This window comes from Siphateles boraxobius, unplaced genomic scaffold (assembly GCF_051911475.1).
Source record: "Siphateles boraxobius isolate OS27281-9 unplaced genomic scaffold, OSU_SipBor_1 33, whole genome shotgun sequence".
NCBI lineage: Eukaryota > Metazoa > Chordata > Actinopteri > Cypriniformes > Leuciscidae > Siphateles > Siphateles boraxobius.
The window spans coordinates 995001-1052500 of NW_027508953.1; the positions used below are offsets into that span (position 1 = coordinate 995001).

At 38.8% G+C, this 57500-nt stretch overlaps 2 protein-coding genes across 6 annotated transcripts; both read right to left on the minus strand.

The window, feature by feature from the left end:
* Positions 1 to 17071: 17071 nt before the first annotated feature.
* polr1f (RNA polymerase I subunit F) lies at positions 17072 to 23285 on the minus strand. The gene is made up of 4 exons (XM_077194847.1): positions 22922 to 23285; positions 22188 to 22329; positions 21862 to 22070; positions 17072 to 17563 (listed from the first exon to the last, which is right to left on the minus strand). Exons 1-4 carry the CDS (start codon positions 23218 to 23220, stop codon positions 17155 to 17157), a joined length of 1059 nt encoding a protein of 352 aa, XP_077050962.1. The 5' UTR covers positions 23221 to 23285; the 3' UTR covers positions 17072 to 17154.
* Positions 23286 to 23872: 587 nt separating this feature from the next.
* On the minus strand, positions 23873 to 38605 carry tmem196 (transmembrane protein 196). 5 transcript variants are annotated; one of them, XM_077195589.1, is made up of 5 exons: positions 38540 to 38605; positions 37989 to 38204; positions 37309 to 37365; positions 30161 to 30430; positions 24222 to 24397 (listed from the first exon to the last, which is right to left on the minus strand). In XM_077195589.1, the coding sequence occupies exons 2-5, from the start codon at positions 38151 to 38153 to the stop codon at positions 24329 to 24331; spliced, it is 561 nt and encodes a 186-aa protein (XP_077051704.1). In that variant the 5' UTR covers positions 38154 to 38204; positions 38540 to 38605; the 3' UTR covers positions 24222 to 24328. The 5 variants fall into 5 exon arrangements, with proteins under 5 accessions (XP_077051701.1, XP_077051705.1, XP_077051703.1 ...); XM_077195586.1 differs by lacking the exon at positions 38540 to 38605 and having other exon boundaries at positions 23873 to 24397; positions 30176 to 30430; positions 37989 to 38370; XM_077195590.1 differs by lacking the exon at positions 38540 to 38605 and having other exon boundaries at positions 23873 to 24397; positions 30176 to 30430; positions 38007 to 38364.
* Positions 38606 to 57500: the final 18895 nt, after the last annotated feature.

Below are 57500 nucleotides of genomic sequence, written 5' to 3' on the forward strand. Positions count from 1 at the left end.
ACGATCTCACCAGGGTTATTACAGTATTAAATAAAACTAAAACAATAAAAAACATTTTGTTATTTGAAATAAAATAATCGTTGACTAAAAAAAGCTAAATAAAAGCTAGTTGACAAAGCAACATTTTTATTTAGTTTAACTTGATGTAGTTAAATAATTAAAACTAACCATTTACATAGAATATAATAATTTTCTTATAAATATATAATGATATATTTTTAATTTTATATATATAGATATAAAAAAATTGTAAGATTTAAAAGATTCAATTTGATGTTTAATTTGTAAAACAGCGTTTATTTTAGGCATCACAACAAACTTATGTTATATTCAACCTTATATCCGAAACAAGCGAAATATTGTTGCCATGGGTGTACTGTTTAATTATGAATATTTACACTGCAGGGCTGTTGAATGCTTGAATCTGATTGGCTGACGAACGTTCTAAGGTGTGGAATTATTTTCAGGGAAAGGCACGGCTAATAGTTCCAGCCAGCAGGTCTTGACCGCATTACAGTTCCATATCACTTCGCCAAATTACTTTAGTTATTTCAAAGGTCCTTATAGCCGACAACAGCAAAATAACCAAAACCCACAACCACACAGGCTAAGCATATAAATATGGTAAACAATAGGATAAAAATGACAAATTATTTCCATGTTTTCATGTAAACAGAATTATGTTTATACTCTCCTCTCCCACTCAAAGCACACACACACACACACACAGACACACACACACACAGTACGGACACACACTCACACAGCGCTGCTCTGATGATTTTATCAGTAAAATAGTCTATCAACTTTGACAACAAAGACATTTTTCACCAGTGCGGTAACAACGGCGCTGTTCTTGAAGCAGATAAACTTACAGTTTCACTATTAGCAGAGACGCTGCTGCTAAACACTGTTGAGAGACACAGACTCAGGTAAATACACACGCTTAATCTCTCTATCTCTCTCTCTAATAAACTGCACTAGTCCAGTATCAGTGGCTCAAGCCTACGTTACTAGCTCTAAAATGACGTTTTGTTATTAGCAACGGAGGCTTGAGATTAAAAGCGTAAGAAATTAGTCTTACACAAAAGAGCGTTTTAAGGATAAAAACCTGACAAATGTTTTGAAATACATAATTTGATCAATATTTAAGGCGTGGTAACCACAGTATAAGCAGAGTAATTGACTCCTGGCCTTGAATTATTGAAAAATAATGCACACAAGAAGTTTAAAGGCCACAACGCGATACGATCACCTACAACAGAATAAGAAAAAAGCATGTTGATCCCTTTGATACCTATAGAAACTGCACACAAACTCCTCCAAACAGACGGAGTCACAGTTCCACACCACACGTCCAGCCCACACGCCAGGAAACCGGCTCGGCTCTCCCACTCCCCCACCACAACTTATCGAAATATTAAAATAAAATGTTGTGGTTTGAGGTAAGCTAGTGTGAGCGAGCGGCAGCCGACCGCAGACTGAGCCCAGAGATCTGTACAGCCAAACGGGCCTAGACCAACTCAAGCACCAACATTTCCTCCAGTACACTCAGGTGACTGGCCTGTCTCCAAGCTTTAAAAATGGGCTTCATTAAATCAAATGTGGGCGGTATTAAATGCTTATAGGCATTTATTTTGTTGAGGCAAAACTCATTCTCTGCCATAATAGCACCGATAGGTGCGACTTGATTACCTTTTGGCTCTCCGGGTGGAAGTTTGGGTGTCACCTCATTAAAAACTTTATCACCTTACATTCTCGTGTTTTTATAAGATACAAGCAAATGCTCTCATTAAAACTTTTTTTCACTAGTGCATATAAATAAAAGCAGAAAACCGCCACGCTGTCTCTCTGTCTGGCACCCGAGGTGTGTTTCTGGCCCGTTTATTTGCTTGTAGTCGTGTTTGAAGTGGAGCTCTCGCCGCGGTCTCCGTCCCTTTTGTCTAAGCGTCCACATTCTGTGCTGAAAATGGAAAACTGGGCGACTGGATTTTAACCGCCATGACTTCCTACACAGGTGTACGAAACCTGCCCGTGACCCTCATTTCTACTGCTTAGAAAACATATAAGATGTCGGCCGTTTCAACGCCGCCAGAAACAGCCTTTGGAAAAAGGTTTAAAAAAAAGGTATTAGAACTGCAGAGGAGTGAAGTTTTTCCGTTGTAAATTTGAAGGGGGGCTGAGGTATGGCTCAGGCCAGAGCGTTTGATGACTATGAGAGCGGTGGAGAAAGACTTCAGCTGTGTTTGGCTCAGGAACGTCAGAGGCCGACAAAGACAACCGTTAAAAGATGAAAGACAATTCAGGACTCCGAACCTATGAAAGGGATTTGTTGCTGTCTGTAGCTTCAGTGTTGGGCACAATGCTAAATATTTCTGCTGAAAGGTAGCTCTACTAGCGAATAAATCCCCAAAAACATGAAATAAAGAACAGGTCTATGCAGACTTTTTTCAGCTTTTCTGTGATTTTTTTTTTCCTGTGTAATTCTGCAGAATGGCTTTAAACATAGTTAAATGTGTTAAACAGAGATGAAAGTACTAAACTCTTATTGGTAGCTGAAATCCCCATAAAATTCAAAAACACGTGAGGAATGGGAATGTGTAGAACTTGTGTGATGTGTATTAATGGCAGGCGATCAGTTACTATGAAACAATCATAATAACTGAAATATGAGTTATTACTTTCATAATGCTACATTGTTCATTGGCAAGTGAATCAGGATTTTTGTCAATTAAAAGATGTAGGTTGGGACCTCATTTTATACATTGTGAATTGATTTGTGAAAAATGGGTGTTTCATGCCAAAATGAAGCCAGAATGTGAGTGTGCAACTTCTTGACGAACGTCTCAATGTAGCTAATGATAATGCTGCTTTTTCAAATATAACAATTGGAAAAGATTTGAAATGCCGCATCTATAACAGTAGTCTAAACGTGTGGTCACACTTGTAGTTCGGTTAGTTTGGTCCAGACCAAAAACAAACAAACAAAAAACTTTAGTCCAGGTCCGCTTAGCGTTCACATTGCATTTTTAACACTAAACCTAAAGATGCTGAACCTAAAGGCATAGGGATATGTTCACAACCTGATTGGTCGGCTAATATTACGTATTTTGTGAGTGAACTTCTCGAAAATCCAAAACAACGCTGTGTTCTGGGATAAATGTACTCGTTGTATGTGCGTAGCCTACTACATATGATGGTATTCTGATCAGTTGAGAACTCGTGAAGAGCTTTTATAAAGTGTAAAGGAGTCAAAACAGGAATCACTCCATCACACACACACACACACACACACACACACACACCAAGATCTGCTGCAGGTTCTGATGCCTGTACCGAACTGTGATGGGCAACATAATGACTATGATGATGAAAAACATGTGTGCTTCAGCATTCTTTCGCAACTCGTGACATCATGTCCTGTTTTTGGTTAGTTTACATGACTTTAGTCCATGTTGCGTTCATATTTCAGTCGATTGCACCAGAGATTGTTTGGAAGTGGACCGAGACCCGTCCCTCATCTTGTTTGGTGGCACCAGGGTTCAGATGGCAGCGTTCACACTTATTCAAATGAAGCGCACTAACAGAGCAATCGCACCAGTGTTCGTTTTATGTGTCAACGCATCCTAAAAGTAGCCTAGCCCTAGAATGTTCCTGGCATTATTTAGCATGATTCATTTGTAGCATGTAAAATAAAATAAAACTAAATAAAATAAAACATAAAACAAAACAAAATAATTATATATATATATATATATATATATATATATATATATATATATATATATATATATATATATGACGAATAAATAGACAACTATAAATGTATACCAATGGTAATGCTGTTTTTTTTATTATTTTTTTTATCAAACTTTTAGAAAATACTATTGGACTATTGGAAATTAGTTAAGTACAGGGGAAAAAAACTTTAAGATGCCACAACAAGAATGTTCCTGGTCTTATTTTGCATGATTCATTCGTGCATGTCAAAAAAAGAAAAAAAAAGAAAACAAATTTAATTAAAAAAATATATATTATTTTAATAAATAACTTAATACAAATAATAAAAAATAAAACAATATTTTATTAAAAAAGTAAATCCCTGTTCAGATGAATAAAAACCACATCCTGCTCTACATGACTGAAATATGCCACATTACTGAAGTAAAATGGGTTGTGAATGCAGTTTATTTTGGCTAGAGAACATTCAGATTGGAAAGGCAGCATCACGGCACTAACAGACACACGCTGTGATCGACGGTGTGTGTATGTGCAGTGATAATGCGCTAGATGGATGCGTTTGGGGTTACAGGGCGAGAGACGAGATGAAAATCAGGGTGGAGGGACTCATTTAACAGAGGCAAAGTCTGGAGAGGCTATTACCACACACACACACACACACACACACACACACAGGACGGCAGATATCTGCACCTGCGGCTCTGACCCGTCTCTGAGCGTCTGCTTCTGTCATTATGGGTCCTGTGAGGTCAGGGAGTGTCTCGCTGCCAGCGTGCCAACCGTCAAATAATCACAGCCTGTGTCCATGTGCTCCGTGTCACTCGTCATGTGATATAATTATTCATAGAAAAACAACCGCAGCAGTATAAACAAGAAAAACCTGCAATATCTGAAGGCACCACAAGAATCCAGAAAATCCTGTGCAATGCCACACGCAACCACAGCTAGAGAAACACAAATATTCAACACTTACGAACACAAAATACACCCCATACTGATCGCCACACTAACAAATCACACACTTCTCAAGAAATACATCATAACATTACATCTTTGTTTCTTTTTAAATGCATGGCAGAACAATGACATATTCTGACAGCTAGAACATGTGTTCCTCAGGCCAGCTGGGCGAATGTCGAACCACTGGCACTGAACACGACTTTCACTCGAACTAACCGCCTGAGACGTGGAGCCACAGTTTCAGCATGAGGTCACGACCCTGCACAGGTCAGCTGGGGCATTTTTGAATTTGAATCTCACAACTACATTCATTTTAGGGTTGCTATATGGTTGCTAAGGTATTCAGAGTTTTATTTTCACTTTTTTTTTTTTTTCATGTTGCTAGGTGGTTACTTACTGGCACAAGTCAAAGGAGTCCACCGTCAAGTCTCTGATATTCTGGTCTTGTAAACATACATCCAGTGCTACCTTAGTTTATTTATGTTGGTAGCACAAAAAAACCAAAAAAAAAAAAAGAAAGTAAAGACAAAACAAGTCAAAGATGGTTTGCTGGTCTATTTAAAATAAAGTAAGTAAAATAATAAAAGACAAACAAGCCAAATATGGTTTGCTGGTCTATTTAAAATAAAAAGTAACGTAAAAAATAAGCCAAAGATGGTTTGCTGGTCTATTTAATAATACAAACAAAAAACAAACAAAAACAACCTTGCCTTCACTCTTAGAAGAAAGGGTACAAAACTTTTTAAAAGGTACACCTCTGTGCCAAAAGAGAGCCTAAATAACTCAAAGGTACCAAAGCTGTTTATATTATAACCTTTTTAAAGGGTAGCTTCCCGGTGACAGCATTTGTACCTTTTCTTATGAGAGTGTAAGATGGTTTGCTGGTCAATTATTAAATAGTCCATTAAAAAGTTTGCTGGTTTATAAAAAAAAAAGAAATAGATAAAACCAAAAAATAAAAAAAAAACTGGTCTAGGATTGTTTTCTCGTCTGCATCTTCCAGCCTGACCATCTGAAAACTGTCCAGAACCCTTTTAAATCCAGCTAACATACCAGCCTTTATTTTTCTTTATTTTTTTTAGCAGGATAAGCATAATATTTCAGGTTAGGAAATTCAAATCTCTCTTTTCAATAAACTTGAATTGAGTTCTATTTCAAACCTGAAGGTTGGAGTTGGTAATAATCATTATCCGAGGCTGAACCTGTGGTTTATTGGGCACCAGCACGGGGCCGGTGCTCCCAGGAGCCTCGTTCTCAGTGTGACGTCTCCGTCTAGGGGCCGTGGTGCAGGGCTGACAGAGAAATGAAGAAAACAGAGGTGCGTTTGCAAAGCCTGTCAACCAAACAACTGACACACACACATACACATTGTGTTTATGGCATTTAACTCTCAAATGACTCAATAATGTTATGCATCATGCAAGTATCAACCTATTCTCACATGTTGCTTCTTTAAAGGTCACATAAAAAAAGGAAAAATAAAGAGTCACACAGTAAGAGTATAAAGCTACAAAATGAATTAGGAGAGCATCTCCGATATTATTAATTGGTATCCTGGTAAATCTGTGCACACTTTGAGGCATTGTAAAGACCTATTATAGAAGCAGCAGACTTAAGCAAGTTTACATTTGCTCTCTATTTAATAGTAAGTTAGATTTTTTTTCCTGTGGATTAACTGTGAAACAGTGTTTAAAATCTTAACAAGAATCTACAAACTCACATTTGCATATAAATAGCATGTTCCCATATGCTACACATGAAGCCCAGTGCGCTGCTCCTACACGCCGGGTAACACAGAAGGAAACTTCCCAAGTGATTTGCACTGCCACCGTAAATCATCTCTAATGAATGAAAGGTTGAAGAACGGCGTATATCTCCACGAGAGAAGTGCCGTAGATCCCAGAGCCCCAGAAAGCTGAGGAATTCATATATTCTCCTCCAGAGATAGCAGACAGCCTTCCCGAGCAGAACGGATAAATCATACACTCTTCCAGATCTGCTCGCGTTTTCTGTTCACCTCCAGAGAAAAACACACACAGATGCGGACAAGAGTGGAAAGAATGAGGGAAATGCTGTACATTCTCTAATAGACTAATACTGCCCATACATATTTAAATAGGAGCAATTTTACTGCATTTTAATGCTAAAGGCAAGCATCAGTTTTATACTGTTCGTTTGATAAGTGGTTGGTTAGTTGCAAAAAATAAAAATAATAATAAATTAAAAAATAATAATAACCTGGTATGATGCAAGGGTGGTTGCCAGGGTGTTGCTATGCAGTTGCTATACAGTAGGTGTTCTGAGTGATTCCAAAAAATTGTGAGGTGTTCCAGTGGTGTCAAGTCTCCATGATATGGTTACTATGATGCTAGAGTTGTTGCCAGGGTGTTGCTATGTGGTTGTTAAGGTGTTTTGAGTGATTCAAAGAAATCTTGATATGTTCTAGTTGTCCCATATGTCTGTGATATGGTAGCTTTAAAGGGTTAGTTCACCCAAAAATGAAAATGATGTCATTAATGACTCACCCTCATGTCGCTCCAAGCCCGTAAGACCTCCGTTCATCTTCAGAACACAGTTTAAGATATTTTAGATTTAGTCCGAGAGCTTTCTGTCCCTCCATTGAAAATGTATGAACGGTATACTGTCCTTATCCAGAAAGGAAATAAAGACATCATCAAAGTAGTCCATGTGACATCAGTGGGTTAGTTAGAATGTTTTGAAGCATCGGAAATACATTTTGGTCCAAAAATAACAAAAACTAGGACTTTATTCAGCATTGTATTGTCTTCCGGTTCTGTTGGGGATCCGCGTTCATGAGTCCGCTGACGTAAGACGCTGCTGACGTGTGTCTGGTGCGCCCGAGCTTCGTTTACAGTCTGAGGGAGACGCACGCTGGAAACAAAACAATCTTCACAAACATGTCTAAGGATTTCGACACAGGGGAAGACTTGCATTTTTTTGCCCAGCCATATTTATTTGAACCCGAATACACGGACGCACCAGATACACGTCAGCAGCGTCTTACGTCATCAGCGTCACTGCGGACTCGTGAACGCGGATCCCCAACAGAACCGGAAGACAATACAATGCTGAATAAAGTCGTAGTTTTTGAAATTTTTGGACCAAAATGTATTTCCGATGCTTCAAAACATTCTAACTAACCCAGTGATGTCACATGGACTACTTTGATGATGTCTTTATTTCCTTTCTGGACAAGGACAGTATACCGTTCATACATTTTCAATGGAGGGACAGAGAGCTCTCGGACTAAATCTAAAATATCTTAAACTGTGTTCTGAAGATGAACGGAGGTCTTACGGGCTTGGAGAGACATGAGGGTGAGTCATTAATGACATAATTTTCATTTTTGGGTGAACTAACCCTTTAATGCAAGGGTGGTTACCAGGGTGTTGCTAAATTGTAAGTGGTTGCTAAGGTTGCTGTTGCACCTCACAATTTCTTGGAATCACCCAGAACACCTTACCAACTGCATAGCAACGCCCTGGCAACCACCCTTGCATTATAGCTACCATATTACAGACACATGGGACAACTAGTCTAGAGCATATCAAGATTTCTTGGAATCACTCAAAAACCTTAGCAACTGCATAGCAACACCCTGGCAACCACCCTTGCATCATAGCTAGCATAACACAGACCCCTGGGACAACTGAAACATCTCAAGATTAAATTGCAATCATTCAGAACACCTTAGCTGCTGCATAGCAACACTCTGGCAACCATTCTAGAATCATAGCAACCATACAATAGAGACTTGGTAACACTGGAACACCTCAAGATTTCTTGGAATCACTTATAACACGTTAGCAACTGCATAGCAACACCATGGTGACCACACTAGCATCATAACAACAAGCTTTTCAAGGGCAAACCACTCACATTTTCTTTAGAAATATGTAAAAATCTAGCTACCACTCTATATAGCTGCCACGCTATATAGAGCTCTTGACACAATTAAGCTTTGTCTAGACGTCTTTAAAACCATTGAATTCCTGCAGATTAGAAGGTCCAATTAATCTAGTAGAGTTGGCAGAGGTACAGGAGACCGAGACAGGCCGCTAAAACTGTGGAGAACGATTCAGTTGGAGTCGTGGAAATTCTCTTTTGTGGAGAAAAAAAACATGCATTAAAACTACATTGGAAAAGGAGGGAAATGTCAACAAATGCAATACGGAAAAAAAAAGCCACCTTAAAACAAAACGTACCCCAGTCACGGCTCTCTCGGCTGTTTATTTGTGTCATCACTCAAGAGTGACTGTGGTAGGTACAGCGCAGGATGATATTGCTGTAACGTTATATGCAGGATTATTTTGAAATGACACACAGTGGTTTTCACACCAGTGGGACGTGTGCGAGAAGACTATGACACACACACCGGGGTGGGCTGAGGGCAGAAGAGTCAGACGCAGGAATTGTAACGCATCACGGTAGCAGAAACCCCAGGAGGCGAGAGCTAGGCAGTGTCATGGAAACCAAACAAAACCATGGTAAACCTGAGAATATAAGAGCAGCGACGAGATAAAAAAAGATAAGCAAATAAAATGAGCACAGCAAACTCTTTCACCATTTACTCACTCTCATGTTGTCCCAAACTCGCATGACTTTCTGCTCCGGGGCACACAAGGAGAAATTTTAAAGAATCTTCATGCTGCTCTTTTCTCTAGAAAAATAAAATAAAATAAAATGAATTAGTCCAATATAAGTAGTCCAATTGAATCGCGTGGAACAATCCTATACTGCATTTTAAAAAAAAATAACACCATTTTCAATATGCAGAAGTATGAAATAAATAAACAAACAAACAAATACTTAGTCTAATAAAAATAGTCCAACTGATTCATGCAGTACCAGTTTCAATATGCAGAAGTGTGAATAAAATAAAAATATATTCCTATTGACTCATGCAGTATATTTTCCAAGTCTTTTCGGAAAACATGACATGCCAGTTTCAATATGCATAAGTGTACATAAAATTAAATATATTGTAAATGGTCCAATAATAATTGTCTGATTAATCCACGTCATATATTCCAAGTCTTCTCGAAAACATGACATGCCAGTTTCAGTATGCAGAAATGTACTCACACACACACACCCCAAATCAGACATATTTATGAAATTTGCTTCTTAAAATAAAGCTTTTGTCTAGGTAACTAGGACAGAGATGATAGAATAATCGTTTGCTCTGGAAATTGAACCTAAAAATGCTAAAAACACTCAAGAATCTAGTTTGAGGAGCAGTTTTCTCTTTTAGACCGTTCACATGTGTGTGTTACAGCACATTTACGCCCTCTTGTGAACTGCCATCAACACACACATTTCCTTTAGCAATGAATTCAGAGTTAAAATAGTGAAACTGCCCCAGTGAGGAACCAGATAAGATCTCCATGACTTACAGTGAGCTAAATGTCACTGTTAACTACATGAACATCTACAGCTACAAGTGCTGACAGCAAACTTTTCTGAATAAAATAAGTGAGGGAAAAAACTGCTGAAAAACACAAGTTTAACAGCACACCTCTCCTTAACAAGACACGAATTGAGGAAATTATTCATGACGGTTTCAACATAAATAAGAAGCAGCATGACTGTTTTCAACATTGATAATAATCATAAATGTTTCTTGAGCAGCAAATCATCATATTAAAATGATTTATGAGGGATCATGTGACACTGAAGACTGGAGTAATAATGCAGAAAATTAAGCTTTGACCACAGGAATAAATTACTTTTTACAATTTATTCACATGGAAAACAGTTTTTCAAAATTCTAATATTTCACAATATTAATGTTACTGTACTTTTGATCAAATAAATGTGTATAGCCTGGTGAACATGAGAGACTTCTTTCAAAAACATAAATCGTGATTATTTTGAGCGGTAGAGTAAGTGAAGGTTACCTCAGCAAACCCCACTTACAAACAGCAGTTTTGAAATTATAGCCTACATAAATGAGATGTTTGGTAAACAAAAGCATTTTGGACTCGTCTGGGGAAATCTAAGTGTCAAAGTATGCAAGTAAAAAAACAGAGGTGCCAACAGGCCAATAAATTTCCCAGAAATGCCTTTGAAAAAGCCGTAAAAAGATTTCATGAATGTCAGTGACCCTTTGATATGATTCAATCCCACCATTTAAGCCAAGATACAGACCCGTGTTGTTGTGCGAGTGGGTCAAGCTGTTAGAACGCTTAACTGTTTTTTTTCTTCTTCTGTCTTTTACTTTTACGACTTTCCAGTGCTGGAAGCTTGGAAAGCCGAAGCAGAACTGCTTACAAATCAGTAATTAGCGCGGGAGGCATGAGGTGTGGGTCCTGGGGGCCCGTGAGGGGTGTGGACCCGCACGTCAGAACCCACCACCAGTTCCCATAAATCCCTGCTGCTTTCATGTGTGTGGTTCAAAGCCTGTCCGCCTGGAAAGTTTGACACAGGAAACGTAGGGAGAGCCAGAGCCAATCAGCGCGTTCATCCCCGCAGCATGGGTGCGGGACGCTCCTCTAGAACCCATCCGGGACGCCAACAACACAGCGGTCCAAACCAACAAAGCAACTCCACCCATCTCAGCTCATCTCTGTCCTCCGCGGATGCACATAAATCTCAGGCCACTGTCTTATGTCACTCATGTTGGCAGCAGTCTGTCTCTGAGATCCACCAGCCATAAAACTGAAGAACATCAAATAATACATCAGATAAATGACGTAAGGCCAAGCGTTTCGGTGATTTTACCATGCTTAAGAGGTGCTGTGGTAAATCACAGTGAGGAAAAATCACTTTAACGCACACCCTCAAGCACCTTATTGCTTGATTTGCCAACAACATGATATATAAAATGTGCAATAAATGGACATTGTGTAGGAATTTCTCACATATACCGATGAAATTGTATTTTGCATTCAAACGAATTGTGCTCTCCAGTGCCTCGCTTTTTCAAATGCGTGTTGCATCTACGGAAGCTGTTATGTACCAAAAAGCTATGACAGGATGTCTTCTAACAGCACTTTGTCGAGTTTTCCTTCGGGTGAACAGGTTTGTTATTTCAAACAAACTGCAACTTGACACAACGAACAAACGAATGTTACAGTATGGATTACTGACTGACTTGCCGGAGCCGTGACAAGCGCCTCTCACTGCTCTCCTCCTCCGTTTCTGCTGCTTTCAGTCACGTGACGCTGGCTCTGAATGTAAACGCGTTGGCCTAGTACTTTTTGACCCTCTCTGCTATTATAGTTTTTCAAGATGGCAGAACTACATGGAAGCCTCCGTGGATCTAACCGTCACATGTATATAGAGATAATAAATTATTAGTTTACAAGGATAAGTCAGATAATTGGCAGAGCACATTTGAGAGTACACCATTGAGGACATATCTATGAATAAAAATGTTGATTTTAGATAATTAAATACCTAAAAAACTACACATTGTCCCTTTAAAATAATCATTTACGATGGATGGATGGATGTACGGATGGATGGATGGATGGATGGATGGATGGATGGATGGATGGATGGATGGAATGAATCAATATCACTGCTCAAGTGTAGATCTACTACAGCTGACAACAAATAGCTGAAACACCCAAATCTGGCACCAGAGTGTATTATGTTAAAACAGGGAGAATATGGAAAATCCCTCAGGCCCTTCACTCATTCACACACAGCTCAACCTCTTAGTAATACTTTAAAATGTCAAAAGTAAACCAGATAAACATGCTCATAGACTGGGTGGTGCGGGAGGGATTATAATGAATGTGGTTCGGTCGAAACAAACAACCAATCAGCCGCTCGCGCCACTAATCAACAATCAAGCGATTTCTAACGTAACTCACTTCCTGTTCTCTCTCTGAGGACGGCCTCTATAAACCAACATCAGACGAACGTACGGCATCCGTGAGGCTGCTCGAGTAAACCAAGAACTCTGTAGCCATTCACTGATTGTTTTAGTTAGCATGTCTTTGAATTAAAAACCACACTCAAGTGGCATTAAACATGAGCCCATCCAAAACAGTGCCGTCTCCATGTGGACACAAGAGGGATGAGTGTCATCCGTGGGGAATTTGGCTGGTTAAATGCTGAAACCTCAGGCATTTGGGAATACTCAGTGGTTTAGTTTAGTCTGAGCGCACTGCGATGAGTCAAGCCTTCCCGACAGGTACAGAAAGACCTGGAGAGCCTGAACACTGAGTCTGATCTGGCAGACGGGAACGGGATGGGTTATTCTGGGATATTATCAGCTAGACGGAGCGTTCAGAGGACGAGGGCGCACAGATTTATGACAGCTCGGCCTTGTTGCATCAATTCATTAAGAAAGCGAAGACGCAGGAAATGAGGATATCTGCCAGGAAATTAAAAACCGGAGACGATAGAAAGTACAGAAGACTATCAGGCACGTTTTGGCTGCACTAAAGAGTCTGTGGGTTTATTTATGGTGCAAATGCAATCGCTGTAAAAATAAACACAGCTTAAACATACACTCTTAAAAATAAAGGGGGTTTCCCACAGTTACGCCATAGAAGAACCATTTTGTTTCCCCAAAGAACATTTTTCAACTATAAAGAACCTTTTGTGGAATGGAATGTTTCCAATAATGTTAAAGGTTCTTTATGGAACCATCAATGCAAATAAAGAACCTTTATTTTAAGGAGTGGATGGTTCGGTTCCAAAACCTAGTGAGCTGCCTTGCTGTCTACTGTCTACATAGAGAGCCTTATTTCTATAGAAGTAAACATTCTAACTGAAATGGAATCCTAATAGGGTTCCATTTCAGTTAGAATGTTTCCTGGAACACCATAGGAAATAGCTTATGTGTCACACTTACTAGTTTTCTATAAACCTTATGCACCAGAGAAACGTGGGCGCCGTCATCTTTAGAATATTGTCTTTGAACTTCCGTTTTTGCGGTCGCTCTGTATATTTCTATGGCATCGCTGTCCAGGAGTAATTAGCTGTTGAAGTGGATTTACTTATTGTAGAGTTAACAAAAGTTATCATGAGCATTGTAATGTTTATCATAAGCATTGTAAAGCAGATGTCTTAACAAATGTCGACCGGGAATTTTTTTACGAGCAGTTCATTCATACCTATGCAAGATCGCTGTGAAAATACAGACCGGAAGTCAAAAGACAACGAGCGCTGTGCTGAAAAGGGGCGGGGCTACATAAGGTCTATAGAGCTGCTATGAACTCATTATAATTGATGAACTTTGAAACATCGACACAGTTATTGAACTGAATTAAAACAACATTAAAATTAAAGTCCCCCTGTGGTGAAAATCAAGCTTTTGATGTTGTTTATATGTCTATGTGGTGTTTTTAATATGCTTTATGACAATGTGTAAATTCATAAGTCGACAGCATTGCAGAATATTTTCCGAACCAAAGACATTATCTGTTTCTGACGTCACAAACTACCTTGTAACCAATCAGATCAACGTGTGATCGTCAGTGAGTGAATCTCTGAGCTGAGTGAGTGAGTGGAGGCGGGGCTCATTTGCATATTCATAAAACCTTATACTAAATGAGGCAAGGGTGTCGAGTTACATTTAAGCTATTTTAAGGCATGAAGAATTTTTTTTTTCAAAATGTCATTTGGGTGATCAAGGATGAGTTTTAAGGGATAAAATTATTGACTACAGAGGGACTTTAAGCTGAATAATTACTTTCTTTCAATTTGAACAAATAATGAAACCCTCCGTTTCTCATTGGTAGGACAAACACTGTATAATTTGCAAGAGTAAAGAGTGAAGCATGTTCTTTTCTTGCTTTCAGAGACACTGAATAGAAGACTCCGAATGAGCTTCGGTTTGTCTCACACCCCGTATAACCTCAAAAAGATATAATTCACCGCATGAGCGCGAGGGCCACTTGTCAGAAGTGAAGGCCTAATAAAACCGACAAAATGTCACGTTCTCACCCCCACACCGAATCGCAGCACTCCCAGCCATGGAAAAACTAAGTGAGAACAATTCGAACTATGAGCCAGTCTGGCCCTGATCTGAGCCGACACCTCCCACAGAGCTCCCTGGATCCTTCAGGATGAGGGATCCTAACTCCCCTGAAGCCGTGAAATAGACTCACTTTGTCTAGTCAAACAAAAGGGGCAACAGAAAAGCTAAATGTATCAGTCTGGACATAATCCCAACTGACTTGAAACTGAAACGTTTCCAGGTTCAGATCTTTCCCTGCACCCACACGTGCTGCCGGACTCTAGCGTGATAAAAGAAGGGCCGCTCTGGCTGAAGATCTCAGAAACCTTCAGTAAATGTCTGTGATTTACTGTACCGATGCTCATGTTTTTTCCCATGACACACACTTACTCATAGAGGAGAAGTTTCCCACAAACACCTTCACGGATTGGGATTGAAGGATCGAGCATTCCAAAACATTACAGGAATCAAACGGGAATCAGGCGTCTGAACCAGACATTCGTCAACTATTCAGCAATAACTGAGAATAAAAATGGGTCAAAGGGTCAGTGACAAGCAAAAAAAATGGCCATGGTTTGGAAAAAAAAAACGTTTGCATCATTGTCAGGAAATGTTTTGATTCAGTCATGGAAATATCGAGTGGTGTGATCAAGTTAAAAAGTCATCCATTTTCTTTGCATCATGAATAAGCCAGTTTACACATCTTAATCATTATTTTCAATACAGCTTCAAAAGCAAAACTTTGTACAGTTATATTTTGACAAATATGAAGTTGTTTTGGTATTTGACAACCTAAATTAGTGTTTCCATTTCGTAAAATATTAAAGTATGTAATATTTTTAATTGAACACTATAATCCTCCAGTGTTTAAAAAACAAACCTCACTCATTTTGCGGAAGGACATTGTTTTTGTTGTGCTTCGGCTCTGCGTGATGAATATGAGCCTTCACAATAGATCATGCTTTAACTCAATTTGTGTTTGTTCAATAAAATACCTTAATCACCTGTCAAAAATGCCATCTTTGCATCGCTTTTACAACATTTTAAATCACCATCTCCAAATAGCCAAGTCAATGTTGATCCTTGTTTTATAACGAGCTGTCTCGTTCTTTCTGCCAGCAGACTGAACTCGGTTCGGTGTTTGTTTAAAACGGGCGATTCCCCGAAGTTTGGAGATTTAGCTGCCCCATATCAACCTTTCTCACTCCTTGTGACGATAAACCTCTGCCACTTCCACACAGACACATGAGCTGGAGCATCTTTTCTCTATTTACGGATATTACGAGACAGGAGTGACTGGCAAGTTCCCGCGAAAACCGTCCCGTCATCACCGATCTAAAATAGAAACACTTATAGATGGACTAAAGTGAATCAGGGTAAGACACAAACACGTTTTGGAAGAAGTATTTATGATGTATTGACTAATTCTTTTGTTTTTGTTTTGTCACATGACAACAAAATGTCTCCCTGCGTGTTTTTTTTTACTTTATTAAACATTTTTAAACATGTATTATCACTATTAAACACGCCCACAATTATTTCAATCAGAATACTGTACATTTAAAGAATGAAAAAACACAATAAATTATACATATATATATATATATAATTAAAGGGGGTTATTAACTGATTATTGCAAATAATTTAGAGTATTTTAAGGCACTCTATTTTCCAGTTGCTTTAAGGCTTAATATCAAACCCAAATCATTTATAAATGTCACAGAACCTGAAGAAACTTAAACAAATCTAAACTACATTTTTTTTAAGAATAATAGAAGCCAAACCACTTTTCAAGCTTTCGATTATGTTATGATCACAGGTGCTGTAGAAAGTTTTGACTTAAGGATCCTCAAAATTCATTTGAATTCTAATGTTTAAGCTATGCAGAAGAGGTGTATTCATGTCATTACATGTGTGAAATTCATTTTAATTCAGAAAATTAGCATGTCATTGACACATAAATAAAACTCCAATTCCTGCACAGACGATCTGGGGAAGGAAGTCAGAAAGGTGGTTGTATTTCTGACACCAAATTTTATATAGTCCAAAAAAGTTCCTGAGTTTTGGATCAGCTTGTAGATCAGTCTAAAAAAGTCTTAAAGAAAAGTTTTTATATAGAAGTTCCCATAATGGGATCATTTTATGGATTGAGTTTTCAGAGTAATTTTTAATTTTAATAAAATTTGAGCGGCTTATACACATACCTTATCACTAGAAAAAATTAAATAGCCCATAAATCATGAAAGTTTTATGCAATAATTTAAGACATTTCTCCTTATAAACCCTTTTTGGCATTAAGGGTTCTTTAAAATTGAGTCAAAAACCCAAAAGTTCTCTACAGAACCCAATTGATCCTTTCTTTCAACTGAACCTTTCTTTCTCTAAGAGTGATGCTGCCCTCTCCAGGTGGAAATATAAAAATGCAAATACTCCAGAGGAAAAAGCATTTATTATATTCTGTAAATATAAATCTCACAAAGTGTTCAAGTTCATTAAATGCTCTGTGACAGAAATCACTTGTTCTTCTTCATTTTAGCCGCAGGCATTAATTCAGAAGCGTCTTCTCTCTCCGCCGCTCTCTTTCTGCTGGTTTTATCGCTCAAATACCCGCTGGAGTCGCTCGCCAGGGGCTCGGAGGGCGAGATCTCATCCGACTCCTGTCGTTTGTCTTTTTTCTTCTTCTTTTTCTCTTTGTGATGTCTGTTTGAATCGGAGTCCACCTCCATTGTGTCCACAGTGGTTTCGTTGTTTTCTGATGTTTGCTGCAGGCTGCTGTCGTTCACAGACTCCTTCTCACGCTTGTCTTTCTTCTTTTTCTTCTTGGGTTTCGGAGTGACGGTCGTATCTTCCGTGGGTTCTGGTTCTGTAGAGGATTCTACAGTTGAGTCCTTTTGTTCGGTGTGGGTCAAGAGCTCTTGCACTCTAAAAGTCAACAACAAACTGTTGTTAGTAAATGAAACAAGCAGAATTCATCTATTAGCATAAAGTCTTTTCAAAATGTCACATATTTTCAAGAGAGAACTGGACATTTGAAAAGGTTAATATCATCTGACTGAAATTTAATGTAGAGATGCACTGAATAGTTTTTTTTCCGGTTTTCCTTTGTGTAAGCGTATAAACAAAGGTTAAACAGCTGTGTTGACAATACCAATTTCTCAATTTTAATTGAAGGGATAGTTAACCCAAAAATGAAAATTCTGTCATCATTTACTCACTCAGTTGATGATATTTAGAAGAATATGGGTAACCAAACAGTTGATTGACCCCATTGACTTCCATTGTATGAAAAAAATAAATACTATGTAGTCAATGGGGTCCATCAACTGTTTGATTACCAACATTCTTCAAAATATCTTCTTGTGTTCAGCAGAAGAAAGAAATTCATACAGGACTGGAACAACTTGAGGGCGAGTAAATGATGACACAATTTTAATTTTTGGGTTAACTGTCCCATTAAGCGAATTTTTTATGAACCGAGATCTTTTAGTCGATGATGTTTTCGGTTGATGCGTGAACAAATTTTCACTAAGCATTATTTGTAGCGTCTCCCATCCAATAAATCGCAATAAGCTTTGATACTTTAGATATCAAACAAAGTCTCAACTCTAAAATTCTGTAAATCTTATCATGAAAATCAATCGATAAATGCTGCTTTGGCGCTAGGGGTGTGCGATATCGTCTACGATAATATCGTAATTGTCGCTTTAATGATATGCGATCTTACATTGAGTTTATCCCCCACTTTACAAAAACACACCCAGAGAGCACAAGCATACTCTACATGTAGTCTACTAGGTTAGACTGGTCCACTTGTGCATTTATAGTGCATGCTTTCACTGCGTGATTTATTCTTTTAAAATGCATTTATAATGCCCTAAATATTCAAGATAAGGGGCAAAAATACCCCAGTATATCTTTTGTATTTCTATCATTTAATATAGTTAATATCACACAAAGAGTGACATTTTTCTTTAAATATCAGCACGATAACAAATGTGATATTGATTTTTATACAATGGTTCAAAAAACTAGAAGTTGATATTAAGTGACTTACATTTAACACAATATTGCCCGGTTTTGCGCTGTTTAGCCAACTCAAAAAGTTCGAAAGAAGACACAGCACTGTTTAGCGTCTCTGAGCCACACACTCTCTGAGTGTTTCATCACTGAATGAATCAACTTTTTGAATGAATCAGTTGAATTAATGATTCAATGACTCACTCATTAAGTAAATTGCTTCATTCCTGAATGAATAAGCCGTTTGAATTAATTGGTTGAATCTCATTGACTCACTTGCTGTCACCTACTGGTGGTTTTCATTTTATATTTAACAGTTTTTTCAGGTTTAAAATGAGTTAAAATATCAATATTCAATGTTTTATGTTTAAAAATCAGAACATTATTTATGCATTTGTAACTGCAGGTTAAATAGAGTCAAAAACTTTGGCAGTTCTAAACCTGCCAGTGTACCAGCACTGTAACACACTCAGCAAAATATTGTCTAATTATCTTCATCGATAAAATCCTGAGATATAAATTGTCAACATCGCCACTCTTTAATGTTGCGTGACAGATCACTGTGACGCCTCAGATCAAGTGGCACGTGAATCGATCCAACTCTTCTTCTTTACTACTAGCAAAGACTTTAGATACAAAGAAGGTGCACTCATATTACTATGAATGGGAGAAAGTGCAACGTGCAATATGGCAGAATTGGTCCCGCCTTTTAAATAAGAGCCCATCAGTAGGGCTGCAACTAACGATTATTTTGATAATCGATTAATCGGACGATTATTTTTCGATTAATCGGATAAAAGTTTATAGAACATTTAATTTGATTGTTTGTTAATTATAACTAAATAAAACCCTAAATCAGGGTATTTATGTGTAAAAGTGTACTTTAAAAAGTGCAAAAGCCACACATTGAGTTTTACTAATATAATCTTTATTTTTTACATTTTAAACCTTAATATATTGATAAATTAAATATAGAAAGACTGAAAACAAGCATGTGAACGTAGTAGAGCCGCAGTAGATTGCGTTTGAAAAACAATTAAAACTTAAATAGTAGACAAATGCTATAAAAAGAGAACGGAATGCAGGTACGCAGCAAGCTAACAGGCTTGATTAAAAGGACAGGAAAAATGATGCATTAGTGCACAAGCATTCGCTGAAAACCACTGACTACAGTTGACTAAAAAACAATCTTTTACTGCTGTTGTTATTAACTGGCTTTATATTTAGTGCTTCACTTTGTAAACACCGTTTTAATTTCTTTCGTAGCGCTATTTTAATCCATAACTTATGTTGCGAGCGAACTGATTACGCAACCTGATGCTCGAGACAAAAAGATCTAGTGTGACTGTCCCGAAGTTAGTAATCAAAGCGGTTTACTAGAGCTGCACGATTATTACAAAAATCATAATTGCCGATTATTCCCTTGAAATTGTAATTGCGATTATTAATTACAATTATCACAATTTACATTGAATATATAAAGGCATATTATAATACATGTTTACACAAAAATTGTAATCACATCAATGTGAGAATTATCAGTGTTGCGTTTTAATGTGGCCCAGCTAGTAGTTCAAAATATTCTTGCCTTTCAGTTTGGTTATTTTATGCATGTAGTTACAGACAGCCATGTCAGAACTTAAAACTTAATGTATATTGATTTAAATTTTTGCTTGTCATACACATAACTTGCCCTTTACTTAACATACACATAAATTGTAAGAATGACTCATAGTAAAGACTAGAAAAACATTAGGACTATGCTAAAGCAATTAAATAGCAGTCCCAAACTAGTTTTTGTAAATACAATGATGATATGAGCCACCACAGTCATTTAATAATATAAAAAATAACACAAAGTGAAAATAAAGTGGCATTTTTGGGTTATGGAAACGACAGTTACCATGGTAAATACACAATACTAACAAGAACTGTTAATGAAACGGCTCCTGGTGAATAGAATGAAAATCATACCTGCATGCAAATCCTTCTCAGCTAACACGTGATTTATTGGTATTTTACTTTTATTTCGTGACTTAATAATTTACATTGTAACGACGTTGCTCGTAGTTTCTTTTGCACTTTATACAGTGAAGCGATACACAGCGCGCGCCGCCGCATTTGCGCGTGCAACTGAAGAGTGCGCGCTACGAGCACAGTATAACGGCTGACAGGACAGTAAAGTCTGTTTTTCTGTGGTGAAAGACTTTTTATTTCCGCGTATACTTACGTCACTGCCAGGTATGTCATATTGTGCTGGGTTTTCTGAAGTAGTCGTGATTCACCTCTCATGACATAATTATGCTCTAAACACACACGCAGAGTGAATTTTCTTTTGTAATCGCGGCGTTGAACGAATACGTAATCGTGGCATCCGTAATCGTAATCGCAATTAGATATTCGATTAATTGTGCAGCCCTACTGTTTACACAGTAGCATTGTTTTCTCAGATCGGATAGCTATCTGATCGTGAAAAGACCAGGTGTAAATGCCCTCCGGAACGCATTCAAGACGGATTTGAATCTGATCGCTCAAACCGCTTCAGGAGGAGATCTGAGACTCACTCCAGACGAAACTGGACAAGTGTAAATGCATCTGGTTGTTGAAACCACATGTAAATTTTACTCCTCCCAAAAATGCTAAAAAAATAAACATGTGAGAGCGTGTTATATAGGCTATATGTAATATGTAAAAATGTTATAGCCAGATATGACGGCGCTACTGCAACACGCATCACCGCAGATAAGAAGCTGAACATCTATTTATTTATTCATTTATTTATTTATATATTTGTTGGTTAATTCGTTCGATTAGTTTTATCTTCCGTTTTTTTCTTTCTCTTTCTCGAGCTTACTCCACTGCCGCTGGCGTCTCGCTGAATGCTGCAGAGACGCAGAGCCGCTGTGCGGGAAGCACGTGACATAAAACGAGGCCAGCTATTGGCTATTCGCTACTTCTCCTGCTGTACTGGCTGAGTAAAACCTCCGGTGGCTCATTACTGCCACACTTTGGTCACCGCAGATTTAAAATATTTACGAAATGAGCAATTAAAAGTTATTTAGCAACTAATCGATGACTAAATTAGTTGACAACTATTTTAATAATCGATTTTAATCGATTAACTCGATTAGTTGTTTCAGCCCTACCCATCAGTAAAGTCATCGCATCACTGCCGCCGCCTTTAACAGTCTTGATCAGCGTACCTGGATTTGTCCAGCCGTCCTCTGATCAGAAGAACACCAGCAGCTTCAGCGTCCAGCTTGACGACCTTGAACTCCAGGCTTTGTCCAACACTCAGGCCGGAGTCCCTCCACTGCTCTGGGCTCAGTAGATTGGGCTTCAACACTGATGCGTTAAAGCAGCCGTGGACCAGACAGCCCACGTGACCCACTCCCATTTTATTAATCACACCCTGAGGGACATCAAACACACACTTAAAAAACATCTTAAGCCAGAGCAAATAGAAGAATGCATTCATATACACGCACAGAACACGATCTCTAGCTCATGAAGATCTTGTGAAACATACCACGAGCGTCGACCCTATCTGCGGTTTGAAGGTCACGAACGACGCCTCGATGTTGAAATGAATGAATCCTTGATCGTCATAAATGTCTCCATGCTGTCCTACGATTTTAATGTTGTCATACGCCATAGGAACCCCATTCAAACTGCAAAACCAGAGAACAAATGCCTGGTAAATTCCTTAGTCCTATATTAATAAATGTTGTACATATAGACATTTTACTGAGGTTTGGGGACAAGGGGGTGCTACTAAGATTAAGCTAAATGAATAAAATAAATAAAACATTTGATTAAAATAATAAATAAATACAAATAATAATACATATTACAGCACAGCACTACAGTGAGTAAGAAGTTAGTAAAAACAAATGTATAGCTAACTTGCTATTGCTAGCCGCACAGAAATTGCCTACCCTACCTTTAATTGACAACTTTACAACAAAACAAAAAAACAGTACCATGTTATTATGAAATCTATCAAAGAGGCAATACTTGGTATTGGAGTAGCATATGAATGTGATTGACTTCCATCAAGTAGCAGCAATGACACACTTACAAAAGAGTAACGTTACTAGAGTTTTTTTAAAGGTAAATCGGAAATACCATGGTTTTACTGACTCAACCATTGCAGTGAAAGCACTACAATCTTAAAGCACAATGATAATGTATAAATAGTGCTGTCACTGTGCGATGATGTATCATTTTCTATGACATTTTCTTTCAAGCCTTTTGTTTTACCTGACGGAGTATTTGAGCAGTTCTGCGTTGAGCTCCTCCTGTATGCCGAGCCTCTTCTTTCGCAGGTATATGGGCGGCAGCGCGATGTGTCTGCGGTGCGTGCCGAGCACCAGGCACGAGTAATGCGCGTTCAGCAGCTTCACCGCCACCGCGAACGACGGAATGAGACACGGAACCACCGCAGAATTCCCCCCGGGTCTGGCCGTGACATCTCCGCTAGATATCTGCGCTACTGTTGACACATCAGAGGAGTTTGTGACGGGTTTCGCAGCACCGTCCTCCTGAGTCCAGTTCGCCATGCTGAACGCATGTGGAGGGGCACGTGGTGCGTTTGCTCGTGTGTTTACTGATTAGCGGCGGAATACTCTGACTCTGAGTGATGTGTGACCACCAGCGGAGAGGAGGAGAACTACACACAAAAATAAATAAATAAATAAACAAACTCTTGTGACTTATAAAAAAAAACAGTTTTTTCTGTCGCTAATACTAGTCTAACTATTTAAAAGTAAAAATAAAAGATAATTAGAATTAAATATAAAATATAAATAATTAATTAAAAAATGTAAAAATGGATTCAAATGGAAAATTTATGAAGAATATTACAGCTCTCATGAAAAATGCTGTAGGGTTAGTCTGCAGTCTATAGAGTAAACACACACACACACACACACACACACACAAACTAATTGTAATTATATTATCTTATGTAATTATATATATATACAGTAGTCAACATTTAAAGTGGATCAAAAAAGTTAATAAAAGTTGTCCTAAGAGAAGAATGGGTATTGTTGAAAATTAATTTATAACTTTGATGAAAGGTTTTGATCCACTTCAAATGTTGACTACTATATATATTAAAGATTTCTTTAAAACAACAGAAATTGTGGTGTAAAGTAAAAGTGCTTTTGTGTGTTAATGGTTTAATCATCAGTCATTGAACCACAAATTAAATTTGACCTGTTTATTTCATTTTCATATGAAGCCCCTATATAAAAATACTGTAAATTAATAAATATCTTTACAGGCATTTTACAGTGTGCATTTGATACGGTCAGGATAAAAGCATTCGGTATACCATACAATATCAGGATTACAATTTCAGATTCAACATTCCCTTTATCTAGATACAGGAAGAGAGAAAGAATTACAGAAAGAGAGAGAAGATCGTTTGCATGCTTGTTTCGTACTCAAATATCTGTTTTCTGTACGCTGGTTGTCAAGGTCTCCTGAGGTCATCAGGTAACTGGACACTGATTGGCTGTCTGTCTGCTCAATACTGTTAGCTGACGCTGCGTCTACAGTCTCTGCTTCTCCTGTCAGCTCGACTCAGCCAATCAGAGTGAAGAGCTGTCAGCCTGACTCAGCCAATCAGAGTGAAGAACTGTGCAGTGGGCAAGCGAGCCGTCATGGAGAAGCGCTCCGCCCGTTGTAGGAGATTTGAGAGATGGCATTGCTGGTGTTATCCAAAACCTCCTGTGAACAGTCAAACACACGGCCGAGTTTCAGTACGAGATGCGCACTCAAACAGACAACTTACATTGTTAGCTAGTGTATGTTTTTACCAGTCCTGCTGTGTGCTTGTGGAACAAATGCTGCAGGATAAGAAACACTCTGAAGTTTAAAGGTGCATTGCGCAACAATTCATGTTAAAAATACCCGTTTTTCTAACCCATACATGCTTAAAGAACTGCCTGATGGGCTGAATGAGCCCTTCTCTGCGCACTGAGATTGCCTCTATAATCCTGTACTGTAAAATATATAAGAGGGATTCGGGTTCGAAGTTGAGACTGGGCGTGACGTCATGCGCGTTCACGCTCACCAGGCTATGTCTGGCAGGTTTGTGTATTCGCCGGCGCCGCCATTCTCCGCATCAGCGAAGACAACTCGTGCGTCAAAGGTAGAGGATGGATTCAAAGAGACCGGCTTGTAGTCCATTCCAAACCCCAACGCAAACTCCACGTAAAGTAAAGAAAAGAAAAATTTTGTCTAGTGCCACCAAAAGGTCCAAATTGGAGTCAGACAGGCGTCGGAGTAAGACGAGAGTCAACCTCGGGAAGGCATTCAACAAATGGAGAGATCTCCGGTCTCCTCTTGGTCTCAAACGGGATCCTAAGTTGGCTTTTTTCTTGATAAAACGGTAAGATATAGACCAGTCTCTAATGTTTGATTGGCCAATCTATGTACGTTATGACAACAAATGACGATGCGTAAAATGTGTAATGCTTTAGCGTAAGCTAGATACATGTACAATCAGAATTGGTTTTACTACCATTGTTAGTGAACCGTTTCATAAACTAGGAATTTTGTTCGGAAGAATAGTACATCATGAAACATAAAACATATCCAATAAAAGATGCTAACTAGGTTTTTGTGTATGGCCAGCCGGTAACATTAGCCTTGTGTCGATTGCTAACATGCTAAGGTGTTCATGTTATTGACCAACAAGGAAGAACGCCGTTGCATTGGCTATATTGTATTTTTCGGTAAAAATAGAAAATTGTTCCCGTGAATGTGGTACATTTTGTATGTAGTATATATGAGGTATGTGAGGGCAACAATGTATTATACTCAATGTAAAACAATACCTTTCTTCAGAGGCTAACTTTACTGGGTCTGGACCCGGTTTAGCTCTGATTTAATCCTATTTTAGATATTACTCTGATGTAATAATCATTATTACCTGTAATAAATTGAGTAAATTATAACAGAAAAAGGATGTATTGTTATTGGAATATTCTACTTAGCAGATCAATAACAGGCTGAACCCCGCAACCTGTTTGGCTTTTATGAAAACGTCATGGTGACATTTGATTGTTTATTACCTTGAGACATCTGAGTGAACGTTGTTGACCAACCGTGTATGGTATGATTATTATTTTGAGCTTTTGCGAAGTAATCAATTATATTGTTCATGAACGAGTTTTCATAACAATACAATCATAGGTGGATACAGTAAACACATAAGGGACCGTTCGGTATTTATGGAAAGGGCCACCGGAGGAAAATAGGGGAGGGTCATGTCTTTTTATTCTTTGTTGAGGGGAGGGTCATTCAACTTTTTTTAGTCTAGGGGGAGGGTCACCCAACTTTTGTATACATGAAAACAGCAACATTTCAAAGTGGCTTGTTTGGTGCATATTTTTTCCATGTAGCTTTATGTAGCTCTCTCGGTCTCGGTCCCCCATCGCTATCAGATGGGTCTGACCCAACAAAAATCCAGTTTGGCGCTGCCTGACAGTGGTGGGCGCGCAGAGAAAGTGCATCATACAGAACGCCAATTAAATATTTACCCGGCATAGCTTTAAAGCACGAGCAAATAATGAACTTTTGTGATTGCGAATAAGTGCAGTGTCCTGTGAATGTAACTCTACCGCGGCATTAACATGTGATATGAATGTACGTTGAGTGCATTGGGACTGAGGCGCCAGAACTGCAGCTGATAGAATGTGTGCTGTACGATACTACCATATTTTAGTTTCCATTCTTATTGGGTTTCCACAACAATATTAGTGAGTAAATCTACTGAAATTGCCACCATAACAGTGGAGTGTGATGTGTTAGACGTAGAGCTACCACATTTTTAAATTAGGCAACTATTACAATTATTTGAAGTTAACATAGGCTAATACAATACGCAGACCTACACCAAAAAACTAGTTGAGGATAAATTCTTTAAAATTGGGCAATTCCAGCATTATGGACGTGACATTTGCAGTCAAAACTTGAAATATAAATTATCAGAAAATGCATTTAATACTGAAACGTCTGTTTATATTTCCATACCCCCTTAATAAAGGAGTCAAGACATTAGACAAATATCAGTCTACACATGCGTTTTATATTTAATATGAGCGAAATACACACGTGACGTGACACAACAAATCTTTAACTTTAAGGTGGCAAAATATTTTTTAATAATTCTATGAATTACACTGCGCAAAACAAAAGTAGCCTATTAACCGGATGAAGAAGGGTCGGCCTCCACAGAACATAAAATATTATTTTTTATTTTATTTTTCGTGTTCGCATTTATGAGGAAAAAAACTATGTTATGGATGTGACAGTTCTCCATACGGACATGACAGCTCTGAAAGCGACTTTAAAACTTTCACAGAGACTTCAGAAAGCACAAAGCCTTTCTTTAAAGTAAATTTCATTTTTTATTAATTGTATCTTAATTTTAATTAATGTTTCATCAACCAATTGCCTGGATTTAATAGATAATAAGTAAATATAGTAGAAAATAGATCATCATGACACGGAGTCGCCGGCGCGTGAACTGGACTCTCCTCTCATAAATTAACCGAAACTCAGCGTATAATGTACTTGCCTCACAGACTTGAGAAATATAAAAAGCTTGATGTCTACTTTTAAACAGAACATTTAAAAACGAAAAACAGACTGCTCTCTGCTTATGTAATCCGTATGAAATCTGCACTTCTCTCTGGCGCGTTACTGTGAAGATCGCGAGTCAGCATCGTCAACTTCATCTTGAAGCCGACACACTGACACAAAAACCTTGTTTAGTAATAAACAATTAAAATTTCTCCTTGCTATATTTGACATATTCATAATCATTACTTTTGCCGGTTCTTTGTGGCAGCTTTTAGATACTTTATTGGGAGCGCCACGGTCACCCTTGTTACATGAACGCGTCACCACTGCATCAGCACCGAAAACATGATTTTTTTTTTTAAATCTAAAATAAAAAATCATGATACGAACCGAATTGTAGGTTTGGTCTATCGTTACAGCCTTAGTAAGATGAGAAAGCAGGAGTTTGTCATGGTTGTAAAAAAAAACAATGGCTATCTGAACATCTTTGCCAAGCGCAAACCAGTAGCCTACGTAATCAATAAATTATCGGGGAGGGTCATGCCTTTTTTCACAATCATTTTGGAGGGTCATAGAAAAATTTATTACTGGCGAAGGGAGGGTCAAGTCTTTTTTGACTACAGATCTCAAAACTCCTCCGGTGGCCCCTTAAATAAATAACGAACAGTCCCTAAACAAAGTTTTCTACTACCCCCGTTTTCCCCTCGCACATAAGAGTAATTTACTCAAATGTCTTTCCTTCCATATATTTGAAATGACTAGCAGATTTATAACTTTATTACCTCTGAAGACATTTTGGCTGTACACCAAAGATCTGTGCGGCAGATGCTCCTTTAGTTATGAACAGCTCGTGCATGCTTGCGTGTGCCTGTGGTCCATGAGCGTGCACAACTCTGGTTGCAGTTTCGCTTGTCGCCAGAGGGGGCGTAGTTCTGCAAAAACTCAGAGACTTGCGTTTTGCACCTTTAATGCTTAGGATTTGTTCAGATAACTAACCCTAAATACGAGAAATAGTAATTTGATGCAAGTGTGACCTATACGTACAGAGAGAATCATAAGACAGTAAAAACTTGACACAGAATTGAAATAAATGTTTTAACTCAAAAAAAAAAAACATATTGCCATTGAAGAACCTTTTTGAGTTCCATAAAGAACTGCTATAAAATAAATAAATCACAATCTCGAACTTCGAATTAAAAAATGGAATCGTCGATGCTGCCACGCCCCCATGTCACGTCCGGTCGGCGTGCCAAGCGGAAAAAAACACGCGTGTTGAAGTTCTGCGAGTCTATGGTCAACCTCCTCTAACTTAGCTACAGCCACTTAAAAGATAGCATGGCAACTGCAGATGCAGGAGACCCATCGACAGAACTTGAACCCCCTCCTCTTTCATTGAAGTCGCAGCTGTGGACATTTTTTTGGATTTCCAGTGAGTTATGTTGACAACGTTCGCGCTTCAAAAAAGCCACAGTTTGCAGACATCCCAAGTCTCGCGGAAGTTCCGGGAGTCTCCCGCATATTGATAGCAGCTCCCTGATGCATGCAAATTAGTTAAAATCTCCCGGTATCTAGAGTGAGCGAGCAAGAGCGCGCATGCGAGACAGAAAAAACTGTGCTCCAAACCATATAGCGCGCGCACGGCAGAGAGGGAGAGAGCGAGAGACCTTGCGTACTGTGTGCCTCATGAAGCGCATGTAAGACAGAGAGCATCCTGATTGGCCGGTTTCGGCTTTAAAAAAAGTAAATGTAAAAATCGAGAATCGAATCGAACCGTGACCTTAAAATCGAAAATTTAATCGAATTGAGGATTTGGAGAATCGTGACACCCCTAGTACTGGCGTTTTAAGGCAAACCACGTTTTTATTTAATGCACTGGTCAATTTTGAGATTTTGCTTCCATAATATGTCTTCTTTCTTTATAAACTATATAGTTGAAAGAAAACTCCCAAAATGCACATTTAAGCTTATGTTTATTTATTTACTTATTTTTACGTTATCTATTTGTGTCTGTAGCGGCCATATTATGTCATTTTGCAGTCTTGTTTTTATTTTGGGGCTGCACGAGAATAGATTTTGCTTGAATCTTCGAAATCACATTATTTTCCCCATATTTTCCATTGTTGCAGCTCCTCTCTTCCCAGTCTGTCAGTAACGCTCTGTTTAGTTCCTGTCTCTATGAAGCCCCTCTTTCTGAAAAGCACAATGTGCTCTGATTGGTCGGCTGGAGCAGTGTGTTGTGATTGGTCAACCATTGGTCAGCCAGTTTCAACACACTACTAACCAGGCCCCGCTTATGCCTTGGATGGGAATTATTTAAATGAGGAATATTGTGATGTGTTCGTTCCTGGAAGAAAACTCAAGACGTTTCAGTGTGTTTAGAAACAGTGACACTGATATAGAGAATAACTCCCGCTGGAGGAGCTTTGCAGAGCTTTTTCATGCTCAAAAAGCAACATTACACATAAGAAAGATGAACATGTAAAAAGTACAATAGGTCCTCTTTAAATTTTATTCCTATCTTCAAGAGGTTTTTACAGACCTTTTTTTACCTGACTTTATTCAATGTTAAGATTTCTGTTCTGGAAATATATGCAAATTAGTGTATATTTAATTAGATTAAATATGTGTTGTCTGCATCTTTAAACACAACATTTCAGAAACCTTGTAATACAAATGTACTCTGATTAATCAACCTGGATACTTTTTCACCTGATCTGAAGCATCTTGACACATCAAGGCCCTTTAAGTCTCCAAAAACTCAAAACCACGATATAAAAGTATGTAGCCTACATGACATCAACTTTGAAATCATTTGTAAATAAGAACAGGAACATGCATTTAGAAAGCAATTTAATTTGAATGTTGCCTGTGAGCCGGTACACACAGACTGCACAAACATACCAGCTCCTGTCGTACCTTCTCTGCCATTTCGTGTGAGTGATGTAGAGAATGTTCTCTCTCCAGAAACATGCGCTGCTGTTCGCTGCTGGCCAGTCTGCAGGTCAACCACGTGGACAGCGTGCAGCTGCTGATGCCCAGACACGCTAGAGACATGACGGCCAGATGAAGAGAGCGCATGGTGTCCGGACGCTTGACCAGTGCGCGGACAAACTGGAAGTTCAGGATTCCACCAATTAACCCACAAATGCAGCAGGAGGAAAACAGGATCATCTGACAGAGAAATAGAATCATGCATAATGTTAGCTGTTTGTGTCTATTGCATGCATACATCATTAAAATAACGCATATTGCATCTATACATTATACAAATAACAAACATATTGCATCATCCTCACAATATTAAAATAATAATTCACAATATTAGAGTAATGCATATTGCATGCATGCATACAACATTAAAATAAAAACACATATTTCATGCATACATCATTAAAACGCATATTGCATGCTCACAATGTTTAAATAATAACACATAGTGCATGCATACATCATTAAAATAATAATGGATGTTGCATGCATATGATAGTAAAATAATGTCACATAGCATATTCACAATATTAAAATAATAATGCATATTGCATGCTCACAATTTAAGAATAACACATATTGCATGCACACATAATTAAAATAACAACGCATATTGCATGCATTCAATAGTAAAATAATAACACATATTGCATTTATACAAATTAAAATAACACATATTTCATGCTCACAATATTAAAATAATAAGGCACAATGCATGCTCACAATATTAGAATAATAATGCATATTGCATGCATAAAATATTAAAATAAAAACGCATATTTCAGGCATAAAATATTAAAATAAAAATGCATGTTTTATGCATACATAACGCATATTGCATGCTCACAATATTAAAATAAATACACATATTAAATGCATACCACATTATGAATATTGCATGCTTACAATAGTAAAATAATAACATATAGCATACTCACAATATTAAAATAGCAATGCATATTGCAGGCATTCAATAGTAAAATAATAACACATTTTGCATCCATACAATTTGAAAATAATAATAGAAATTGCATGAATGTATTATTAAAATAATATTGCATATTATTACATGCATACATCATTAGAATAATAATGCATATTGCATACATGCATTATAAAAAAAATTATGCATCATTACAAATGTGTTAAAAGCATTTCTCCTTGACACAAATTAAAATATCAATTTAATTTAATATTACATTTAATTACTTTTGTAGTACTTAATTTAAGTATACTTTTGTTTAAGTACTTTTTTGGTGTTTGCCCATGCAAAAATAACAACCATAACGCTAGGTTTCCGGGGTGTTGCTATCCAGTGGCTAAGGTATTGTTCAGAGTGATTTCGAAGCTCTTAAAGGTCAAAGTACATTAACCTGAAGAGTATAGCACAGCAGAAATAGTGTAAACGGAGGGTGAAGACGAAACCATTGTGTACAGGGAGAATGGATTGTGCTGCTCTGTGTTTTTGTAATCGCTCAGACCACGTTCAGACAGTGACATTATCTGCCAGCTCAACACTTCAGGACAGATTTGACCTCAAATTACATAAGAAACTTCTGACTACAGCACATGAAAACGTCGGATAACACACCCCCTTTTAGTGTGCTAGAAATCTCTTATTTCTTGGTATTGTATACTCCTATCATAAATTGCTTACAATAAAAGGCTTTGCAAATGATGGTTTTGTTGGTAGACAACATGGTTAAACTGCATATACTTGAACTATTTGTTTTTGTAGTATGTCTGCAGTATGCAGTGCACTGAGTCTGTCTAAAAAAATTAAAATTTCATTTAAACTTTTGCTCAGCTCATTCATGCCACCCTGTAAGTTTACAACCGGCATACTGCTATCTTTGCTCATAGGCCAATGAAGCTGGAAGAATACACCACTATTTTTAAATTGCCATCAGTAAAAAAGGGTGTATTGTTTAATGCATCTATCAGCAGGCGACATTTTTTTAAATGAAAAATGCACTGTAACTATACTTCTAACTTTCACTGATTTAAGCATGCAATGTTTTGAGGTCATGTGACTCATTTTGAAACATTTCTATCACACATTCAATTTTAAATTATAGAAGGTAATAAGCATTTGATTTCAAAAGCAGCCATTCTGTCATTTCCCTAAATTATTGCATTACTGATTCTGCTAAAACTGAGAACCGTCTATTATTATTTTACTGTAACAAAAATAGTATGCAAAACATACTCATCAGCATACTACTATACTAGTATTCCATTCATACTGAAGCGCAGCCTATATCACATTACACACTGAAGAGAAAAGGCCAAAACATTTAGTTTTTCGCAGTATGTTCTGTTTACATTTACATTTAGTCATTTAGTCATTTAGCAGACGCTTTTATCCAAAGCGACTTACATCTGAGGACTAAAGCCAGCGAGTCATCGTGAAGAGGGAAGAACGACGCAAGAAGTGCTCAAAATACAAAGTTCAGGCATTGCTCAGAGTAGCAAAAGCCAGACAAGGGAAGATTTAAAAGGGAAGGAAAGATTTAAAAGAGAATAATAAAAATAAATAAAAAATTATGTTAAGTACTCACGGAAGAGATGAGTTTTCAGTTGTCTTTTGAATGCTGTCAGGGATTCAGCATTACGGACGAGGGTGGGGAGATCATTCCACCAGCATGGAACCGTGAATGAGAATATTCTGGAGAGTGATTTAGTGCCTCGCTGTGATGGCACCACGAGCCGTCGCTCCTTGGCCGATCGTAGGCTTCTGGTAGGGACGTAGACTTGTAGTAGGGAGTGAAAGTAGGACGGAGCTGAGTCTGTTGTAGATCTGTAAGCAAGCATCAAAGCTTTGAATTTGATGCAAGCAGCGAGTGGTAGCCAATGCAGTGAGATGAACAGAGGAGTGACGTGAGCCCTTTTGGGCTCGTTGAAGACAAGGCGGGCTGCAGGATTCTGGATCATTTGAATCAGAATCAGAATCAGAATCAGAAATGAAGTGAATGAATCCTGCTTTTCCAGCTAGAAAAGCATTGCAGTAATCAAGCCTAGAAATAACCAGGGCCTGGACGAGAAGTTGTGTTGCATGCTCAGTTAGGAAAGGCCTGATCTTCCTGATGTTATACATTGTAAGCCTGCATGATCGAGCTGTCTTTGTAATGTGGTCTGTGAAGGACAGCTGGTCATCAAATATTACTCCAAGATTTCTGACCGACCTTGATGGGGGGATTGAGGATGACTCTAGCTGGATAGTGAAGTCGTGCTGTAGAGACGGATTGGCAGGGAGGACGAGAAGCTCAGTCTTTGCCAGTTTGAGCTGCACGTGATGTTCCTTCATCCATGCCGAGATGTCCGCCAGACAGCTTGAGATACGTGCAGCTACTGTGGGATCATCTGGTTGAAATGAGAGGTGGAGCTGTGTGTCATCAGCATAGCAGTGGTAAGAGAAAACCATGTGCCTGTATGATGGGTCCCAATGATGTGGTGTAGATGGAGAAGAGGAGCGGTCCAAGAACTGAACCCTGAGGAACCCCTGTGTTCAGTTGATGTGCTTTGGATACCTCGCCTCTCCATGTAACCCTGAAGGACCTACCTGTGAGATAGGACTCAAACCAGTGGAGGGAAGTTCCTTTGATGCCCAGTGATGAGAGGGTGGACATAAGGATCTGATGATTCAGAAAGATCCAGCAGAATGAGAACTGAAGATTTGGAAGCAGCTTTAGCGATCCGCAGGGCTTCTGTGACCGACAGTAATGCGGTCTCGGTTGAATGGCCTTTCTTGAAGCCAGATTGGTTGACATCTAGCTGGTTGGTCAGAGACAGGAAAGATGGCACTTGGTTGAAAGCAACTCGTTCAAGTGTTTTCGCAATGAATGGTAGGAGAGAGACAGATCTGTAATTCTCTAAAAGTGATGTTGTTTTTTTAAGCGGTGGAGTTACCCGAGCCTGCTTGAATGCTGTAGGGAAAATGCCAGTGTGGAGGGATGAGTTGATGATGTGTGTGAGTGCTGGTAGAAGTGTGGGAGAGATGGCTTGTAGAAGGTGTGAGGGGATGGGGTCTAGAGGGCAGGTGGTAGGATGACTGGAGAGAAGAAGTTTAGATACTTCTTCCTCGGTTAGCGGAGAGAAGGTAAAGAGAAGGGTTCTGGTAGTGGGAGAGGATGGTTTGGGTTCCTGTGTATGTGGAGTGGAGAACTGACTGCTGATAGAGGTTGTTTTGTTGGTGAAGAAGTTAGCAAAGTCATCAGCAGTTAAAGAGGAGGTGGGTGATGGTGGAAGTGGACAGAGGAGAGCGTTGAATGTCTTGAAAAGTGTTTGTGTGTTAGAGGCGCTGTTGATCTTGCTGTGGAAATATGAAGTTAGGTTCGGAGTTCACGAAGAACCTCAGATAACCAGGGGTTAGAGGGAGTAGCGCGTGCTGGCCTGGAGGAGAGAGGGCAGATATTGTCTAAAGAAGAAGTTAAAATGTAGCATAAAGTATCTGTTGCGGTATTCACATCTAGAGATGAGAATTGTGAGGGTGAGGGAAGTAAAGATGACACAGCAGAGGAAAGATGGGAAGGAGAAAGTGAGCGCAGGTTACGTCTGAAAGTAACTGGTAGGGGAGTTGGTGGTGCATGGGTAGTGAGTTGTAGATTGAAAGTAATGAGGAAAGTGTTAAAGAGGAAAGGGTTTAAGTGTCTAAACCCTGCTGAGATGAGACTAAAGGTCTATATGATAAGACAAAATGCTTAAAGGGACTATGTGTAGATTTTTAGGTATTATATTATCTAAAATCAATATTTTTATTCATAAATATGTCCTCAATGGTGTACACATACCTCTGCCAATTATCTGACTTATCCTCGTAAATGAAGAATTTATTAATTTTATATACATGTGACGGGTAGGTCCACGGAGGCTTCCATGTCGTTCCGCCATCTTGAAAAGCTATAATAGTAGAGAGGGTCAAAAAGTACTAGGCCAACGCGTTTCCACAACGCGTTTTCGTTCAGATCCAGCGTCACGTGACTGAAAGCAGCAGAAACGGAGGAACAGAGCAGTGAGAGGCGCTTCACTGCCCCGACAAGTTTAAAAGGCTGCATTGCACTGTTATTACTCATACTGTAACATTCGTTTGTTCGTTGTGTCAAGTTGCAGTTTGTTTGAAATAACAAACCTGTTCACCCGAAGGAAAACTCGACGAAGTGCTGTTAGAAGACATCCTGTCATAGCTTTTTGGTACATAACAGCTTCCGTAGATGCAACACGCATTTGAAAAAGCGAGGCGCTGGAGAGCACAATTCGTTTGAATGCAAAATACAATTTCACTGCTAGATGGGCGAAATTCCTACACAATGTCCCTTTAAGTGTTCTTGAGTAGCTCCTGACGTTACTGTCAGGAATTCAGAATCATTACAGGCAGACGGGGAGGGTTTGCATTTAGCCGTACAGTAACATTTCAATCAGGGCATAAAGGCCCAGAGAAACAAAATCAATCCGCAGGAGAGGAGAGAGATAAAAAATAAATAAAAAAAAAACGAAGAAGAGTGTTTGAGGACAAGCCTGAAAGCGTGTACACAAGAAATGAGAGGAAAACAAGTAATGCTATGAAAAGAGACATGTGGAGAGTAGGATCAGAGATACATCGAAGCTCTCAGACTGAGGTTTCACTTCAGTATTGATTTGTGATTAACACTCTCCTCTGGGGCGGCTCACTCCACTCCAAGGTGGCTAATTGAATCTCGTCTCTCAGTGAAGTATCCTGGGATATTTACACACACATTCACACACACTCACTGTGAGCAGGAGATGATCTCTGATGTGCATGTTTATATTGACGTCCACAACAAACTATTTCTATTCTAGATTTAGTTGCCATTTCTAAATTAAGAACACACAAATAATAGGAATTTGTGTGGTGAGACACAGTCCGTATTATGCTTTTTTGGATATTATTAGGCCAACCTTTCATGCTTGTGAATGTTAAAGGTCTGCAAAGTTTCCAAGATCATGATAAATAAAGAAAAAAAACCCGATTCTGAACGACCTGAAACGAGTTGTCAGTAATTGAAGTCTCACGTCTTGCACAAACCTATGTAGGTTTGTAGCAGATTTGCATAATGGCCGTCTATAGTTTTCATTGGCTGCTGGCGAACAATGTTGACTATGCTCCGCCCTCAAACACTGAAGTTGTATCTGAGACTGAAAGAGTTGGGTTTGAGAAGATGCTGTTTTTTGCTGCCAAAGCAAATTCACTTTGCTGCACTTCCAAAGGATGAGATTGAAAAAAATAACCAGACACCATTGTTCGTATCACTGTGTATTAAGTGCTGAGGAAGAGCTGAAAATTCAGATATAGTGATATGGTTTCTGACATGCACTTTAAGCGCTTGACCAATCACAGCAGACAGGGCCATCTGACCAATCAGAGCAGAGCAGCTCTCGGAAAGGCGGGGCTTAGAGAGACTGAACTGTTTCAGACACTGTGAGAAAAGAGCTGATGCTATAATGTATATTATGAGAAAATGGTGTGTTTTTTGCTTGGATGCATGTAAACCTATTGTAAGAGACCTCAAAACAAAATTTTAGAATTCTACCATTTATTTGTGTTCTACAAGCTTCAAATGGTTCCAATTAGAATCCAAAACCATTTAAAGTTTAATTTAGAATCTTTTATTCTCTACAGCAACAATATATACTGGTGCTTTAAAGAACCCAGAAACCTAAACACTGATCTGAAGAACCTATAACAAACTCAATCAACAGTGCAACAAAGCAGTGTTTAACATTGAAGAATAAAAAAACGTGTATGTGTTCTTGTATATGCTGGAAAGAAATGGTGTAGGATTTACTTTGAAACTATTTTCACTAAGGAATTTCACAAATAATTACAAAGAAATGGCAAGCAACACAGTGAATTTACCACAAAAAGTATAAAGACTGAAATAGTATTTTGCATGTAAAATATACTCCAATAATCTTTGAAAAGCATGATCTGGGAGACTAGAAAATGTGAACTGGCTTGTTTACAGTGTGTGTTCAACAGTAATGTACAGTAGAGATCTAGTATATTTGAATGTGTGCAGGAGAATCCTTAAGTGCGTACTCACAATCAGTCCTGTCCTTTTCCGTGCACAAAGCATGCCACACAGTCCGCAGATAAGAAACTATGAGAGACAAAACAGGATCGGTCATATTTAATCAACTTAAATGAACCAAATGGAAGTCCAAAATAACATGATTGCAATTGTGACAAAATTATATTACTGGATTCAGATGACAGTAGAGTCGGTGTATATAAGAACTGAACTGGACACAAATGAAGTCATATGAGTTAATGATGGAAAGATATATCATATATCACAACCTCACAAAACACCAGAAAACTGGTCTTATCTGACATTTCTAGAGCAAACAGAAACAGTATTGATCTGTGAAGAAAACAACAACCTAAGACAACTTTTTGATGAATCATTAAGTTATGACATTAGAAATGTTGCCATTCTACTCAATAGGTCAGATTACCATACTGTATCATGGCACAATATTGGTATCAGTTACATCACTGTATACTATACACATGATATTGCCTATAAATGGTATTTTCATGGTATATTAAGGTTAAAAAATAGGCTACCATTGTACAATGGGTGCCCAATTTACATCTTACCTTTTGGCTGACAACAAATCATTTTTAATCAAATACTGCACAAGCATTCAGTGGCTGAGAGTTTTCCTGGAACAGCTCATTTATTGAAGCTGAATAAGACTAAAAAAAAGTGAGACGTACACACACTCCGCTCCATACCGGAGAAGCGTCGCCCTGCTGGGTCTTGTGCTCGGCTTTCGCCTGGATGATGCCCACCGCGCCCAGGACGATGCTGGACACCCCGAGCCCTATCTCCAGCGTCGACAGAACCAACAAACTCCAGATGATCTTCCGGCTGCTGCACATCTTCGCTCGGGCATCCTTCCTGACCGGTGCGCAAAACGCTTCACTCCATGTCTTCACAGATAAACACACATTAAATCCAGAAAAGTCTGCAGATGACATCAACTTAAGTGATTTCTCCCAAAACAGATCAGTGCGCAAAGGCGCTCTCCATGGTGCGTAAACGCCACCAGTTTAACTTTACCCTCCTCCTCACTCTGTTTACCATGCTTCTGGTCCTGCCCCATGTGATTTCCCTCAGTTTAGACAGAGTAAATGCTCCGCCCACAATCACCCCCGAAATTATTTTAGAGTGCTGCAGTGGAGCGCGCTTCTAAAATAGTTTTATAATCGCTATTTAATTTCATATGTAGCTAACGTAATTCTTTAGAAGAATAATTGTTACTAACGTTCTAAATCGATTCTGGCGGGAGAAGTTGCGAAGAGCGCAACACTGTCAAACAGCGAAGCAGGTGTCCTGACGTGCGCGCGCACAAACACACGGTTATGCGCAATGGTGCGTAAAAGCGCTGATTGTGGTAATTGTGCCCCGGCCGGTCATTTTATTGCATAAAACATCCGAGTTGAACATCTAACGGCACATGTCAGCACACCTTATTAAGACATTCAATTACATTAGAAAGGTTTTGAGTGGAGAAAATCCATAGTCCTCTTGGAGAGCTTTATATAGGAGACTAAACCAATAAGCGTGCTGTTTATGGGCACTTTTGTAGCCTTTTGATGCTCTGTGATTATATTTGTGGATGTTCCCACACATTACCAACGCGCAACTGATGGCTAAATCATTTTCTAGGGACTTTACAAGAGAAAAAAAAAGAAGAAAAAAAGAAAAATGGACATTGATGTCTTAAAATTACTTCGAAATTGTTGCTTGGCCAGGCAGGCAGTGATATGGATTCCTATAAAGCAGATTTATGCTCATTGTGCAAAGCATTATAGAATTATCTGCTGAGCATTAGGCCTACTGTCACAAGCATTTTGTTATCTCAGGTCACACTCACACATGTTTGATGATTTTTGCATTATCCCTTACTCACTAGTTGACCAGAAAGGAAAATTGCTGTCTTGAAACAAAATAATTTAATTTATCCAAATAAATGGCCTCTCTAAATAATTCATAACCAGGTTTCATAAAGAATTAAACAAAACATTGCAAACAGTTGCTCTGTGAATGTCTGTAACAGACTGTATACACTTCATCCGCTCATTAAAATAACATCATGACAACACAAATGTAGAAGCCTGTCCTCCTCTACTGCAGTTTGCTGAAAGGTTTCAGTGTTTTCAGTGTGTCTGCAGCGAGACAGTTCATCCCAGACCTAAAACCGCAACTTTCTGTTCGTGTTACCGTAACAACACCAACAGCTCTAAAACAAACAGTGCCGTTATTGAACAGTTTCACTGCCGTCATATTTTAGGTAGCCTATATTTTTTATTGATTTACATTATAGTTGCATTTGACATTCTTCAGCAGTAAGTATTAGAACAAAGCAAACCAAGTCAGCAAAAAAACAAAAAAAAACAATACCAATTAAACAAACAATGGAAAGGTTTGCCCATCTGATTTCCAATAAACACTAAATCTGAATTGTTTTTAAACATCCATCATTTTTGAAAATAGTGGTTAATTGGGGGTTATCTTTACTAACAGAATAATCAATGTTCTTTTATTTAAAAATGAAAGAACTTCTGCCAATTGTGATTGAACATGACAAAATTCTGACAAAAATAAGGGCAAAAATAAGTTATAGGCATTATTAATGCAGTTGCGCACACACATGCATGCGCGCGCACACACACAGACACACACACACACACACACACACACACACACACAAACACACACACACACACACACACAAACACACACACACACACACACACATGTAGTGTTTTTCCATGTTTTATGGGGACTTTCCATAGAAATAATGATTTTTATACTGTACAAACTGTATATTCTATTCCCTAACACTAACCCTACCCCTAAACCTACCCATCACAGAAAACTTTCTGCATTTTTACATTTTCAAAAAACATCACTTAGTATGATTTATAAGCTGTTTTCCTCATGGGGACCAAAAAATGTCCCCACACGAAGAAGGATTTCAGATATTGCCATCCTTATGGGGACATTTTACCAGGCCCCACACACACCCACACACACACACCCACACACCCACACACACACACACACACACACACACACACACACACACACATACACACACATACACACACACACACACACACACACACACACACACACACACACACACACACACACACACACACACACACACACACACACACACACACACACACACACACACACACACACACACACACACACAATACAAATGATATGACCAATAAGTTGACAACATACATTTTTACATTGCTTTATCTCATCAAAATGAGTTAAGCAATTTTCAAAAAGATTCAACACATTTTTAAGTCAGTTTAAAGGGGTGGTAAAATGCCCTTTTCACAAGATATAAAATAAATCTCTGATGTCCCCAGAGTGTGTGTGTGAAGTTTTAGCACAAAATACCCCACAGATATGTTTATAAAGCATGTTAAAGTTGTCACTTTTCGAGGGTTAGCAAAAACGCACCGTTTTGTGCCTGACCCTTTAAATGCAAATGAGCTGCCTCATACGCGGGGTTTCAAGAGCTCTTGTGCGATTACCTCAGGCAGACACACTAAAGTGACAGAAACTGTTCTGCCTTTAATGTTAAGACAGAGTCAGACAAAGATGGAGCGACTCAAGAAGAAGTGACAACATGTAGAATGCAACAGGACGTCTCTGAATGGTTAGTTGATGAATTTATGTTGCTGATGTGGAGTTAACTATCTTCAATTAGCATATTCTGTCATGATAATCTATAAATGGCTCATATAGGAACTGTTGTGAGATGCACACAGAGTGACTTTTTATTGCATGTGAAAAGAAGGATGCTAAAGTTTGAGTTGACTCACAAATGTACTCTTATTCAATAACTTTTCCTCTTCTCAACATGGACTGCGTGTCCCGGGGGCGGGGCTTATGTACATTTTAGGGTTGCTGATGTCACTAACCCGGGAGGAATGTCGTGTAGTCCCAACCAGCCGTTTGTTGTAGTCCTTCTCTTTAAAAGCAAATATCTCCCTTTGCTTTGAACTTTGAGCGCTGTAACTTTGCAGATGTTGTTTATGCTCAAACAGCAACATTTCACACTAGCTAAAGTTAGAAAAGTGCCACCCCCCCCCCCCCCCCCCCACCACCCCTTTAATGTAATTTATAATAAACAGCACATCCAAGTTGACTTAAAAATGTAAGGCAGAAACGTTTTATTACAGTGATGTCAAAATTGTTCACATAAGTTTTTTCCTAATTCCTATAATGGAATTATTTGGCCATTTGCATACAAGCATTAAAAATGCTTATACATCAGCAAAAAAAAAAGTCATGATTTCTGGATTCCTATAATTCGTCTGCAAATCTGCTTGGGAACATCAGCTGTCTGTAATCTTACCATTGATTGGATAACAAGACCCTCCTTCTGCTGAGTCATCAAACCAGCGCTTCTCCACCTTCACCAGCGTGTCCGTGCTCTCCTCCCTCTCTGCCGCATCTGCAGGGTTTGTGGGAATGTGAAAGTGCTGAAATGATTGTCAGTTTCCAGACCCAGTTGTGACCGGTGATCTAGAAATAGCAGGGTGGAAAGGGTGGAGATATTTTTAGAGCCTGCGATCATGTGTAAAGAATAAGGAAAGCAGGGTGTATTGTTTGCTCTTCAGGTTCTGCTGTAATATCACATTTCTGAAAGATTGAATTTGTTTGTGCTGCATATTCCTGTGAGGAGGGCCAACAGTTTATCACTTGTTAGCCCCTTTTTAACCACAAAATGATGTAGTTACAACATCGACCAGCTAACCAGACCAATTAATTCATATTTTTTTTTACTTTCTGAAAAAGACAGTAGTTGCACCTAAATAAGGATGCACATTAATTCGTCAAGTTCGAAGTCAGGTGTGAGATATTGGAAACCCCTTACTTCTGAGCATAAAGCCATTATTGCTTGTATTGTAGGCTATTTATCATTCAGCTATGAATGATGGGAAATGTAGTTTAGCAATGCAAGCCTCTTGCCTCATAAACTGACTATATGAGTGATGTTTTCTGGAAAGTTGAATTATTATTTTTTTCATTCAAAATACACAAAATGTGTTCAAAGTAAACTGTACAGTCAACTAACTATTATGCAATTGATATGCCACCTGACTTAAACACTGGTAGAAACAGCATTGTGGTGGTGTTAACATGCAATCTCATAAATATGATCATTCCCGCATGATTGATCTTCGAAAAGAACAGACATTTCCCTTAAAATGCTGAAGATCAGAATATTTTATGAGAGCGAGTAATTTCCCCTCCCATGGCAGTTCTGTCCTGTCGTTTGTCCTCCTGTGTCTCAGTATTAACTTCCATTAGCATCACTGCAGTAGGACAGAAGAGCTGCTTATACACACGCTCTCACATCCTCCGTCTATTTATAACCACCGCAGTCTGTTTGTGTCTGTTCATCCTCCTCCTTTCTCTTGCTCTTTCTCCATATAAATCACCATGTTCAGGTCCACTTGTAATCTCGGCTCCGTTTCAAAAAGGTGAGCTGCCTTGCTGTTTGCAGCCTACATAGACGGCTACCAGGAATGCTTGCCATTTTTAACCCATAGATTTGGACACTCATGCTGGAATAGAAAATGGCCCCAAACTGTTCCCACAAAGTTGGAAGCAAAGCCTTGTCCAAAGTCTTGGTATGCTGAAGCATTAATATTTCCCTTCACTAGAAGTAAAGAGCCAAGCCCAGCCCCTGAAAAACAACCCCACACCATAATCCCCCCTCCACCAAACTTTACAGTTGGCACAATTCAGTCAGTCAGGTAACGTTCTCCTGGCATCCGCCAAACCAAGAATCGTTCATCAGACTCCCAAACAGAAAAGCGTGATTCGTCACTCCACAAAACAGGTTTCCACTAGCCTAGAAATCTAGACGCACCCTAGCGGCAGCAAAATTTATTTTGCAGCCAGTGTAGTCTAGCAACTCTCCGTTGGCTTTTGAGCTGGAAAAACCAAACTCTAGTCAGGCCAATCACATCATGTACAGAGTTGGTCGGCGGGTTTAACATAATGACGGCAGAGATGTGACGGATCCGCGTGAATTCCCTGCTACTTTAAAACAAAGAAGATGATGCTCAGCTGCTGCTGGTGAACAGCGGTCTTTCGAGGACTTGGAGTTAAGGTTTTCTTTGAGAAAAGAACACAGAACGGCAATTAAGTCATTCTTTAAAAATGAAGATGTGTTCGGAGTTGTGCCGACCGGATACGGAAAAAGTTTAAACTAGCTCTGCTGGTGGGAAAACGCATGGGACTCACTCAGCCACAACCGTTCGTTGCTCTGGTTGGTTGTAGCGCTATCCTATTGCCTGCAGAGGGAATTTGCAAGACAACCGTTAATCCCGCCCATCGGATTGAGGCATGCCAATGGTGAGTTCCCAGTCCTAACATCTTGATGTGGGTCTGGCTTGCCAGGCTAGGTTTCCACTGCTCCAGTGTCCAGTGGCAGTGAGTTTTACTCCATCTGATGCTTTCCATTCCATGAAGCTCCCGCCGCCATGTTTTTGTGCTGATATTAATGGCAGTGGAAGTTTGGATCTCTTTAGCTGTGGAATCATCAGAGCGTTGGCGACTTTTACACACCATGCCCCTCAGCACTCGGTTATCCCGCTCTGTGACTTTTTGTGGTTTTCTACAGCTGTTCTAAATGCTTCCACTTTTCAATAACACCACTTAGTTGACCGTGACAAGGATGAAATTTCACAAACTGATTTATTGCAAAGGTGGGATCCTATCACAAGTGTTTGTAAATGCAGACTGCATGGCTAGGTGCTGCATTTTTTACACCTGTGGTTGGAATGAAACGTCTGAATTAATAGGTGTGCTTGAGTGTATAATATTCATGCCTGATGCTTCTAAGGGTGCGTTTACACGACAACGATATGCTTAAAGAAAGTTTTAAAAAGTTTTTCCTTTGAGTTTTCCGCGTACAGACGACACCATTGTCAAAACGATCCACATTCACACGGATCTGCGAAAACGACTAGAAACGCTGTATTCTGCTGCCAGGCCATTAGATGGCGATGAAACACTATAGACTGAACACATAATACGCATGTGCATGACGTCATTGTCTTCAAAAATTCACATTTTTGTTGTTTACATGGAGACCGTTTTCAAATAAAACGTTTTATGCGTTTTGGCCGTTCGTTCACATGACAACGGCGTTTTTGGTGCCTAACGCAAACTTTTGAAAACGTGTTTCAAAGTGCAAGTTTTTAAAAACGGTCTCCATACAAACAACAAAAACGTGAATTGTCTGTACGCGAAAAACTCAAAGGAAAAATTTCTCCGTTTTAAGCATACTGTTGTCGTGTAAGCATACCCTGAAACCCGTTTTCAAAAATTTACGTTTTCAGGCACGCAAAATGCTGTTGTCGTGTAAATGAACGGCCAAAACGCATAAAAAGTTGTACGTTTTTAGTTGAAAACAGTGTCATGTAAACAGCCCCCTCAATTGATCATCAATCATTTGTTTGCTGGTGTCACATTGATTTTATGTTTTATCATCTAGTAGTGCAATGACATACAATATATATATTTTAATGTGGTTTAAGTGTCGAAATACTTTTGTGGGGCCCCCGTCACATTATTTGACTTTAACCCCATGATGTTTTGACTCTTTGCATCATTATACAAGAGCTCATTTTCCCTGCGATAACTATGTCAGTTTTGTCACACTGTAAATGTGCCCATGTCACGGATCGCCCTGGAGCCTTGTTTAATGGTCCACAAGGGAGTGCTTGAAACTGAAGGGGTCCTGCCAACATGCTGGTTTATTGGCACATAGTGAGAACATCACCGCCTGTGAACGCGTGGGACCCGGTTATAATGATACGGCTGCTGCTAACAACCAGGTTCAGTTAGAGTTAGAGTTTCAGTGTTGTGTGTTCCTCTTGCAATCCATAATTGTCAGTGCCTTGTTATTATGTGATGCTATTTGCTAAGTCAGTGACCAACCCTGTACATGAGTTAAAGTACAGATACACTTTCTGCTCCAGTAATATATTTTAAATTTCTGCTTCCCTTCTTTCTGCTGCTAGAAAGAAATGAGACAATTGCCTTTAAATGCTAAACATTATATGAGTATAATCTAACCATGCAGCCAAACTTGACTTACTGCACTTAGAAAATGTGGACACAATGGACAGATTAAACCAGGTAATGCAAAAATTTTTGGAAAAATCATTCTGAACATATTTGTATAGAGCAACAATGATGCAAATAAGCTTGGGAGAGCAGTGTTTTTATAATGAAAATATTGAGTGCAGCTATTAATCTTCGTGTTAGCTGTGGATGTTAGTTCAGGTTTGGCTCAACTTTCTTGTCAGCATTAGCAAAATAAGCTAAAACTTCTTACATTTGCAGATTCTGACAGAAAATCCCTGTTGGCCATTGACAGTTCCCACATTTAATGCAGCACCGGTCCTGGAAAAAAAAGCTGGAGGAGGGGACGGGGGACACGTAACTCTTCAACACACAGCCATCATGAAAAAGTAGAAAAGTATGAAAAGCATGAAAGTATGAAAAGTATTATGTAGTATATTTATATATTATACAATATTATATTGTATAATATATTATACAAATGATCAGTTTGCATACAGGCCTAATGTAATGGAAATGAAAAATGTTGCTTATTTACACATATACTGTATATTTTGTGTGTGTGTGTGTGTGTGTGTGTGTGTGTGTGTGTGTGTGTGTGTGTGTGTGTGTGTGTGTGTGTGTGTGTGTGTGTGTGTGTGTGTGTGTGTGTGTGTGTGTGTGTGTGTGTAAATTCACCAAACATTCACAACTTTCACTTTTTGAGGAGCTTTTAGTAGTAAAAAAAAATCCTCATGGTTAAAATGCAGGATGTTTTAAAGGAAGTTCTGCACTGGTCAGGAAAGAAGGACTCAGGGGTCGTTCTTGTGTCCCTGAAGAAGATGCATAGAAAAACAGCCAGTGGCGACTCTGCTTGAGAGGGCAGTGTTTTATCTGCGGGAAGATCGGTGCATTGTATGCTAATTGTTTGAAAGCACCATTTTTCTTCACACTAGCCGGCATTGGGCACTTCAATATGCTGATGTTGTAGGTTTCATGCAGCAAATTAATGCAAAAGATGTTGCACACAGTATAGTGAAAGTGTGAAAACACACATGCCCGCTGACAGAACCAAGCCGAGTTTGCCTGTTCAAATAACTACATCATTCTTCTTTCATTAGAATGATTTCTGAAGGATCATGTGACACTGAAGACTGGAGTAATGATGCTAAAAATTCAGCTTTGATCACAGGAATAAATTACACTTTAACTGTATATTTACTGTATAATTGAATCAAATAAATGTAGCCCCAGCTAATAAAAATATGTTTAAGAAATGTAGAACCCCTTATTCCAAGTTCTGGAAATGTTATTGCTGAAGGTTTTCAGAACATTCAAACCGTGTTTTAAATGTTTTAAAAAAAATTCTTGCACTGTATAAAATGATCAATAATGTGTTTTAACATTTAACTGATCGAAACAACTTTTTTAGTTGTTATACAAGATTCAACTCATTTTTTAGTCAGTTTAATATAATTTAAGTTAAAATGACATACAGCCAAGTTGATTGTGCTTAAAAATGTAAGGCAGCAACTGTTTTTTCCCAATGTGTGTCACATTCACGTTAGTTTGGACTCGTAATGTTTTGTATTCACCTTCATCACTCATCTGTTGTCATGCACTCATCAGTCACCATCATTAACACCTATATATGTGCAGTTCTGTTTCCGTTCAGTGACCGGAATTGTCTATGTTAAGTGTGTGCTGCTCTCTGTTCGCCTTTCTGTTGGATCTTTGGAGAACAAACCTTGGAAATGAATCGTATACGTCTTCTTCATCTGTCTGCCAGCAACCACCCGTGACTTATACGAGCAGGAAGGAAACATTCCAGTTGAACATTTTGCAAACATTATGACTCGAGAATGTTACTTTTAAATGTTCTCTGAACATTCTGAGACAAGCAGAAACATTTATAAAACGTTTGATGAACGTCCAGCTTCAAATGTTCCTGAAATACATTTCAGGAATGATGTATAAAAATGATGTGTTTGTGGTAACATTTTGAGAATATCTTTTAAACACCAAACAACTTTGAGTGTACGTTCTGTTGACGTTACAGCAAGAGCGTTTGTTCATAACTTTGAGAGAGCCTTGCCAGAACGTTCTGAGAATGTTTGCCTTGGTGAGCATAAGATAATTATTTTAAAAACATTAAAAAATCCTAAGTATTCCAAAATTTTGACTGCTAGTGAATTAACAAAGTAAGAAGGATCACTTTTGGGAATGTTTTGGAGAACCTTAAGGCGTTTTCATCTGATGTAACACAATTGATCGGCTTCTTCCTGAACCGCACACAAAAATCCCTGAAGGTTTGACTCCAGCGAGTCCGACGGACTGAAGGGGAGGAGGAGGAGGAGGAAGAGGAGAAGTGTCGTGTTGCAGAAGCCTCAGTGTTTGATGACTTGGAGAAAGTCACTTAACCTGAGAAGACACAGAGATCAATGAGTCAGGTCCTCTGTGGAAATCAATCAAACTCCAGCTCGGATTAAAACACACTCCGACTGCTTTAACACCAACGCTGTCTCAGATGTTTCTCCTGGATGTCCTTTGGAGGCACAAATGAGTCAATAGTTGCTGTACAGTACGAGTATAGAGCTATAAAATGAATGTGGAGAAGCTCAGATTAGAAACATTTTGACTGCAAACTTTACTATCTTGGCAAATCTGAGCACAACTTCTGAAGCTCCAGAAACTCCAGATAAGACACATTTGAGATTACTGGAATCTTTTTTTTTTTTAAGCTATAAATAAAACAAGAATATTGGCTGATTTGGGCCCCATCATAAGCGCAACCCTTCTCCCCTCTAGCGATGGCCATGAAAGTATTAATAATATACATTATATTGTCTTTTCATCAATAATTGTAACCAAAGTTAAAATGCATTATAATATTTGCAGATTCCTTGTAACATCTGAAATCGATTGTTTGTCACATGTTTTAATGATTATACTTTCTAAAGGTGTGACAATGAAGTATTATAATGTATGTGATTACAATTATTCATGATATCATACAAAGCATTATAATATGTATTATAAGGCATAATTAATGTATTAAAAACACTTTTATAATGCATTATGTATAAAGCATTACCGGAAATACTATTTCAGTCTTCCTACTTAAAATTTACACATTTAATTGCCGATTCTTAGGAATTATTTGTGGTATTTAATTGCAATTTCTGAGTGAACGTTGTTTGAAAGTAAATCCTAAACCTTTTATTTCAGTGCAGAGAACGATTATTATATTTAAAAGATCTCATTGGTGTTTTTTCTTCCCTGCATGTGTGAAACCCGGTGAACCGATTCTGTCTGACCTCAGTTTTTACACTTTTCAAAAATCCCTTGGCAGTGAAATAGCAGTCTAAGAAAGAGACGTGACAGCCTGTCAACAGACGTCCAAACGTGTCCGATCCTCTCAGCGGGACGGAGCGCCATATTCTGACAGCCCAGTGAGTGTGATGCCATGTGAAGGACTGAATTAGGAGAGAGCTTTACTGATTTACACAACAGTCACAACAGTAGTTTTATGTTGTTTTTTTAACGTTACTACTTTCTGCTTCTTTCAGATGGTTCAGAGAACATTCAAAGTAATGTTCCCATAATACTTGCATAATGATAAAACATTCCCTTAAAAAAAATACATTTTGTATATTCTCAGAAATAAAATTTTCATAACTTAATAGCAATGTTAGCAAAACTTAGAACATATTTTTTTTTAACATATTTTGCATCAATTCATCATATTAGAATGATTTCTGAAGGATCATGTGACACTGAAGACTGGAGTAATGAAGCTGAAAATTCAGCTTTGATTGCAGGAATGAATTACATTTTACAATATATTAATAAGTAACCCGTTATTTTAAATTTGACTGTTTTTACTACATTTCTGATCAAGCAAATGCATCATTGGTGAGCATTAGAGACTTTGTAAAATATGATAATATATAACACATAATCACATGGCCAAACATTTTGCTGTTCAGGATTTACTTGCCCACGCACAGATTAACTGTACACTTTAGAATGACCTTGTTTTTCTTTCTGATATTGTCTATCTTATTTAACTGTGGGAAGCATTAAACACAACCTGACATGGTGAAAACATGATCCGTGTCACATAGCGAGCAGAAGTGCTGAGGCATTCGTGCTGCTCGCTCAAGACTTGCTCTCTGAAGGACAACACGATGCCATGCCTGTGCCGTTGGGCTGTAAGCATGAGACACTCTGTCTCCAGAAGAGCACTAGTCCTGACCATGACATCCTCGTTCCTGGTTCCTTTCAAAGCTGCCTTGGAAAGTCAATGATAAAATCACTAACCGGAACGTTCTGCCAAGGTTCTCTCTAAGTTATGAACAAACGGTCCAGTAACTTTAATAGAGTGTTCGTTTAAAGTTATCTGGTCTTTAATAATGTTCTGAAAACATGTTATTAATACATTGTTCATGGAACTTTTTCCTAAAAACATTTTAGATGGAATTTCATTTAATGTTTTTTTTTTAAATGTTACTTGCTTTACATAATGATCAGTTGGAATGTTCTCTAAACGTTTATATTTTTGATCACAGCTTGACCGTTGCAAGGACTTTTTTTAAGGAAAGGTTTTGTTAGTGGACATTAGTGCTTGGAGATATTCAATGAGACAGATGCATTATGGGAACACACTGTATGCTTTATTTAGGTCAGCTTTATTTAGTGTGGGATCTCTATTCTGACAAACATTTAAAAAATAAAATAGTCATACATTATTATCCAGAACATCACAGTTTGTTGAGAGCATGTTTAAAATGTGAAATGCTTCCTCAGTGAAAAACAATGACAAAAGCTGGACTAAGAGAATTCATGAATTATTGAAGTACTAGCTTTGTCTCTGATGTTTGTCCTTAAGGATTTATAATTTAAAAAGACACAAAATAATCAATAATATTGACCTACAGGAAATGTATAGTGAAAATGAATGTGGACAACATTTTGTCCTAGAGAATTTTTATGAGAAATATTAGAGTTTAGACTATGATCTGATCATTTTGATAAACCTGTAAATTTACTACCAAGAAAATGCATTCATGCATACATAAGCATTTATATTTAATATATATACACACTGAACAAAATTATATTCTCTCAAATATTGTTCACAAGACATATTGTTAGTGAGCACGTCTCCTTTGCCAAGATAATCCATTCACCTCACAGGTGTGGCATATCAAGATGCTGATTAGACAGCATGATTATTGCACAGGTGTGCCTTAGGCTGGCCACAATAAAAGGCCACTCTAAAATGTGTTGGGGGGGGGGGGTTGTTGGATATTAGCAGGACCTGGAACACGCTGTCGTATACGCCGATCCAGAGCATCCCAAACATGCTCAATGGGTGGCATGTCTGGTGAGTATGGTAGCCATGCAAGAACTGGGATGTTTTCAGCTTCCAGGAATTGTGTACAGATCACTGCAACATGGGGCCGTGCATTATCATGCTGCAACATGAGGTGATGGTCGTGGATGAAAGGCACAACAGGATCTCGTCACGGTATCTCTGTGCATTCAAAATGCCATCAATAAAATGCACCTGTTTTCGTTGTCCATAACATACGCCTGCCCATACCATAACCGCACCGCTACCATGGGCCACTCGATCCACAACGTTGACATCAGCAAACCGTTCACACGCTGTCTGCCATCTGCCCTGTACAGTGAAAACCGGGATTCATCCGTGAAGAGAACACCTCTCCAAACTGCCAGACTCCATCAAATGTCAGCATTTGCCCACTCAAGTCGGTTACGACGATGAACTGCAGTGAGGTCGAGACCCCGATGAGGACGCCGAGCATGCGGATGAGCTTCCCTGAGATGGTTCTGACAGTTTGTGCAGAAATTCTTTGGTTATGCAAACCGATGGTTGCAGCAGCGGTCCGGGTGGCTGGTCCCAGACGATCTTGGAGGTGAAGATTCTGGATGTGAAGGTCCTGGGCTGGTGTGGTTACACGTGGTCTGCGGTTGTGAGGCCGTTTGGATGTACTGCCAAATTCTCTGAAACGCCTTTGGAGACGGCTTATGGTAGAGAAATGAACATTCAATTCACGGGCAACAGCTCTGGTGGACATTCCTCCAGTCAGCATGCCAATTGTACGCTCCCTCAAAACTTGCGACTTCTCTGGCATTCTGCTGTGTGATAAAACTGCACATTTTAGAGTGGCCTTTTATTGTGGCCAGCCTAAGGCACACCTGTGCAATAATCATGCTGTCTAATCAGAATCTTGATATGCCACACCTGTGAGGTGGATGGATTATCTCGGCTCACTAACACAGATTTAGACAGATTTGTGAACAATATTTGAGAGAAATAGGCCTTTTGTGTACATAGTAAAAGTCTTAGATCTTTGAGTTCAGCTCAAGAAAAATGGGGGCAAAAAAAAAAGTGTTGCGTTTATAATTTTGTTCAGTATATATATATATATATATATATATATATATATATATATATATATATATATATTTAAATGAATGCAACAGTGCAGAAAATAAATACATAAATGTATAAATGCATATATAAATGCATAAGTGCATAAATAAATGTTTAAGTGCAAAAAATGATTGCAAAAATGCATATATGTAAGTAATAAATGCATAATTGCAAGAAATGAGTGCAAAATAAATGCATAAAAAATAAGTGTAAAAAAAATAAATGCATAATCAATAAGTGTAAAAAAGAAATGCATAAGTGCACAAATAAATTGATAAGTGCAAAAAAATTGAGCAAAAATAAATGCATAAGTGCACAAATTAGTGCAAAATAAATGCATAAACAAGTCCAAACTTAAATGCATAAATGCAAAAAATAAGTGCAAAAATGAATGCATCAATAAATATTTCCATCCATCCATCCATAAAGAGTATATCTAGCTCAAAATGAACAAGAACAAAACTCTATTACCCCAATTAAGTAACATGCAATGTTTGGTTTCTAGATCTAGAAGCTGCAGCCCAGAGGTTTAGGAGGAGTTTGAATCAATAGCATCTGTTCTGATAGCTTCCTTATTGATTTGTGCAAAATGTTGGTGGCCTTTTGGAGAAAATGATGTCCTAATTTGCTCAGTGGGAAATGGAGGTTGTGACTTGAGCTGTCGGATGTGGTTGTTGTTGCGTCTGTGAGGCCCTTAGTGGATGTTTGATTCAATGCGGCCCTTTACGAAACTGTGACTGTTACCCAGATCCAAGATAAAATTTAGACTTGATTAGGTCTCTGGTGCCTATAAAAAGATTTTAGGTCATGGATGAGAGATGACAGTATGTGTTCTCACAAACATTTCAGATTAAACAATGAGACGTGACAAAGGATTTCACTGTAGTGTGGAAAATGTTTAATCAATTTGTGTTGTAATATTACATAAAATAAAAATAAAATAAAATACTTTTTTTAAACATAATGTATACTACAAATAGTTAAACTATGAAAACTTCATGAAGTGTCTACCGAGACTGTAAAAACTGATATGAACAAAGAAATTCAGCTTGAAAGCTCAAGGAGACAATTCATTTTCAAAGTAGTTGTTACAATTCCTGTCTCGTTTTCCCTGTTTTGTTTAAGGGACTCTTATTTTGAAGTGCATTTTCTGTACCAATTGTTTAACTGTTTCACTTCCTGTGTTTAGTTCCTGTTTGCCTTGTTTCCATAGCTGCCTTGTTTGTTACCATAGTTAACCTTGTTAGTCTCCATAGTGATTGATTATGCTCACCTCATAATGGCTGCTTGCAGCTTTATTTGTATTTTGATATTACTTTAAATAAACTGCATTTGGATCAATCTCTCCATTGTCTCTGAGTCTCCAAGGTTACAGAAGTTGCCTTTTTAATCATTCAAATATTTAATAATGGCTTCATTATGCACATCCATTTCTGGAAAAACCGAGTTGCTTAGAAAACCTCTTCTCGCAAGCCACATGACTGAGGCATCAGTAGAAAAAGCCACCCATTTAAAAAGGGTTTCAATAACCAAGAGTAAGAGCAACAGTGATGCCTGCCTTCTGTGACTTTTGAGAATGGTTAAAAACCTCAGATGTTCTCTCAGCCGTTACGGGACTGCTGACATACCAACTCTAAATGTTACAGTCGCTGCTGCCAGATTTATGCTGGCATCACACTTTTCACACAATTTGGATCCACATTCAAATCCCAGACTAAGCAAAGCGCAGCTCTCATGCTGCGAGGCGCTCATACTGTGTCCGTGAAGGTGGAGTGGCACAGCTCAGCGGGAGCTCTCCGTTCGCAGGGCCCGATAATGAACTGGAATTGCAAGGCTCAAGCTGGTCCGTTCGGCTTGTGCACCTGCTGGGCGTCTCTACGGGACTGCTTTAGCCCCACTGAGACACACTAATAGCCCTAAAGCTGCCTGTAACACTTCAAATGATCCCTTTATAGTGGTGATTAATTAGGAGACAGGTAGTTAAATACGTGGATTGAAGGTGATTCTCCAGAGATGAACGACTAATGACTCCAGCATTTCCTTACGCTGCCCTCAGGTCAGAATATAGTACGAACATACTGCCTACTAGTACTATTTTTTCTAAACAGTATTGATAAACATTTCAAACAGCAGTATACATGGTTGTCAGCGTGCAGTTAATTTTCAAAATCAGGTGATTTGTTCCAGAAATTGTTTTTGTTATGCTGGTTGAAAGTCTCTACACATCCTGAGAGCAATCACTGAGTTAAGTGGTCTAAATGTATTTATATACACTGCCGTTCAAAAGTTTGGGGTCGGTAAGATTTTTAATGTTTTTAAAAGAAGTCTCTTCTGCTCACCAAGGGCCTGTTTCAATAAGGAGGTTCAACCAACTCTGAGTTAAAACTTGAACTCTGAGTTGACTTACCCTGAGATGGGAAACTCTGAGTTTTCGGTTTCAGAACAGCTGAATTGAGCTAGTTCAATCAACTCGGAGTAGGTTAAGCACGTGCACCACGACTATGAAAAGCCATGATCAATGGAGCTCCGAAATTACGATTCACCATGGCAACAGCACCCGACAAAAAGACGTCCACATACTTCCGAGTCAATACACAAGTATAATTCTTATTCACTGTTATATTATCAGGTGAAAACTGACAGAAAGGTAAGTTATTGAACTAATACTCATTTCCTTCCCGCTCTGATAGAGCAGCTTTACTAATTCATTCATTCATTCATTCATTCATTCAATCTTTATTAAGGACACAGAATCCCGGTCCATAGTATTAAAAGACAATAACAAACAAACAAACAACCAAAAAACACATAATACATTATTTACCCATATAAGCAAGAGCGCCAGTGCTTCCAAATTCTTGAAGTAAACCTGACCAAGCTTTTCCTCAGACAGACCAAAGTTTGTAGGCCTACAATACAGTTTGACTGATTCAGGACTCTACTCATAAATGCATAGATACAGTGCCTATGCCAGCAGCACAAGTTCTTATTCCACTGTTAACAAACATCTCACTTGCACTGATTGTCACGGTTGGTAAATCCTATGTCTTCTTCTTGTCTCGTGTTTCTGTTGTTGTATGTGTGTGTGCTGATTAGAGTGGTAGGCCGCTATTCAGCGCTCGTTCAGTATCACTCATTACCTCTTCACCAGCTGCAGTCTCTCCATTCCTGTGTATATAATCTCATCAACTTCTCATCTCCATTGTCAGATCGTTGTTTGTTGGTGTCCGGTGTCTTCTCCCTCGTTCGTTCCAGTCATCCTTCATTGTTCCTGTCTGGTTCCTGTGGATGTTCTGGATTCGTCTCGTTGATCGTCACCTCTCTTCACCTCATTCACCTGTTACATCTGACCATCGAGTTCCTGCGTCACTAGCCTGTTGCCCATTGGACTGAGTCTATTATCTTTCGATGAACTGTGAACTTGCACTTGCTTCCGAAGTTTATTCGTGACTGTACTGTGCCGCGGTACTTTCAATAGCATACGCAGAGAATCATTGTATGCCACCATCAGAGCCTGTGATCTGTGTCCACCATAATGTGCTCTCTCCGATGTTATATAGAAAAATGTGCAATGAATGAATGTACTGCACTGCAAAAAATGCTTTTTCTTACTTAGCATTTTTGTCTTGTTGTTTCCAGTCAAAATATCTAAAGATTATTAAATCAAAATGCATTTACTAAAAGAAAAACTCTGGGTTTATATAAGAAAACCTGCTCCCGACCAGGTTAGGTTCACAGAAGCCCCTTTCACACAGAGATTCCGGAAAATACACGGATAAAGTGACCCGGGTTCGTTTGATTTTGGTTCATTCACACTGCAGTGATCTTCCGGAATCAGAGAATGCGTTCACACACAACCCGTAAAAATCCCGTGAAGACACGTGACAACGATGTGACGTAATGTCTCAGCAGTGTCTATAGTTTGCTTATGAGCTTGTGCATTTTTTTCTCTGATTCCATCATAAACTAGCGCATTACGTACCGTTTCACTAGCCTGCTTTCACTTCACTTCAGCATCATCATTACGACACGGCATTGACTACGGCTTTTGTTCACACAGCTCGCGTTCCGGGACTGAACACGGCAATGTTACTAGGTCCCCAACCTGGCATCGATCCCGGCATCAATCCTGGGTCGTGTTTGCGTTCACACAGAAGGCGTCCTTGCAATTTCCCGGCAATTTCGCCGGGATCAACGCGCTGTGTCAAAGGGGCTGAATATAAGTTACCCCTCATTCAGAAACGGGCTTGACTTACTCTGCATTCTCGGGTTTGCTTCATTTCAAGGTTAACCTTAACCTCCTTTCTGAAACAGGCCTCAAGTGTCATAGTTTGGTCCTGTGTTCCCCCCTCCATTGTGTATTTGGTTCAGTCCTGTTCCCAGTTTTCCCGCTCCTCTTTGTGTTATTCTTCTTCTTCTTTAGATTTTTACGGCAGCTGGCATCCATTTAGTTGCATTACTGCCATCTTCAGGCGTTAACTACCCTTTACTTTTACTCATATTAAATCCGCCAATTAATCCAGGCCCCTTCAAAAAAAACAAATAACCATTTCCTACCCTCCACACTCTCTCCATACTCCAATAAACGTTTTACTGTATTATCTACCCTTCCTATATTTTTAACTGTTTTATCTCGTTTGTGTTCATTTTCACCAGCTGTTTATTAGTCTTCATAGTTAATTTGCTCCAGCTGTGTCTTGTTTCCCTAATCTGTTCCCTGTGTATTTAGTCCTGTGTTTCAGTCTGTTCCTTGTCTGTCGTCGTCGCTATATGTGTGGTTGTTCTGTTCCTGTTCCTTTTGACCCTGTTCGTGTGAATCTAGTTTGTATAAATAAAGACTGCTGCAACTGTGATCCTGCACCTTGTGCCTACTTCAACCAGCCCGGGACAGAACGACAGACCGAAACAACGATGAATGCTACGATGCAGCTGATTTTGCTAGAACACGGCCAGCAATCTCTTGAGGCCCACACCCCGGCTTATCTCGCCCTAGCGTGCCTTAGCTCCATCCCTGATCGCTCATTGAGTGTTTTCTTCCATACTGGCCTCAATGCAGAGACGAAGGCACGCCTGCCCGGTGTGGGACCTCAAGAGAACTTCGAGGAATATGTGGAGTGGGTACTATGGCATAATGGTTCTTCATTTACCGTTGGGCTCTACAACAACACTGAAGAGGAGACCGTCCGGCCAGAGTATCGTCCCGCCGAGACCGTCCGGCCAGAGTTTTCACCGCTGGTCCCGTCCAGCCCAGAGTGTCACATGTGACACTGAAGACTGGAGTAATGATACTGAAAATTCAGCTTTGATCACCGGAATAAATTACACTTTACTATATATTCACATAGAAAACAGCTGTTTTACATTAAAATAATATTTCACAATATTACTGGGTTTGTTTTGTATTTTTAATCAAATAAATGCAGCCTTGGTGAGCAGAAGAGACTTCTTTTAAAAACATTAAAAATCTTACCGACCCCAAACTTTTGAACGGCAGTGTGTATATATATCGTCTGTGGAAGGCGTAGGACTACAAAATGTTCGTCCAATCATTGCATTCAGTCCAATGTCCTGCCCGTCAACATGTATTTCCATACATCCGCGCATTCCTCATGCTATGTTTGACAGAAGTCAGTCACAGAGC

What these genes read in the sequence shown, in the direction of transcription:
- polr1f (XM_077194847.1), bottom strand. Translation starts at nt 23,220, where the DNA reads ATGGCGAACTGGACTCAGGAGGACGGTGCTGCGAAACCCGTCACAAAC. An exon ending in CTGCTCAAATACTCCGTCAG is followed by an intron (nt 22,330 to 22,921) that starts GTAAAACAAAAG and finishes CTGGTTTTGCAG; the next exon opens with TTTGAATGGGGTTCCTATGG. An exon ending in AGATAGGGTCGACGCTCGTG is followed by an intron (nt 22,071 to 22,187) that starts GTATGTTTCACA and finishes GATGTCCCTCAG; the next exon opens with GGTGTGATTAATAAAATGGG.
- tmem196 (XM_077195588.1), bottom strand. Translation starts at nt 38,252, where the DNA reads ATGTCATCTGCAGACTTTTCTGGATTTAATGTGTGTTTATCTGTGAAG. An exon ending in GGAAAAGGACAGGACTGATT is followed by an intron (nt 30,431 to 37,308) that starts GTGAGTACGCAC and finishes TTTCTCTGTCAG; the next exon opens with ATGATCCTGTTTTCCTCCTG. An exon ending in AGAAGGTACGACAGGAGCTG is followed by an intron (nt 24,398 to 30,160) that starts GTATGTTTGTGC and finishes GACTGTTCACAG; the next exon opens with GAGGTTTTGGATAACACCAG.